Genomic DNA, 72,089 nt, shown 5'->3' with positions numbered 1-72,089 from the left:
GCCTTACTATGCATAATTGAACCACAAAATGTAAATCAAGATAGAAAATATGAATTTCGAATTAAGGCTATGGATGAATAACTTGACCAAATAGAATTAGTACCAAAACCTCATGACAAAAATGTTAGTGGGACAAAATGGGTACTCAAAAACAAATTAAATGAAAATGGAGAGGTAAATAGAAACAAAGAAAGACGTGTATGCAGAGGTTATGTGCAACAAGAAGGAATAGAGGTTGAAGAGACATTTGCACCTATGGCCAGAATTGAAGCCATAAGAACATTTCTTGCATTTTCAAGCTTTCATAATTTCAAATTCTATCAAATGGATGTTAAATTTTCATTTTTAAATGGGGACCTAGAAGAAGTCTATATTGAACAACCTGAATGGTTCATTCTATCAAATGATACAAATCTTGTTTGCAAACTCAAGAAGGCATTATATGGACTAAAACAAGCTCCTCGTGCATTGTATTATCATCTTGACATGTATCTTCATCAACAAGGTTTCACTAAGGGGTCTGCAGATAGCAACCTATATATAAAGATGAATGATGGTAAAATTTTAATTGTTGTTGTTTATTTAGATGAAATAATATTTGGTAGCAATGAAGGGTCCATGAGTAAAAAAAAATATTTTGTCATGCAATAATAATTTGAAATGTCCCTACTTCGTGAACTAACATATTTTCTTGGTCTACAAGTACAACAAGCAAAAAATGGTATCTTCCTCTCACAGACAAAGTAACTCAAGAAGATTTTGAAGAAATATGGAATGGAAGACTACAAACCTGTATGCACTCCAATGCTAACAAGATGTAATCTCAGTTCACATGATGATTCCCCCCCCCCAATAAACCAACCAGAATACATATCTATTGTTATGAAACCAGCTCAAGAAAAGATAGAAAAGATAGATCAACGCCTTACAATTTAGCCTCTTCGAGGGGGCAACCTCCTTTACATTACATAAATGAACAATTCTTGGATGATACAAATGAAAAGACCTCCTTTCTATATATAGGAGTCTAAGGAGTCATAACATAATTAGAGCCGACATAACAATAATAATGTAAGGGCACAATAATAACAATAGTGGGCTTCTATGGGGCACAATAGTAAAAATATGGGCACTACATGTTATGAAACCAGCTCAAGAAAAGATAAATCCACGCCTTAGAATTCAGCCTCTTCGAGGGGGAAACCTCCTTTACATTACATAAATGAACAATTCTTGGATGATTCAAATGACAAAACCTCCTTTCTATATATAGGAGTCTAAGGAGTCACAATATAATCTAGCCGACCTAACAATAATAATATAAAGCTACAAAAATAACATTAGAGGGATTCTATGGGGCACAAAAATAACAATATGTGGGTAATAGGGGAACAACAATATAAATAAGGGGTATAACTACAATAGTAATGGGGTAATCACTAGTATTATAGGGACCCAACATGCCCCTCTCCTTAAAAAAGTGTTGTCCTCAACCCTTGCGTAGTTCTGGATACTTCTGCATAAAATTCTCATCCTCCCATGTGGAATCTTCAGCAGATAAGTTCTTCCACTTGATAAGATACTTTGAAATTGATCGATTTCGTAGCTGTCGAGTTCTTGTTTCTGTGACTGCTTCCGGTTCCAATATAATTTTTCCTTCCTCATCAAGTTCTGGCAATATTGTTTGAACTAGGAGCTTTTCGCCTATAACCTTCTTTAAACATGAAACATGGAAAACTGGGTGCAATCGAGAAGCTGCAGGAAGCTCCAATTTGTATGTCATAGTACCAATCTTCTGCAACACCTTGTACAGACCATAATACTTTGGTGATAATTTATTATCCTTCTTAGCTTGCTTTAGGGACATTTGCTTATATGGTTGTAGCCGAAGGAATACCCAATCACCTACATCAAAACTTCTTTCACTGCGATGTTGATCCGCCTGTTGTTTCATTCTATTTTGTGCCAACACGAGGTTATCCTTTAAGAGTTGGAGGACTTGTTATTGATTTTCGATGTGATGTTCCACTGCCTAAACCTTAGAATTTTCTCTTAAATATGATGTGATTTATGGTGGTTGATACCCATAAAGTGCCATAAATGGGGTCATTTTTGTTGCTGTATGGAAGGAAGTGTTATACCACCATTCAGCCAGAGGCAACCATTTGACCCATTGTGTCTGTTTATCAGATACAAAGCAACGAAGATATCCTTCCAAACATTTGTTTACTATCTCAGTTTGCCCATCAGATTGAGCATGATAAGATGAGCTATGAGCTAACTGAGTACCAAGACAAGAAAATAATTCTGTCCAAAAATTTCCAGTGAAAATACGATCTCTATCACTTACAATAATGTTTGGGTTTCCATGTAGCTTTTGAATTGTTTCCATAAATGCAGTAGAAACTGTATTGGCTTTAAATGGATGTGATAATGCACAAAAGTGTGCATACTCGGTAAGTCTATCAACTACCACCATGATGACACTCTTTCCCTCAAACTTGTTAAACCTGTGATAAAATCCATTGAAACCTCTTGCCAACGTTGGCTTGGAATGGATAAAGGTTGTAATAGACCCGGTGTCTTAATTGTTTCAACTTTATTTTGTTGGCAAACCAAACATTCTACCACAAACTTTTGAATATCTGATTTAAGGCCATCCCAAAAAAATTCCTTCTTAACCTTGTGGTAAGTTTTTAAAAATCTTGAGTGCCCTCCTAAGGGAGAAGTGTGCAATTCCATAAGAATCTTTTGTTTTAGCTGGGAATTCTTACAGAGGTATAAGCGATCTTTGTACCATAACGAATCATTTTTCCAACTAAATGTATTAGATGTACTGGAATCTTGTTGTATCTTTCGAATAAGTGCCCACACTTCTTCGTCATTCTTCCATTCCTCCCTTGCTTCGTTTATCCAATCTGGTTGGATAATAGAAATGGCGCACAACAATGCTTCCACATCCTCATCCTTTCTTGAGAGTGCATCTGCCACCACATTTTGCTTCCCTTTTTTGTAGATGATTTCAAAGTCATAACCCAACATATTTGTGACCCACTTTTGTTGCTCTTCAGAGGATAATCTTTGTTCTAAAAAATATTTAATGCTATCATGATCCATTTTTACCTTGAAGTGTCTTCCCATTAGGCAGGGTCGCCATTTCTTAAGTGCATGGAGTATTGCCAACATTTCCTTCTCATAAATAGCTTTGCTTAAAAACTTTCCCTTGATTGGACGACTTTCAAAAGCAATGGGTCTTTCATCTTGCGTTAGAACAGCACCAATTCCATTTCCTGAAGCATCACATTCCACAATAAAGGTTTTTGTGAAGTCCAGTGTAGCTAAGACCGGTGCTTGGCACATTGCCTCTTTAAGACGTTCAAAGGCCTTTGCTGCTTCCGGAGTCCATGAAAATGCATCTTTCTTCAATAATGTTGTTAGAGGTGCTGCTATTTTCCCATAATTCTTAACAAACTTGCGATAATACCCTATCAACCCAAGAAATCTTCGCAGATGCTTTATGGATGTGGGGATTTTCCATTCCTTAATGGCTTTAATTTTGCTAGGGTCTACCTTAACTCCTTCATGAGATACAATATGACCCAAATATTCCACCTCCTGGACTCCAAAGAAACATTTGGATCTTTTTGCATATAATTGTTTCACCTCCAATAGTTGTAGCACCCTGTCAACATGTTCAACGTGATCCTTCCAAGACTTGCTGTAGATTAGTATATCATCAAAAAATACTAACACAAATTTTCTAAGGAATTGTTTGAAAATTGAATTCATCAAACCTTGAAATGTTGAAGGTGCATTGGTAAGGCCAAATGGCATGACCAAAAATTCATAGTGAACCTCATGAGTTTTAAATGCCATTTTTGGAATGTCTTCAATCTTCATTCTAATTTGATGATATCCCGAATGAAGATCCAACTTGGTGAAGTAAATTGATCCATGCAATTCATCCAGTAATTCATCAATGACACGAATGGGGAACTTATCTTTAATAGTGAGCTTGTTGAGCTCCCTATAATCCGGACACATGCGCCATGATCCATCCTTCTTGTGCACCAATACTACTGAAGCAGAGAAAGAACTTTGACTCGGTTGAATTATACCAGCCTCTAGCATTTCTGCAACCATACGTTCAATTTCACGTTTTTGGACATAAGGATATCTATACGGCCTGATGTTTGGAGGAACACTTCCTGGAATCAAATGAATAGCATGATCATGATCACGCATAGGTGGGAGACCTTTGGGAGTCTCAAATACCTTGGAATGATTGTCCACGACTTTTTGGAGATCTGGAGAAATAGATGATTCTGATGTGGAAACATCTAGTGAACATAATTGTGCAATTACACCTCTTTGCTCCTTTTTTAGAAGCTTTTTCATACCATTAGAGCTGATTATCTTTCCTGGTTTCCCTGCGATACCCCTTAATTCAAATTCATTTCCTTCCGTAGAAAATTTATGAAAAGTTCTTGAAAATTAAAAGCTATTGTACCCAAATATTGTAGCCATTGGACTCCTAATACAACATCAGCACCTCCCATTGGAATAGAAAGCATTCGGCTAGTCAATACATATTCTCCCATGGATAGCTTGATATTATGGAACTTTCCAGAGAAATTTATTGTTCCTCCATTTGCAATCATCACTTGACACTCTGGTGCTGGATATAGGAAACAATTCAATTCTTTTGCTACCCTACAATGAATAAAATTGTGGGTGCTTCTTGAATCAATCAACACTATTACCTTTTTCTTCTTGATTTGTCCTTCTATCTTGATGGTTTGAGGAGTGGTAATTCCCGCCAATGCATTACAAGATATGGTTGGATTTATTTTTTCTTCATCTAGGCTTTGTTCCTGGAGTATATCCTCTTCTTTTGACCTTTCTTGCTCCTTTTCTTCTTCCTCTTCACAATCTATGTGGAATAATTTCTTCTCAGCACACTTATGACCTTTAGTGTATTTGCTATCACAACTGTAACAAAGCTCTTTTGCTCTTTTTTCTTCCAATTGTTGTGGTGTCAACCTTATAGGTTGTGGAAGACTAGGGGCAACAACATTTTCGTCTTTATAGTTGTGAGTGGTATGCTTCCTGGTTGCCATAATTTTGCTTTCCATTTTTCTTGCTAATCTGAATGCCTTCTCTAATGAATCAGGTTCCCAAAGGCAAACATCATGTTGGATATTATCCTTTAAAGACCTTATGAACACATCAATAATATGCTCCTCTGGAATATATTTTACCCTTATGTTCAATTTTTGGAACTCCTCAATGTGCTCCATTATTGAACCCTTTTGTTTCAGACTTATCAATTGGCTAAAAAAAGTGTTGCTTTTCGTATCCTCATAATGTGCTATCAATTATTCCGTAAAAATTGCCCAAGGAATAAATTGTTTACGAGAAAAAAGCCATTGATACCATACAAACTGATTTGGTTCCAGATATACAGTTGCCATGCGTACCTTTTGTGTGTTTTTCACATTATTGAGATCGAAGAACTGCTCCATCTGTAATATCCATGTGGCGGGATCCTTGCCATCAAACTTCCTCATATCGAGTTTTGGAATATGGTGGGTCTTCGATCCAACATTAGAGTCTATGGAATCATGATTAACATTTCTTTGGTTCAAATCATGAGTCTCCTTTACAACCTTTTCACCCTTAGTATGTATTTCTTGTAGAAAATTTGTCAAATCTGTCTTCAAATCTGCCATGTCTGTCTTCAAATCATCCATCTTAGCTTCCATGCCCTTTATCTTAGATTCCACGCCATTTATCTTAGATTCCACGCCATTTATCTTAGCTTATGTTAGCTTTTGTGAGCGTGACATTTGTTGCACTTGTTCTTGTAATTTTGATATATCATGTAGCATTTCTTCCTCTTCTTCATGAGTCATGCTAGAGCTTTCAGGTTCCTTACTAGGTGTTTTCATTTTCTTTCCTCGGGGCATAAGTTACTGATAATAATTCTTTACTATGCCCTTTGAATTCCTTCAAACCAAGCTTATGCAAAAATAAAAAAAAACTACACACCTTTTCTCACTTTGTAGAAGCCTGATATTGAATCTGATGTACCTCTATAATTTTGGATCATCCAATTCTGAGATTGCAACCTGTGGTAGCCTTCTGCGTCCTCTTTCCAATGCCACAAGTCTGACCCAATTTGGTTTCTCCAAGGAAGAGTTATGTGAAATCTCCCACAGTGACTTGATTATAGACTAGTTCAGTAGAGCAAACTTGTACGACGGGCCACGAGTCAATTTTTCAACCTATGGATGTGAAAAATGTCTGCAAGAAACTACAGTCCATCCTCTTTCTGTACCTTCTTATGAAATTTCAGTCTGATCCCCCGAGAGAAAGTTATGATGATTTTCCCCAGGTCACCTGTTTGGACTGTAATTCAGGAGTCTGCAAAAAGACCAACTTCCTCAGATCATATCTCCGCAAATATAGCGCAAAAAGGTCTAAAATTCGGACCAAAGGTTCAGCGCGATTTCTTCTCAAATGGGGTTTTTTTGCGACTTCTGAAATGTCACAAAAAAAAAAGTTATAGCGAAAATGCCACGATGACCTGTTTGGAGCAGCGAAACCCTAGAATCCAAAGCTCTGATACCAAATGTTATGAAACCAGCTCAAGAAAAGATAGAAAAGATAAATCCACGCCTTAGAATTCAGCCTCTTCGAGAGGGAAACCTCCTTTACATTACATAAATGAACAATTCTTGGATGATTCAAATGACAAAACCTCCTTTCTATATATAGGAGTCTAAGGAGTCACAATATAATCTAGTCGACCTAACAATAATAACATAAAGCCACAAAAATAACAATAGAGGGATTCTATGCGGCACAGAAATAACAATATGGGGGTAATAGGGGCACAACAATATAAATAAGGGGTATAACTACAATAGTAATGGGGTAATCACTAGTATTATAGGGACCCAACACTACATGTGTACATCAATATAATAAGTTGGTTATACTAATAACAATAAGGGGTTACACTAGTAGTATAGGGGCCTAACATGCCCCTCTCCTTCAAAAAGCATTGTCCTCAACACTTGAGTAGTTCTTGATGCTTCTGTATAAAATTCTTGTCCTCCCATGTGGAATATTCAGTGGGTAAGTTCTTCCACTTGATGAGATACTTTGAAATTGATCGATTTCGTAGCTGTCGAGTTCTTGTTTCTGTGACTGCTCCAGGTTCCAATATGATTTTTCCTTCCTCTTCAATTTTTGGCAATATTGTTTGAATTGGGATCTTTTGAAACTTTTTAATAAGTGGCCATACTTCTTCGTCCTTCTTCCATTCATCCCTTGCTTTGTTTATCCAATCTGGTTGGATAATATAAATAGCATGAAACAATGCTTCCACATCCTCATCCTTGAAGAGTCTTCCCATTTGGTAAGGTTGCCATTTTTTAAGTGCATGTAGTATTGCCAACATTTCCTTCTTGTTGTGGGGAAAAGTATCCGACTCGGATGACCCTATCCCTACTCTAAAGGTGACAGTCTTTAGCAACAACTGAAAGTAAAGCTTTGATGTTTTCCTTTATGAAAGTACAGAGAGAAGGAAGAAGAGATTAACCAACCTGGTGTCTTTCGCTTAGTCGATCCTTATCCTCTCTCTTTGTCTCTTGTTCCCAGCTCCTTGCTCTCTTTGCCGGTCCAGCTACACACAGATCCTGCACAAACAAGAGAGGAAACTACAAGATACAAGTACTCATAACTGATGCATGGATTAGAGTGAATCAAATATACATGTAAATACAATACATCAATGCAATACAAGTATATAGGAGAACATGCAAAACTTTATTGATAGAAGTAACAGGGTTCTGAGAAGGTTACAACCAATGATGGCTCCAATCCAGCAGCACCTCCCCAGCAGCAAGAACTCTCCTCTTCACCTCTAGTAAAACAATCACCCAATAGCTCTAACTGTAAACCAACAGCACCTCCTTGCTTTACACAAAATTCCAGCCTCCTTAGACCTCATAGAAGAGCTCTATATATAGGAGAGAAGAAGAGAGGATGAGTCAGCTTGAGACTGACATGAAGTTGCCTTGTGTCCTCTCCCTCTTCAGTTAATCTTCAGTTCTTGAGTCCACTTGGAGATCCTTGTTTACACATGGTGATCAAGTACCTCTTACTCATCACAGGGCGAATCTCATGAACCAAGTGTCAGTTTGGAAGCTTCCTGGGCAGTTGACACCTTGCAGAATGACTGTGCCACTTGGCCAATCTCGCCCAGCGCAGGTAGCCTTCATTAGATTTGACTTCCAGCGCAGGTACAAGGAGGAGCAGTTGCATTCCAGCGCAGATGCTCAGTGGAGCAGCTGACATGATCCAAAATTAGCCTGTTTTGAAGTGTTTTCAGGTGGAGAACTGATTGGAAGTGCTGTTGTTTGATGACCTTGTTCTTTTAGGGGTAAGAACAACATGTTTAGGGACTGAGGATCCCTGTAATTATTGACATTTCATGCTCCATGTCGCGAGGCACAAAAATGTCTATAACAGTTGCCCCCTAAAGTATGAGGTCGTTTATCGGGTGAAATGCTTTATCTAGAGGGTCCGAAGTTCATTCCAGTGCTGAGGAGGCGCCCTGTAATACAATACAATACAATACATTATTTTTCATTCTGTTTTCATGATCTAGCTGAGGCGGGCATTCCCATGCTCAGCTTTATAAATACATTTTGGTACATAGAACAGACGATCGTCTGATGGTAGACTGATAATTTTCTGCTGAAATTATCATCCTTTGAGTAGGATGATCATCTGCTGCAATGATGTTCATGACAAATGTTTTTATATTTCCTGAATATATATCGCAGCCCGGATGGATGAAACTAGATCCGGGGTCTTCAAACTCGTTTGATCTTCACTCTAAGTACAAGTCGATCCATGTGAGAATTTCGCTGAAGTCGAACATGGAAAGACATCGCTTGATTACCGGTCAATGATGAAAACCGTTAACAAGCGCGAGAGGAATCACCGATAATGATAATGACCCTCAAGGTACTGCAGTACAATTCACGTGGCGTGAATAACAGACTTGGCGTCGAACGCCACGCAAAAATCTTCTGGTCGAAGGTCATTGATGTATACCTGTCGCCGGAAGTGAGAAACTTGCCATTGAGGCATGCAAGCTTCAAAGTACTGATGGGGTTGTTCCTAGATCAACTTCTTGGATAATGAGCTGAAGTCGACAAGAAGCGATCCGTCAAAGGAGGGCCTTAATGAATCCCACATCAATGACACGGAACGGAGCTAATGATTTTAGTGGAGGTGAAAACAAACTGTGACATATGATTCAGGGTGGCGATCATGAATGGATGAAGGATAATGTATGGTAGTGGATGGGACACGGTTGACACTTTCAGAATGACCCCTCTTGAACATATAACGACACTGATGCGATGGATCGGTAGCATTACCCCAAATGTGGATGGTTTGGCGAGGACCATGGTGATGAGACCGGTGAATGAAACAACCCAACCCGATGTGGTACGGAGGAAAAGTGTCATGTTCAAGAGTGACTTGCTACCATTAAACTTTGATGTTCTCCCAATTTTTCCCCAGTCATTTCTGACCAGTACCTCTTTATTTTTGTCAAGCTTGAGGAGGATAACATATGCTTGTTCTATAACCTGCCCTTCGGGCAAGCCCATCGCTATGATTTAACGAGCTTAGCGATAGGGAAACTCGTTCTCGTCTAAAGACAAGTTTGTCGCTATTTAATCATTTTAACGAGTCTAACGACAATGAAAACTCGGTCCTTTTCATTTTTAGAGAGTCTGAAAAGGTACAGAAAGTCAACTCCATAATCCCTTTTTCGTCAGCTAATCCCTTAAGTCCGAAAAAGTATAAAACAATACAGAAGGGATGGCTGTTCGGTACTTTTAACAAGCCGAACAAGACAAGCGCTCGATCCTTTTGTGCAATAATCCCTCAGGTCCAAAAAGATTAAAATTTAGAGGAGGGATAGCGTCCCGGTCATTTAACGAGCTGGAAGGCCAAAACTCGGCAAACTTTTCATATTTTACGAGTCAGTGAAAAGAGCTCAAAGAAGACTCGTCTTTTGAGGAACGAGTGATAAACAGGGATAGCAGCAGATTCCAGGTACAAATTGGAATTTTCCAATCACGGCAGTGTCACAAGGATGGCTAGATGAAATCACCCTTCGCAGCTGTTTCTCAAAAGAGGTAAACACACAAATGGAAGTGAATGATCGGCCAAATGAACAGTGGAGGTGATGGATGAAAACACGATCAAGGTTCTTATGGCTGAGGAATTTACAATCTCAAAAGGTTATTTACCGGGATAGGTTCATTTTTTCCATGAGCTTGAACTCTGGGGGAAACTTTTGCTCACACTTTTCTATTTTTTAACGAGCATAAATTCAGTCATAAAACTGCTCGAATTTTGCGTTTATTTTTTAACGAGCATGAACTATATGCTAAAACTGCTCGATATACCAGTCATAAAAAGAACGCCTCCTATGAGATAACTATTTTTTAAGGAGCTTTATCTCACAAAGCTATGCTCCAATTTTGGCAAATTTTTACTTTTGCCCCACAGGCTTTCTTCATACAAGGTCGGAAACGGCTAATCCTACGAGTTTAAAGGGTTAGACCTACAGGTTTAAAGGGAGGACCTAAAAATTTAAAAAATAAATAGTCGTCCCTTGCTTGCATTCCAAAAGTTTGCATGCCCCCAGGTATAGGGTAGAATTTCGAGACTGCCCCTTTATCAACGAGGTTTGCCTCTTTCTTATTATCCGAAGAGGGTTCTATTTGCTGCCGCAAATCAATCCCTTTCTTCGGCGGTGTCTATCATTGGGTTGTCCAAAGATGGTTACCCTCTGTCACAACAATATAGTCCCCTACTTTGTAGGCTGCCCCTGCTTATCCTTCAAAACATATGTTTTAATGGGCGAGGCTTGAATTCAAAGATGGTTACTATTCGTCGCGATAAGGGAATTCCTACTTGGGCATTGCCCACTTTTTTAGACAAAGGTGAATGACTCTTTTGCCAAACACATAACTTTAACAAAAGAACACTATTCCAGAACAACCCCACTTCCTTCCACGGACGGGGTACGGACTAGTCATATTCTTCTGCGGAAATTCTTCCTTATACCCGGGGTTTCTTCTGCCCGAAGCAGACCAGGGTGCATGCCCCCTGGGTCCTAGTCTTTCTTTCCGAATCACTCGCACTCATCGGGAAGGAGGACTGGGGGTGGAGGCGAATCTTGAGTGAACAGACCATTTAGGAATGGTATTTGACTATTTGCGATGCGAGATCCCGGAAACGAAAGTTGGTCTACGAGCTTGACCACCCTTCCTTCGTGTGGAAAACACATTACTCTAAAGAGTGAGGAGACTATCGCTCCCATGCAATAAATATAGTCACGTCCAAGGAGTAGGTTATAATCCAAAGGTCCTTGGACGACCATCACGTTCATCTCGACGGTCTTCCCTTTCAATGTAACAGGTACATTGGGGAGGATCCCTAATGGTCGACTGGTTCCTTTATCAAAACCTGAGAGATTTCTCAACTCAGGTAAAAGCGCTGGGGAACCCAGTGCTTTCCAAGCAACAGAGGAAAGGATACTCACAGATGCCCCTTCATCAATGATAGTACCAGCCATAATCATTCTATAGATCTGGACAATGATTCTGAATGGTGTACTGGCTGGTAACCGGGGTCTGCCTAGTTGATTCCAATCAAAGGATACAACCAGGTTGCTTGGTGGTGGGACCGAATATACGGCCGGATATGACCCTGATGATGTTCCTTCCTGCGATAAAGGAATGGGCGCATTTCCCTGACGCTCATCAGAGTCGGTGCTGATGAAAAGAACCTGGATGGTGTCATCCTTATTCTCTTCAGTGAGGGTGTCGCATGAAGACGACTCTTCGGCGACGGTGTCATTTGAAGACGGGTCTTCAATGACGGAGTCATTGGACGATAGAACCTCTGAAGGAAGAACCGGGTCAACTGCCGTTTCGACCTTTAGACTTTCGTCTGGTCTGGATTCAGTAGGTTCATTCTCAATGACCGACACTTCAGCTGACCACTTGAGCGGGCCAGCTGTATTTTCAACTATCGAGGGATTAGGCACGAGTTTTTGGTATCCAGGAGGAAGTCGCAACGGTGAAACCGGGCGATCTTCCAAAACTCTCTTTGCCTCATCTAAGAATGGACATTTGTGGATGGCATGATTGCCTTCACACAATAGACAGGGTGATCTTGGTCCCCTTCTTCGTCCTTCACTCTCATTAGTCGACGGATTGCAATCAACATGACAACCAGAGGTTGATGCTACCGGATTGTGCAACCTTGGGGACCAGTCCCTTAGTATCCAGGGAATACAAGGACAATCACGATGGAAGTGGATCCCTTTGCAAATGACACATGGCGATTTAGGCCCGGTCGGTGCAGTGTGTGGGTTTTTGTCAGCTTTCTTCTGCTTGCCCCCAGTCGCCTTCGCCATAGGCTCCTTCTGCTTCTTTTCTCTCTTCTTCTTTTCCTTCTTCTCCTTGGGAGGCTGGCTTTTGCCAGCTCTACCTTGTGAAGATGAAGGATCAGAGGAAGTATCATAAGAAGTGGAAGGCTGGTGGGTAGTTCTAGATTGTTCTGACTGTTGATTCGACTGCTCAGGATTAGTGGCGATCTGGACTACATTAGTTGAAAAGAGCCATACAGGTAGGCCAATTGTCAATCTTGGAAGTGACAATGTTGCCATATGAGGCGCACCAACATCTCCCCAAGAGGAGAAGGGATTTGGACTTCCGCCAAGGTTACGTCCTTGGTTGGTGGGCTCCATACTTTTCAACTGAAAGATCAACGTGGGAATAACAGGTGATTATGTTCCGCTTAAAATAAATTTTATTAACGACGCTTTTAGACACAAACTTGCTTTTTCATGTTTTAAGAGTCGAGAAAAAGCTAAAGATGACTCTAGTCGCCTTCGATGTTTTAACGAGCCCGAAGTGACAAATGCTCGGTTGGACTTTTTCAGTTATAGAGTTTGAAAAAGGCCAAAAGAAACTGCTCTGGAGATCTAGGCAGAGGGTGTGCCAAACCTTTCGCGAAACCACAGAATACGTTTTACGGTACGGGTGGTCGATCTTCGTGAATGCTGTGTTCACTGCATCGCGATCAGTAGGGCGGCCGACACGGTTTCCTAAGGATAAAGGATAAAAACCTATAGGGGTCTCCCAATATACGCGACGGTACGCGGGAGCACAAGTCCGTGTTAGTGCCACCGACTCTCAGGAGGAATCACCCACCTTCGTAGAGATCGACAGTCACTATGTTTAACGACGCCGGAACACGTCTCTACCTAGACCTCTAGATGTTTGTGTTATGTTACAAAGCATTGTTATGTAAATTGGGTTTATTTTAATGTTGATCTTGCTTAACAGTTTGCCTTTCAGGGTCGCCACGAGATGTATATATACAACTTCCTATATGCAATCTAAGATGAGAAGCAAATCTTTTCAATCTTTCAACTTTGAAAACCTTAATCTACTGAGGGAAAAGAAAGACACAACTTTTTCCACAGATCATAGAACACACACTAAAATGCACATTTTCCTAAATCGTCAAGCACACAGTCAAATGCAAAATGCACAATGCATGTATTTCTTTTCGTTATCCTTAATGTTGATGTAAGACAGAAAGGAAACTGTTGTATAATTTTGAATCTAATTTCAAGTAGAAATAAACAAGCTTGTCCAATAATCAAAAAGACACCTTATGATCGTCTTGTTTAAACATAGGAAATGTATAGATCCAAACCATAAAATGAAAAACAAACAAACTCAAACAGCCATGAACAGTAATAAAACTAGCTCTTAAGATCACAAAGACACTTTTACAGTTCAGGATCTAAGAGGTCACAGCTATACTGGTTCGCTTTTCACAATGGGAAACTGTAACTGAAACAAGAAATACTGAAAGAACATTCACAGTTTCATCACACAACTGAGGCGGAATAATGTCAAGGAGAAGTGGTTTACAGCAAGTACAATGACCAGCAAGCAATCAGCAAAAATCAGTGAAAACAGGGCCAAGACACAATGGGAAAACTGAGCAAGGCAATGGCTAACTGGACCAGCGCAGGCTTTGGTCTGTCAGTTTGACTCTCAGCGCAGTTCCCGAAGGGAGCACCTGCGCTGTAATGCAGACTGCCTGTGGGCAGCCTGCTCTGGGACACGAGAGTTACGTCTACAAAGTTTTCCGGGTCATAAAAAGCTCAAAAATGCACTGTTTTTGCTGAAATAAAAAGCTATAGGTCAAGTACAGGCTAAGGGATGATCAAGAGGATGAAGATCTATCACAAAGAGTAAAGAGTCTTTTGTAGATAAGCTCTTTAAATCTTGAATTTGCTCAGCAAATGAGCAAGAGTAGCAGTCCCTCTACTTCGCTTTTGATATAGTCAAAAGCTTTTCGATTTGGTACTCTTTTCTTCAAGAAATGAATAGCAAAATACTACAAACACCAACAAGATACTAGGCTCCCCAGCGGAGTCGCCAGTTTGTTGTGGGGAAAAGTATCTGACTCGGATGACCCTATCCCTACTCTAAAGGTGACAGTCTTTAGCAACAACTGAAAGTAAAGCTTTGATGTTTTCCTTTATGAAAGTACAGAGAGAAGGAAGAAGAGATTAACCAACCTGGTGTCTTTCGCTTAGTCGATCCTTATCCTCTCTCTTTGTCTCTTGTTCCCAGCTCCTTGCTCTCTTTGCCGGTCCAGCTACACACAGATCCTGCACAAACAAGAGAGGAAACTACAAGATACAAGTACTCATAACTGATGCATGGATTAGAGTGAATCAAATATACATGTAAATACAATACATCAATGCAATACAAGTATATAGGAGAACATGCAAAACTTTATTGATAGAAGTAACAGGGTTCTGAGAAGGTTACAACCAATGATGGCTCCAATCCAGCAACACCTCCCCAGCAGCAAGAACTCTCCTCTTCACCTCTAGTAAAACAATCACCCAATAGCTCTAACTGTAAACCAACAGCACCTCCTTGCTTTACACAAAATTCCAGCCTCCTTAGACCTCATAGAAGAGCTCTATATATAGGAGAGAAGAAGAGAGGATGAGTCAGCTTGAGACTGACATGAAGCTGCCTTGTGTCCTCTCCCTCTTCAGTTAATCTTCAGTTCTTGAGTCCACTTGGAGATCCTTGTTTACACATGGTGATCAAGTACCTCTTACTCATCACAGGGCGAATCTCATGAACCAAGTGTCAATTTGGAAGCTTCCTGGGCAGTTGACACCTTGCAGAATGACTGTGCCACTTGGCCAATCTCGCCCAGCGCAGGTAGCCTTCATTAGATTTGACTTCCAGCGCAGGTACAAGGAGGAGCAGTTGCATTCCAGCGCAGATGCTCAGTGGAGCAGCTGACATGATCCAAAATTAGCCTGTTTTGAAGTGTTTTCAGGTGGAGAACTGATTGGAAGTGCTGTTGTTTGATGACCTTGTTCTTTTAGGGGTAAGAACAACATGTTTAGGGACTGAGGATCCCTGTAATTATTGACATTTCATGCTCCATGTCGCGAGGCACAAAAATGTCTATAACACTTCTCATAAATAGCTTGCCTGAGATGTAGCAGTAAAAATACCTAATCACCTACATCAAAACATTTTTCACTACGATGTTGATCTCCCTGTTGTTTCGTTTGATTTTGCACCGAAGTGGCGTTATCCTTTAAAAGTTGGAGAACTTGTTGTTGATGCTCGATGTGATCTTTCACTGCTTGAACCTTTTTCTTCTTGATATGTCCTTCTATATCTAGATTTTGAGGAGTGGTAATTTCTTCCAATCCTTTACAAGATATGGTCGGATTCATTTCTTGAGCTCGATGTGATCTTTCACTTCTTGAACATTTTTCTTCTTGATACGTCCTTCTATCTTGATAGTTTGAGGAGTGGTAATTTCAAACAATGAATTACAAGATATGGTTGGATTCATTTCTTCTTCCTCAATGTGATCTTTCACTTCTTGAACCTTTTTCTTCTTGATATGTCCATCTATCTTGAGAGTTTGAGGAGTGGTAATTCTTGCCAATGCTTTACAAGATATGGTCTGATTCATTTCTTCTTTCTCTGGGGTGGGGTCCTGGCGTATATCTTCTTCTTTTGATATTTCTTGATCCTTTTCTTCCTCCTCTTCATATTCTATGTAAAATAATTTCTTCTTAGCACACTTATGACCTTTAGTGCATTTTCTATCACAATTGTAACAAAGCCCTTTTTCTCTTTTTTCTTCCAATTGTTGTGGTGTAACCCTTGTAGGTTGTGGAAGGCTAGGAGAAACAACACTTCCATCTTTATAGTTGTGAGGGGTATGCTTCTGGTTTCCATAATTTTTCTTTCCACTATGTCAAAAAGCCCTTTTATTCTTTCCAATTGTTGTGGTGTTGCTCTAAAGAAGGTGTTTCTCTTTGTATCCTCATAATGTGCTATCATTTCCTCCGTGAAAATTGACCATGTAACAAGTTGTTTATGAGAACAAAGCCCTACATACCATAAAAATTGATTTGGTTCTAAATATGAAGATGCAATACATAGCTTTTGTAACAGTTGTACACCATGTAGATCAAAATATTTCTCCATCTGAAGTATCCAATTTACTGGATCCTTGCCATCAAACTTCCTCATCTTGCTTTTTCTTGATTTTAGGATCTCGACCTTGAAACGACTGTAACTCTGTACTTTCGAATCTTTAAGTTCTGAAATTGTGACCTATAGTAGCCCTCTGTGTCCTCTTTCCAATGCCACCATTCTGATCCAAATTGGATTCTCTAAGAAAGAGTTATGCACAATCTCCCAAGATGACCTAATTATAGACCTTTCCAGAAGAGCGAAATTGTATGAAGTGCCACGTGTCACTGTTTCGACCTTTGGATCTTAAAATTGCATACAAGAAACTAAAGTCCGTCTTATTTCTATACTTCTTACGAAATTTCAATCTGATCCCCAGAGAGAAAGTTATGACGATTTTCCCTAGGTCACCTGTTTGGAATGTAATTCAAGAGTTTGCAAAAAGACCAACTTCCTCAGATCATATCTCCGCAAATATAGCGCAAAAAGCTCTAAAATTTGGACCCGAGGTTCAATACGATTGTTTCTCAAATGGGTTTCTTTTTCAACTTCTGAAACGTCGCAGAAAAAAAGTTATAGCGAAAATTCCACGATGACCTGTTTGGAGCAGCGAAACCCTAGAATCCATAGCTCTGATACCAAATGTTATGAAGCGAGCTCAAGAAAAGATAGAAAATATAGATCAACGCCTTAGAATTTAGCCTCTTCAAGGGGGAAAACTCCTTTACATTACATAAATGAAAAATTCTTGGATGATACAAATGAAAAGACCTCCTTTCTATATATAGGAGTCTAAGGGGTCATAACATAATCAGAGCCGACATAACAATAATAATGTAAGGGCACAATAATAACAATAGTGGGCCTCTATGGGGCACAATAGTAACAATATGGGCACTACATGGGTACATCAATATAATAAGTGGGTTATACTAATAACAATAAGGGGTTACACTAGTAGTATAGGGGCCTAACATCTATGCTCAAAATATTGCTTTATCTTATAGGCACAAGACTAGATATGATGCATGCAGTTGGAATTGTTGGATGCTTTCAAGCAAATCCAAAAGAAACTCATCTTGATGCAATTAAGAGAATATTTAAGTATCTACAAGGAACTGAAGAGTTTGTTTATGGTATTCCAAAGATGTAGATCTTACTCTTCATGCTTACACAAATTCAGATTGGGCAGGAAATGTTGATAACCGAAAAATCACTAGTGGAGGAGCATTCTACATGGGATCCCCCTTGGTATCATGGTTCAAGAAAAACCAAAGCTCCATTTCTTTATCTACTGCGGAAGTTGAATATATTGTTGTTGCATTTTGCTACACATAACTTCTATGGATGATGCAAACATTGCAAGATATTTAAATCAATTTCTCTCCACCTATTCCCATTCTATGTGATAATACTAGTGCCATAAGTATTTATAAAATTCCTATCATGCACTCAAAAACCAAGCATATTCTAATAAAATATCACTTTCTAAGAGAACAGTTGCTTGAACAAAAGGTCAAACTAGAGTATGTTCCCTCACAAGAGCAATTTGCAGATATATTTACAAAGCCTATTCCACGTGATTCCTTTTAATATCTCAGACAGAAATTAGGAGTGGTCTCTGCTTCATCACTCCGTTAATCATTTTATCAATCCTTCAAGTTCAAGGGGAGATAAAAGTGAAATTTATTACAGTTTACTATCTATACGCATATTTGATGAAAAACAGTAGTGTATATACGTGTATTTTGTCCCTACAGTCATGTATGTTTCCTTGTGATGAAGAATCAGTAGATAAAACTCAAATAAAAGTTATGATATGCCTCTAAAAAAAAATTGTTGGTTCTTATATTTGTTAGATATAGTCTACTGATGATCAGATACTTACGTTTTATGAGTTGCTCCAATTGACATTGATCCTTCGGTGAATGAAGTTTCTTTGATGACTTGACTGATGAATAAGTTGATATAATCAAATCTAACAGTGAACAATTGGCATCGGTTCAGTGGGAGCATTTGTCTTTTCTTCTTTGAATCAAATGTATGCAAATCATGATAGGTCCTAGTGATTTGCAATTGAAGTTGGTCCATAATAACTTTAGGCATTAATTATGAGAAGTACCAAAATCTAGCATACAGTTGTACAAAAAAAATTATGAACTTTAAATGTGACATAGAAAGGTGGAATACTTTCATCCATCATATCCAAAATAGGACCAAAAACCACGTAAGGTTTCTCATATTCTAAGCTAATCACATGGTAGGTCCATATAATACTACTGATTACCCCATTACTATTGTCATTATAGCCCTTATTGTTATTATTGTGCCCCTATTGTCCCCATATTGTTATTAGTGTGCCACATAGAAGCCCACTATTTTTATTGTTGTGCTCTTATATTATTATTTTTATGTCAGCTTTGATTATATTGTGACCCCTTAGACTCCTATATATAGAATGGAGGTTTAGTCATTTGTATCATCCAAGAATTGTTCATATGTATAATGTAAAGGAGGTTTCCCCCTCGAAGAGGCTTATTTCAAAGGCGTTGGTCTCTCTTTTCTTCTATTTGGTGAGTTGGTTGCATAACATTTGGTATCAGAGCTTTGTATTCTAGGGTTTCGCTGCTCCAAACAGGTCATCATGGAATTTTCGCTATAACTTTTTTTCTGCAACGTTTCAAAAGCTAAAAAAAAAAACCATTTGAGCTGAAATATCGATGATCCTTGGGTCCAAATTTCAGATCTTTTCTTACTATATTTTTGGAGATATGATCTAAGGAAGTTAGGATTTTTGCAAGCTCCCAAATTACATCCAAAACATAACATAGTTACCGATCAAACGAGAAAATGACCTAGTACCCATTTTTTTGAAGTAGCAAAAAATCACTCGATTTTGAAAAATGGTGATTCAGAATACACCTTTTTTTTAGCATATTTTTGTCACTTTAAATTTTTTTTTTATGTATCAAATATGAACGATCTTTTAAATGTTAGTGATTTTCATGCTAATTTTGAAAAGTGTTGATGCAGCATCAACACATTCTTTTAAAGGGCTTATTTCTAACAATTTAAATTTTTTTATGTATCAAGTGTGAACATTTTTTTTTATAGTGATTTTCATCTTGATTTTGAAAAGTGTTGATGAGCATCAACCCTTTTTGTTTAAAGGGCTTAGTTTTTATACTTTAAATTTTCTAATGAATTAAGTGTGGATAATTTTTTTTTAAATGTTGGTGATTTTCATGTTAGTAATAATACATAAAAATAAAAATAAAAAAAAACATGACAAAAAAAAAATCAAATACAAAAAATATAAAAGAACAAAATTACAAAAAACAAAAAACCTATAAAAATGTAAAAATAAACACAAAACATAAAACATGACAAAAATAAAAATAATAAAAACATGTTAGTAATAAAACATAAAAATATTTATAAAAATTAAAAAAAATAAAAAAAACATAAAAATAAAAATAAAAATACATGACAAAAGAAAATGAAATACAAAAAAATATATATATAAAAATGGAAAAAAAAAAAAAAAAAAAACCTGTAAATATGTAAAAAAAAAAAAACCAAAATTAACTCGTAAAAAAAATAATAAAAAAAAAAATTAATGAAAAAACAAAAAAAAAAAATATCAATTAATTAATTAATTAATTAAAATTAATATAATTAGACCACGAAGGTAACAAAAGGGCCTTAAACCTTATAATATTCGGTTTAAAAGAGGAAGTAGATGAGTATACTTTAGGCTTAGCCCAGACAGAACTACATAATAGATTACAAATTGAAACATTGTGTCTCACAGAAGCAACAAGATTGGGGAAATTAACCGAGAATAAAGGAAGACTAATCCGCATAAAGGTGAGCTCCACTGATCATAAGAACGACATACTTAGTAAAACCTCAAGTCTAAAAGGAACGGGAATATTCAGAAATGAAGATCTCATTCTAGAAGATCAAGTAGAATTAAGCAAGGAGGTTCAAAAGGTAAAAGAAGCTAGAAAGGAAGGAAAATGGGCAATAATCAAAAATAGAAAAGCCTTTATTCGAGATAGAAACCAAAAAGATAGTAATCAATAGCAATTAAACATGCTCCGGATCATTTCTTGGAATTGTCGGGGCTTCCCATGGAACAAAGGCCCCAAGCTAAGTTGGATTTCAAATGATGTTGATATTATTTTGCTTGTTGAAACTTGGGAGCACGAAGAATCTAAGGTCCCTAACATAGATGGCTTTACACTATGGTCTACTTGGAACAAGCGATCCTCGCATAGAGGCACTGGGGGAATAGCTTGTTACATTAAGAATAACATCTCCCCCCATGTTAGGATTTCTAAAAACGACCCTCACAACCAATATAGTTGGATAGAGATCAAAGACATTAATAATAAAAAGTCCTAAATAGCAATATGTTATTTTCCCCCCATTAATTCTAACTTCTATAAGAAGAAGAATCTAGATAAAACTAACCCTTACAATGGTTTAGAGAATGATATTTCTAGCCTAAGGAATGACGGTAATATCCTTTTAATAGTTGACTTTAATGCTCGAACTTCAAACAACCAAGCTATTATTCTAAGCAATCATTCCAATCCTAATCCTCTTTGGTTAGATGAAGACCCTACTCTGGCTAGCAGGTACAAAAGGAGCTTTGAAGATCTCAGGGAAAATTTGTTTGGGTCAGAGCTAGTCAAGCTCTGTAGTGCTTAGGATCTCATAATTTGCAACGGTCTAAAGAAGTGGCCCAATTCCAGCAAGATGACCTGCATCCATGGACTTGGTAGCAGTGTGGTAGACTACGTTATTTCCGATCTCCCATTATACAACGAAATAATAAATTTTGACATCTTAAACGACCACGAACCTAACTCTGATCATAGGCCTTTACTTATAACTCTCAATTTTGTCATGCATAGAGTTCCCATAGAAAATAATACTTATAGCCAAAAGAAATTAATATTTGATAGAAATAAAAATGATCTCTTTCTAAATGAATTAAAAACTAATTTGCTTCCTTTATCTAGTATAGACAACATAGAAGACCTCTATCATAATTTTACTACAACCCTCTCATATTCTATTAACAAGTTCTCAATTGAAGTTTCAAATAATAAAAGAAATAGAAAAACCAATCTATGGTATGACAAAGATTGTAAAAGTGCGAGGAGAGAAATTAAGGAAGTTGTTGATGAATCTCTTAAAATGGACAAGATAAAAATATACAAAGCCCTAACTAAAAGGAAAAAGAGGTAGTACATTCGTCAAAGACAGGAGAATCTCTTACACCTCTCTAAGGTAGCTCCTAAGAAATTTTGGAGGCAGATTCTAACTAGGAAGACTAAGGATAATAATAAAATTACTCTTCACGATTGGAATTCCTATCTTAAAAAGCTTTATGAATCTCCAAATGTCATGGATAATTTGGAAACCCTTCTCACAACAAAAGAAGTTTTCTCTTTAGAAGACATTAAGTTTGGGGTTACTCGCCTCGCTAATGGGAAAGCTAAGGACATTGAAGGTTACCAAGCGGAAATCTTAAAAATTGGAGGTCTTGTCCTCATCCCCCACATCCACAAGCTTTTCAATCAAGCAGTCAAGCAAGGTTTCCCTAAACCTTGGACTGAGAGCCTCATTATCCCTATTTTTAAAAGTGGGGATACAAATAACCCCTCTAATTATCGAACAATTATGATCAGCCCTCTCTTAGCCAAGTTATATGGTAGTATTTTGGAAAAGAAGTTAAGCATATGGCTTGAAAGTGAAGGTAAGCGGGCTAAAGGCCAAGCAGGTTTCAGAAGGAATCACTCAACAACAGACCACCTTGTTACGCTTAGGATCATTGCGGAGGAATGTCGTAATGATAAATCCAATTTATTTTGTTGCTTTGTGGACTTTAGAAAGGCTTTCGATACGGTTCCTAGATACAACCTTTGGAATAGATTAGAAGAGCTAAAGGTTCCTCTCGAGTTGAGAGCTGTCGCTATAAGGTTATACGAGAATGTAATTTCCAAGCTAAAGAGCAATGAGGGGTGGTCGAAAGATATTAAGTGTAACATCGGAGTTAAACAAGGTTGGCCCCTCTCCCCTACCCTATTTGGCATTTACATCGATAAGTTCGAAGGCTATTTAGAGGAAGCATGATGTGATGGCACGATCTTAGCTAGGATAGTCGTCATCCTTCTTCTTTATGCTAACAATATTGTTCTTTTGGCAAGGTGCCCATCTGATCTTGATAAGCAACTCAGGCTTCTTAAGGATTTCTGCTCTACCATGGGTATGACTATTAACACTGACAAAACAAAAGTTATGATTATCAAATCCAAGAAGGACACTTACGCTAATTTTATGTATGACAATAGTAACTTGGAGGAAGTGCATTCTTACAAGTACCTAGGAATTAATATTCATCACAAGCTCAACTGGAACCATAGCATTGAGAAAAGGATTAATGGGGGGTGGAAAGCTTATTTTGGTCTTGAAAATAATTGTAAAATGGCAAACCTCGTAATGTGGGATAAAAAGAAGTTCATCTTTGAAACTTTACTCACTCCTGTTATCTTATATGGCTGTGAGGTTTGGGGTTGCAGCATCTCTAGAGAATCATGGAGAAAGATTGAGCAAATCCAGAAGCGTTTTATAACTTATAACCTGAAAATTAAAAGTAATACACCCTATCCTATTCTCCTTATAGAAGCAGGTCTTTCCCCTATTGAGAGCCTAGCTATGCTTAGGTTTCTGTTATACAAGCACAAAATCAGTAACATATACAATCACAGACTTCCTAAGCTAGCTTTAAATTCTAGCCAACACCACCTAAGGCTCAATCGAGGGTGGCATAAAGACACAAGGGCCTGGTTAAACTATTGGGAGATCAACGAAAATGATGCATTGCAAAACATAAATAACATTAAAGATATTGTTACTTCTAAGTTCAAAGAAAAAATGTGGTGTGAGAAAGATTTAGCGACTAAAATAAAATAAAGTTATTATAAGAAGGTCATCAAACCCACCCTAGAAGATCAAAAGTATCTCTCTATTTTAACTAGCTCAAAGAAGAAAATTAATATAACAAAGATTAGAACGAATTCTCATGAGCTCTATAGTGAAACAGGTCATTGGGCAGTTCTTAAAACACCATGGATGGAAAGGATCTGCCATATATGTGAGAATAGGAACATCGACGATGAAAGCCACTTCCTCTTAGAGTGCCCCACGTATAACCATATTAGATCTCAGTTTCACAATCTTTGTTACAATACTGACCTTCCTAACCTTTTACAATGTCAAAATTATAGTGAGCGCGGGAGGCTTCTCTCCAAGCTTTTTGAGCATAGGAATAAAATCTTAAATCAAAATAAATAATTTGTTTCTTTAGGTCCGATAGACCATTGTTTGGTCTCAGCGAACGTTAACCATCATCATCATCATCATCATCATCATATATATATATAATTTAAAGAAAAACAAATTGAACAAAAAAAAAACTAAAAACACTTTTTTAAAGTTAAAAAAAAACAAATAAAAGTAAAAACCTCATTAGAAAAAAGAAAAAAAAAACTAACTTAAAATAATTACCAAAAATAGTTAAAAGATAAATAAATAAATAAATAATTAAAATAGGAAATAAAAATATATTTAAATTAAATAATTTAAATAAACAAAATTAAAAATAAAAAATAAAATAAAATAAATAAGAATTATTTTTTAAAACTAAATTATAAAAATAAAGAAAAAAATATATATATTTTAGAAAATAGAAAGAAATAAATAAGTTATAAAAATTAAAAAAAAAAATTAAAAAATTAAAATTAAAATAAAAAAATTAAATTAAAATAAAAAATAAAAATCTGGTAGCTTATCACCTCTCAAAATTTTGAGTTATTTTTTGTAGCTTGCTTAATAGCTTAGCATCATATCTAGATATTAAAAGTAAAGAAACTTATATATATATATATATATATACATTATATGTTAATACAATATTATCAAGTTAATATAATTACATTTTGCATTATAATATTTATTACATATTATAATATATAGCAAACTGTATATATAAATTACAAAAGAATATTGTTCATCGATTACCGCACTCGATGTTTTAGAACAATGTCGCGAGTGTCATAGTAATATAAGGTTTTTATCCACATTACCTACTACGTACATCTAGTTTTTTGTAGGAAAATATGGCGACTACACAATAAATATTTGCTAAGTTTTATTCATAAAAAAGTAGTTAAGTAGTTTGTGCACTAAGAAGAGGCACAAAATCTTTCCACGTGCCGTAACACACACTATAATCTCCATTGATTCCTCACACTATAACTATTTCCTATCTCCATTGGGAAGACAACACAGCCTCCCCGCACCCACCGGAGCCCCCAGCCAGCAGACAAGAGGCCGCAGGCCGATTCCGAGAATCAACCTACAGCCCCTTGGCCACTTGCTGGGAGCCCGGGTGGGGAGGAGAGGGGGGCCGGTGGGGGGCAGGAGGAGAGGGAGGGGGAGGGCCGAGGGTGAGGGAGGGGAGAGGGTGAAGGGGGACCAGGGGGATACAGGGGGAGGGGAGAGGGGAGAGGTCAGGGCAGAGGGTCGAGGGCTAGGAAGAGAGGGCGGTTAGGGAGGCAAGAGTTAATTGTTTTTATTTTTTAGTGTTTTTTAGTTGTTATTTTTTTATTGTTTTTTATATTTAATTTTATTTTTTTAATTTTAATAATTTTGATTATTTTAATTTAAATTTTTATAATATAATTCTTTAAATTTATATATATATATATATATATATATATATATATATATATATTTTGATTTTTTTTTTTTAAATTGTTTTGAATTTTTTTCATTTTTCATTTTAATTTTATTTATTTTATTTTATGTTTTGGTATTTATTTGACATTTTTTTTAAGTGATGCTTTTATTTTTTACTTTTAAATTAAACATTGTTTTTTTTTTAATTATACATAATTTTTTGTTTTTTTGCAAGTTAATTTTGAATTATTTTTTTACTTTTTTATTTTTTTTTATGGTTTTTTTTTTTTTGTTTTTATTATTTTTTATATATTTCATAAAATTCAAATATATATATATATATATATATATATATATATATATATATATATATATATATATATTCAAATATTGAAAAAAAATAAAATATAACAAGTAATAAAACATAGAAAACATATATATATATATAGGGTCAGTGTCAATGCTTGTCTAGCAGCCCGGTCCCATTATGTGCAATTTGAAAGCTAATTTTTAAACTTTTTTTGCAATGTATCACGTTGTCTTAGGCTAGGATTTCAAAATTGCTATACATTTAGCATTTAAAAAAATTACTCTTTGTATAATAACTCTTTCATTCACGTGTTAATTTTTAAAGTTTTTTTAGTCTTAAAATTTTTCCATAATGTCATGCTTGAAATATTTTGAAAATTTAAGATTGTTTTGTAGCCATAATCTTTGGTTTTAATTGCATGGTTGAAAAATTGTCAAGATTTTAATGTTTTTCTAAGTTGTGATATGTTATCTATAATGTTATGGTTGAAAACAATTATAAATATTTTTTCTTAGCACCCTCCTTGAAAATTGTTGGAATTTTAAGGTTTTTCAAAGAAGTGATATTTTAAATTTAATGTCATGCTTAAAAATCATTGGAATTTTAAGGCTTTTCAAAGATGTGATATTTTATCATTAATGGCATGCTTGAAAATCATCGGAAACTTAAAGTTTTTCAGAGTCACGATATTTTATTTTTAACGTCATTATTAAAAAATGTTGAAAATGTACCCCGAAAAAAAGGCGTTATTCCAGCATCAACACTTTTCGATTTCGAGGTGTTTTTTGCGCCAAACAAAGTGGATTTCATTGTTTTTTACTGTTATTTTTAAAAAATATTGAAAATTTACTCTAAAAAAATGGTGATGCAGAATCAACACTTTTTATTTTTGGGTTGTTTTTTCATTTTTTTGGGGGATTTTTGGGCTTGAGTACCCATTTTGAGGTAATAGTTCTCATTTGATTGGTAACTATGTTACATGTGACCTTGGGAAAATCGTCATAGCTTTCTCTCTGAGTATCAGATTGAAAATTCGTAAGAAGTTACAGAAAGAGGACAGAGTGTATTTTTTGGTGAATCATTTTCAGGTATGAAGGTTGAAACAGTGATACGTGGCACTTCATACAAGTTCGCTCTACTGAAAAAGTGTATAATTAGGTCATCATGGGAGATTGGACATAACTCTTTCTTGGAGAATCGAATTTTGATCAGACAGGTGGCGTTGGAAAGAGGACTGATAGGGCTACCACGGTTAGTAATTTTAGACCTTGGAGATCCGAAATTGCAGAGACACATCAGATTCAATATTGAGCTCCTACAAAGTGAAAAAAGGTGTGTAGTTTTTCTTTAAATTTTGCATAAGTTTGGTTTGAAAAATTAGTTTGAAGGAATTCAAAGGGCATAGTGAAGCATAATTATCATTAATTGATGCCCCGAAGAAATAAAATGGAAACACCTAGCAAACAACCCGAAAGCTCTAGCATGACTCATGAAGGAGAGGAAGAAATGCAACATGAAATATCAAAATTACGAGACCAAGTGCAACAAAATTCACTCTCTCAAAAAGTAACAAAAGCTAAGATGGATGGTTTAAAGAAAGGAATGCAATCTAAGATGGATGGTTTAAAGAAAAACATGGAAGCTAAGATGAATGAAGTGGAAGCTAATATGGATGGTTTAAAGAAATGTGTGGAAGCTAAGATGAATGATGTGGAAGGAAAAATGGAAGATTTGAATACGGATTTGACAAAGTTGCTACAAGGAATGTTCACTAATGGTGAAAAGGTAGTAAAGAAAGCTCATGATGAGAACAAAATAAATGATAATCATGATTTCATAGACTCTAATGTTAGATTGAAGACCCACCATATTCCAAAGATCGATATGAGAAAGTTTGATGGAAAGGATCCTGTAACATGGATACTACAGATGGAGAAATATTTCGATCTCCATAATGTGAAAAAAACACAAAAGGTATGCATTGCAACTTTATATTTGGAACCAAATCAATTTTTATGGTATTGATGGCTTTTCTCTCGTAAAAAAATTTTCACTTGGGAAATTTTTATGAAAGAAATGATAGCACATTATGGGGATACAAAAAACAACGCCTATTTTAGCCAATTCATAAATCTCAAACAAAAGGATTCAATGATGGAGCACATTGAGGACTTCCAAAAATTGAATATAAGGGTAAAAGATATTCCAAAGGAGCATAGGATTGATGTGTTCATCGAGATTTTAAAGGATAACATCCAGCATGAGGTTTGCCCTTGGGAACCTAATTCATTGGAGAAGGCATTCAGGTTGGCAAGAAAAATGGAAAGCAAAATTATGGCAACAAGGAAGCTTACCACTCACAACTATAAAGATAAAAGTGTTGTTGCCCCTAGCCTTCCACAACCTACAAGACTGACACCATAACAATTGGGAAAAAAGAGCGAAAGGGCTTTGTTATAGTTGTGATAGCAAATACACTAAAGGTCATAAGTGTGCTGAGAATAAATTATTTTACATAGATTGTGAAGAGGAGGAAGAAAAGGAACAAGAAACGTCAAAAGAAGAGGATACACACGAGGAACAAAATGAAAGTTGAATTAAGGGATATCGTAGGGAAACCGGGAAAGATAATCAACTCTAATGGAATGAAAAATCTTCTAAAGAAAGAACAATAAGGTGTAATTGCACAACTATGTTCGCTAGAGGTTCCCACATTGAAATCATATATTTCTCCAAATCTTGAAATAGTCTTGGACAATAATTCCAAGGTATTTGAGACTCCCAAAGTTCTCCCACCTATTCATGATCATGATCATGCTATTCATTTGATTCCACGAAATGTTCCTCCAAAAATCACGGCCTTACATATATCCCTATGCCCAAAAGAGTGAAATTGAACATGTGGTTGTAGAAATGCTAGAGGCTTGTATAATTCAACCTAGTCAAAGTTCTTTCTCTGCTCCAGTAGTATTGGTGCACAAGAAGGATGTGTTTAGATTATAGGGAGCTCAACAAGCTCACTATTAAAGATAAATTTCCCATTCCTATCATTGATGAATTATTGGATGAATTGCACGGATTTACTTCACCAAGTTGGATCTTCATTCAGGATATCATCAAATCAGAATGAAGACTGAAGACATTATGAAAACAACATTTAGAACTCATGAGGGTCATTATGAATTTTTGGTCATGCCTTTTGGCCTTACCAATGCACCTTCTACATTTCAAGGTTTGATGAATTCCATTTTCAAACCCTTCCTTAGAAAATTTCTATTAATATTTTTTGATGATATACTAATCTACAACAAGTCTTGGGAGGATCATGTTCAACATGTTGAGAAGGTGCTCAAACTATTGGAGGAGAAACAATTATATGCAAAAAGCTCCAAATGTTTCTTTGGAGTACAGGAGGTGGAATATCTGGGTCATATTGTATCTCATGAAGGTGTTAAGGTAGACCATAGAAAAATTAAAGCCATTAAGGAATGGAAAATCCCCACGTCCATAAAGCATCTGCGAGGATTTCTCGGGTTGATAGGGTATTATCGCAAGCTTGTTAATAATTATGGGAGAATAGCAGCACCTCGAACAAAATTATTGAAGAAAGATGCATTTCCATGGACTCCAGAAGAAACAAAGTCCTTTGAACATCTTAAAGAGGGAATGTGCCAAGCACCTGTCTTAGCTACATCGAACTTCACAAAAACCTTTATTGTGTAATGTGATGCCTTTGGAAATGGAATTGGTCCTATTTTAATGCAAGAAGAAATACCCATTGCTTTTGAAACTCATCCAATCAAAGGAAAGTATTTACACAAAGCTATTTATGAGAAGGAAATGTTGGCAATACTACATGCACTTAATAAATGAAGACCCTACCTAATGGAAAGACACTTCAAGGTAAAAATGGATCATGATAGTCTTAAATACTTTTTACATCAAAGATCATCTTCAAAAGAGCAACAAAAATGGGACACAAAGATGTTGGGTTACGACTTTGAAATCATCTACAAAAAAGGGAAGCAAAATGTTGTAGTAGATGCACTCTTAAGAAAGGATGAGGATGTGGAAGCATTACTTTGCGCCATTTCTATTATCTAACGAGATTGTATAAATGAAGCAAGGGATGAATCGAGGAATGACGAAGAAGTGTGGGCACTCATTCAGAAGTTACCACAAGATCCCAGTACATCTGATACATTTAGCTAGAAAAATGATTCGTTATGGTACAAATATCGCATATACCTATGTAAGAATTCCTAACTCAAACAAAAGATTCTTATGGAATTGCACACTTCTCCCTTAGGAGGGCACTCGGATTTTTAAAGACTTACCACAAGGTTAAGAAGGGATTTTTTTGGGATGGCCTTAAATCAGATATTCAATATTTTGTGGTGGAATGTTTGGTTCTACAACCTTTATCCATTCCAAGCCAATGTTGGGAGGAGGTTTCAATGGATTTTATCACAGGTTTGCCCAAATCCGAAGGAAAGCATGTCATAATGGTGGTAGTTGATAGACTTACAAGTATGCACACTTTTGAGCATTATCTCATCCATTTAAAGCCAGTATAGTTTCTACTGCAATTATGGAAACAATTCAAGAGCTACATGGAAAGCCAAAGATTATTGTAAGTGACAGAGATACCATTTTCACTAGAAATTTTTGGACGAAATTATTTTCTTATCTCGGTACTCAGTTAGCTCATAGCTCATCTTATGATCCTCAATCTGATGGGCTAACAGAGATAGTAAAAAAATGTATGGAAGGATATCTTCATTGCTTTGTCTTTGATAAATGGATACAATGGGTCAAATGGTTCCCTCTGGTTGAATGGTGGTATAATACTTCCTTCCATATTGCAACAAAAACGATCCCATTTATGGCACTTTATGGATATCATCCACCATCCATCACATCATATTTAAGAGAAAATTCTAAGGCTCAAGCAGTTGAAGACCACATCGCGCATCAAAAACAAGTTCTCCAACTCTTAAAGGATAACCTCACATTGGCCCAGAATAGGATGAAAAAATAGGTAAATCAACATCCTAGAGAAATAATTTTTAATGTAGGTGACTGGGTATTCCTACGGCTACAACCATATAAACAAGTGTCCCTAAGCAAGCTAAGAAGGATAATCAATTATCACCAAAGTATTATTGTCCATATAAGGTGTTACAAATTATTGGTATTATGGCATACAAATTGGAGCTTCCTTCAGCTTCCCGAGTGCACCCAGTTTTCCATGTTTCATGTTTAAAGAAGGTTATAGCTAACAAGCTCCTAGTTCAAACAATATTTCCAGAACTTGACGAGGAAGGAAAATCATATTGGAACCTGAAGTAGTCACAGAAACAAGAACTTGACATCTACGAAATCGATCAATTTTGGAGTATCTCATCAAGTGGAAGAACTTACCCACTGAAGGTTCCACATGGGAGGATGAGAATTTTATACAGAAGCATCTAGAACTACTCAAATGTTGAGGACAACACTTTTTTGAAGGAGAGGGGCATGGTAGGTCACTATAATACTACTAATTCCCCCATTATTATTGTTATTATTGTGACCCTATTGTCCCCATATTGTTATTACTGTGCCCCATAGAAGCCCACTATTGTTATTGTTGTGCCCTTATATTATTATTTTTATGTCAGATTTGATTACATTGTGACCCCTTAGACTCCTATATATAGAAAAGAGATTTAGTTATTTTTATCATCCAATATTTGTTCATTTGTGTAATGTAAAGGAGGTTTCCCCCTCAAAGAGGCTTGTTTTGAAGGTGTTGATCTCTCTTTTCTTCTATTTTGTGAGCTGGTTGCATAACATCATATATCCCTCAACATCTACACTTGAAGATGATATCCATTTAGAAACTTGTTGCTTATAACTTGGATTTCTTGAAAGTTGTTTTAGCGGCTACAACCACCCTCCAAAATTTTGGCCTATACCAATTTCAGAGCCCTACTTGGAGAGTTTCACTTGATGACCGCACATGCTTGATTTCACTCTGTAAGCTAGTGTGAGTCTTTACATTTTCCTTGCTTGTTTATTGCACTCAAGTCTCTGCATGTTGATGCCTAAGTCATGCTTGCGACCATATTTTGGTTATGCTCAAAGTCTTTGCTTTGTATGTGTTCGTTGTGTTCACCGTGAAAGCATCTGTCACACCCACACATGGAATCACATTCACTGTCGCGCAAGCGTTGTCCTGATCATGAACGATCAATCATGAGTGTCACACTTGTTGCTTGCATAGTCTCAATCATGTTAAACAAGTGTGTCTAGATGGTTTGGTCATTTCTTCGTCAAGTCATGCGACTGTGTGTTAGTATGATCACCTAGGCATATTTCGATGTTCACACAGTCATTTTTGCTAGAGTTCTGATGACCTAACTCCTCACTGATAGCTGGACAATCACCCTACTTTAAACTTGATCGAATGTCAACGAGAACAGCGTAGAAGCACCATGCTAGTTATTTCAAGTTGTGCTACCCGCAAGCAATTCAATCAGCTCTCATGTTGGCCACCCGGTTAGTTGACCGGCTGTTCATCGCAGAAATTGTGCAGTGCTCATGAGCAGGCCTCCGATTGCCCATCAGTCAGCTCAGCTCAAAAATTGCATAGAGATGATCAGCAGGCTAGCCTCCCAACCTTAATGTAATTTTCCCAGCCAGTAGCTCCCAGCAGTAGTCTTCCTGTTCCCTCAAAGAATTGCATAGTTTCTGCTGCCAGTGACCTGAGCATCCAACTAGAAGTTCCCTCTAGGAATTATGTAGATCTAGCTACCAGTGACCCCAGCAGCCAACTGACAGTTCCCTCTTGGAGTTGCGTAGATCTGGCTGCCAGTGACCCCAGCAGCCAACTGGAAATTCCCTCTGGGAATTGCGCAGATCTGGCTGCTAGTGACCCCAACAACCAACTGGAAATTCCCTCTGGGAATTACATAGATCTCGCTGCCAGTGACCCCAGCAGCCAACTAGTAGTTCCCTTTGGGAATTGTGCAGATCTAGCTGCTAGTGACCCCAGCAGCCAAATGCCAGTTCCCTCTGGGAATTGCACAGATCTGGCTTCCAGTCTCCCAGGAATTTCCCTAGAAAAATAGTGCAATCCCTGCCTACAGACCCTTCCTGCAGCCCAACTCGTTCCTTCGAAAAATTGTGCAAATATGGCGTTCTAGCCCCTGCTAACTGTTTGTTCTAGAAAATGCGTAGAGCATTCCTGCCTTACCTTCGGGCAACCTAGACTGTTCCTCCCAGCCGAGCCAGACCTTACAGACAGTCACTGTTGACTCAGATTGCCTATCTCTGTCTCTCAGTGACTCTTGCATAGTTTTCATTAGTAGTTTCCTAGAGCCATCATCCCGTATCATAGCCCTGGTACGTCTCCAAGTCACTTGCATTCGAATGATCATGTGTCATGGTAGACTAGGAGGTTTTGGATTTGATTTCGTCTTGCCATGAGAGACTACAGGTACGAGTACACCATCAAACATGTCAAGACAAAGAATGGGATGAATGGAGGAAGCACATGCAGATGGACAGGTTCACCAACGAACAAATAAGAAAAGCATGCGAAGCAGACGAATGCAACGAACATGCACCTTCACGAGCAAGTGAGCCTATCAAGCCCTCCAGCATGAAAGAAAGGAACAACATGCTAAAGCTTCATCAACTGCACGAAGTACCATCAAAGATTTTGTGCACTTCACCATCCAGAGGTGAAGCTATGGTACACCATGAAGACATCCATCACTCAGCAACAGTCTAGCTTGACATGCACTCTAGTAGCAGCACGAATGTACCAGCATTGTCATGTCAAGTCATATCGAGTCAAGTCATGAGTGATGTTGCCCACATATCCACTATGGGCTTGATTTCAAACAATGTGATGTAACGTGGAAGTCCAAGAGACCACTTGTTGAACATAGATTCATGTAAGTTGGAAATTCATGGAAGTCAAACCATCATGAGGGTAGTTGAACAGCCACAAGGGTCAGTTTCACCCTTGGCTATAAATACCCCCCTCATTTGTACATGAAAGGGATTTTCACCTCGGCTCCTCCCACATAGCCAAGAGAGTCTATAATACATTTCTTTGAGGAGTCAGTAGTGGCTCCAACGCCCCGTTGATGGGGTTAGTGATGTATGGTGTAATGATGTGTCTTGGAACTTTCACTTAGCTCAGAAGCCTATAAAAAGGCCAGCACGTTTTCGCACATGTATTCTATTTTTTGTAAGACTAATGTTTATCACTTGTAATGCATGTTGCTTTAACCATGTGTTCTACATCTGAACTGTTTCATTTGCTGTAATGCATAATCTATTAATGGAAATGTGTTGTATATTATGTTAATGTTGTCTCGTCCGTTTCGACTACTCTGCCAGACATCAGATAGAAATTTCGCATTAACCTTGTTGTAACAACCATTGTACTCGCCTCAGACTGATCCGTGAGTGTTGTACATGTTATATTACCCTATATGTTGTGACTGCCACATTCGAGTGTACTACTATGCTAAAAGTTGTGTATGTCCTTTGTGTTGTGTGTTCCTAGCTGAGTTGGGACTGATCCATTTCAACCTAGAACTCACCTTCACCTTTTCCCATCACAGTGAAAGAACCATTAACACAACTACACTTACACTCACCAGGCATGCGAACCTCACTTCTCGAAGACAAAGCGAAACATTCTCCTGTGCTGACAAGCAAGAGTTGGGGAAAATATTTAAGATAATGGCAACTGGGCCACGTTATCGGATGGGACTCCCACACCAAACGGTGTGAGGTCTAGTTGGGACTTCATACCAAGTTGATTCCCTGAATGTTGGTGGGTCCAACACCGTCAACATTTCTAGCGCTAGAAAGAGGGCCGCCAATTTTACATGGCTGAAATTTCCCTCACACTCACTCATCAACCATCTGGTCAAGGCAGTAACTCGCAACCCCTCTCTCATGACTCTGCAGTTGGTTACTCCTCACCTCCCAGAATTGAACACGAAATTTCATATCAACACCTTTGCTCCGTCCGTCCTATCCCTCTATAGTTCACGAAAGAAGTTGGACTGATCCCAGGCATACAGTACCTTCCACATGCATCTAAGAAGCCAACGGCCACTCTCACAGTAGTGGTTGTATCATCGGTGGAAGAATTAGTTGTTACTACTCTTGAAGGTTTGGAAGAATCTATTGAATATGGAGAGGGACCTTCAATATTCTTTGAAGATGAACAAGGCACGCTTGTGGTCTTAGGATAAAACTCTAGTATAGGAGGCGGAGGGGAAAGTGGCGAAGACGAACCGACAGACTCAGATCCAGAACCATCAGATTCTGAAGGAGAGGAAGAAGATGAAGCAGACAAAGAGAATGAACAGATGGCTAACCCAAATCTTAAATGGATGACTCGGGACCATTGGCTCTCCAAAACTTTCTACACAAGATGCTGAAGTGATTCGAGAGAATGAACATCAAGTTTAACCCTTACAGTGCAGTGAAGGCAGAATACCACTTAGACAACTTCTACCTACAGCTATAGACCCTTGAGGTATGTTATGACGACGTAGCATGTATATTGTTTCCATGTACCTTGGACGGCCGGGTAGCTACTTGGTACCACAGCCTTCCACCCAACTCTATACAGAACTGGGGTTCTTTCAAACGTATGTTCCTTGAAAAGTTTTCTGATGAAAAAACTCCAACCATGCTACTCAAGGAATTGGGAAGCCTCAAGATGGAGGGAAAAGAGAAAGTGAAAGATTTCAATCAGAGGTTTACACGTATCTTGAACAAGTTTATAGCAAACATCAAACCTCATGACTCCATCATTGTCGACTATTACACATCTGCACTTCCAACCACCATTGCAGAGTTCGTCAAGCAAGCTACGAAGCCAACACTGTTAGAAAGATGTTAAGAGGATATTGATGTTGAGAAAGACTTGCGCGCCATTGGAGTCATCAAGGATGACGAATCAACGAAAGACTGCAAGGATGCGAGCAGGAAGCCCCAAGCAACGGTGAGAAGAGGCAGAGACAAGGAAGCAACTAACATCAAGACCCTCACTCGCCATGTCAAGAACTTGACCACTGAAATGTCTGAACTCAAGAAATGGAAGACGGACACATTCGTGAATAGTCATCCACCCAGACAGAGATAGGTAAGTAGTTCATCACCCGGCTCATCAAGCAATAGCCGGTTTGGTTCCAAATTTGTGCAAAAGCCTATGTTCCAACTCGATCAATGTGTTTATCCTAAGTATTGTTGCTTCCATGAAGAATTTCATCTTGAGAACTGTTGTTCAGATTGGAAGCGATATGTTAACTATGTATGTACTCCTACACTCAATTCAGATGGTGACATATAGGAGCAACCGAAAGACACTGATGATAATGATGAGCTTGCACCTGATGAAGCACCAAGTTCTGTGGATGTGGTGAACGAATATTAGTGCTTGCAAGTATTCTCGAAGACGAACACCAAGAAGTAGACCCAAAAGCAAAATGATCACTACAATCTTAGGAGTAAAGGGGCTCCCCCAACACTTGAGGAGATGCAAGAGAAAGTGAGACGGTGGATAAAGAAGGCCAATCCACCAGCTACCTCAAAGCAACAAACACAAAGCAAGTCTGGGAAGACAGCAGCAGATAAGAACACATCCGTGAGTAGCAAGTTGCAGAACAATCCACCAGATAGCTTGAGCATCCGTTCCACCCTAGACACCTAGGTAAGTCTACCACCTCTGGATTAGAACATAGTTGATGACATGAAGAAAACTCGAGCAGACATCAGTTTGTTCAATTTAGCCAAAGTCCAGAGCCAGCGAGATATCCTACTACGTGCATTGGGACAAACAGAAAAAGACAACATGGCCTCTACCAACAAGGGAGCATGCACACCTCCCAGATCACTATCAACTATGATTAATACACTCTAGATGGAAGAATCAAACTTAGGTTTCCCCCCATTCCTGCTTTCATTCAAAGTATTCAACTACAATGTACACAACTATTTGGTTGATTTTGGCACAACAGCCAATGTCATGCTGCTCTCCATTGCTTAAAAGATCAATGCACGATGCAACAAAACATCTGTGAGAATCATCCAACTTGATAGAACATCAGTACCAGCCATTGGTGAACTACGAGATGTGATCATCCGACTATCTCATGATAGTCGAGTCCACAAGTGCATCAACATAATTTTTGTGAACATACTGGAAGCATATGGTCTGCTACTCAGCAGAGACTAGACCAGCAAGCTAGATGGATACTTTGCTACAAACAGGTCTCACCTGTGGCTTCCATACAAGGGAAAATGCAATCAAGTCCAGGTGTTATCCGAGAGGTATATGAACCACAATGTCACTCCCCTTGACAATAAGAATGAACCATTAGACTTTGCAGAACTCATGTTTGGAAACTGCTTCCTGGAAAATACATTGGAGTGTTACCTTACACGGCCAACCCCAACATCATCAAACAAGTAGTTGGGACTCCTTCCTCGCCCAACTGATGATAATGAAACTTGTACAGTTTTTTTTCTGATAGTAGTAGAAGTAGCAACAATGGTAGTATCAGCAGTACCCGCATGCCAAACATTCCATGTACAGACAAGTTGTGGACCATGAGTCTTGATAAACCAGGGACGCATGATGACTCAAGGATCGAGTGCATCTCAGTCATAAAAAACAATGAACTATGCACGATTTCAAGCTGTTTGAAGTTCAGAGTCACAAACAATGATGCTCAAGCAATCATGCTAAACACACAAAAGACCAACACTATGAACAAACAAAGCAACTTGGGGATCCACCATGATCCGAAGATAGCTAATCTCGGTACAAGTTACACACTGCAGCAATGACCAATTGTTGACCACTTGATCGAATAGTACGAGGATGGGCCTGCACGAGTAGATGATGACCTAAGTACCCAGTACATGCAAACAATCCATCATGAGATTCCAAGTAAAGGAGAAGACAAGCCATTACAACAAAGAACAGGCAACACATACATGTTGTTTGTACTCCTTTCACCAAATAGATTTATTAAAATTTTAATTGTTTGGATTACTTGCAATGTTCATCATCACACATGGTTTTCTGATTTAAATCCTCCACATAAGAAATATGGGAAGATCCTCTTACACATTGACTTCAGAAACTTGAACCCTTCACGAAGTAAAAAAATTACTCCGTGCCATCATCTGAGCCCATGTTGCACTCAGTACCTGAGACACTAGTGTTGTCTTCACTTGAAGGATTTTTGGAATGCCACCAGGTTCCGGTAGCGAAGCCCGGTGGACTGGCACTGGTCAACAAGAAACTTGGCTCACACACCTATCATTTGCAATCACTTGATAAAAGGATTGATAATCTTCCTATTAGATGACCAAGTCCTCAAACATTAGTTCATTACGTCGGGCCACGCCCGTGCCTTGTACATAGTTTTCTTGCTGCTTGTTGTTTCATTTGGTTTGTTTTGCTTATTATCTTTGCTTTTGCTTTGTTTTATTCTGATTACTATTTTTGTTCACATGAATTTTGTTTGTTTGATATATTACTATTTTTGTTTCCGAAAATAATTGCTACCAACTACTACGTTCTAGATTTTGAATAAAGTATGTGGCAAAAATTGGAAGAGACTTGTGACACTGCAGCACTTGGCTAGTCTTGTGTCCATTTTCTCTGTGCTTGGTTACAACCTTCAGCCTATGAAGTCCTTATGGAAAATACGAACCGTCTGTAAGGGAAGTTTTGGTCTAACCGTGAACCTGTGTCCACACTGGGAAGCCCCATGCATGTACTCAACTTTTTGCTCTGTGTGTTTAAGCTAATCCAACTAGTAGAAATGGATAAAGGGAAAAATTTAAATGAGAAAACTATGTCAGAGGTCTTACATGCTTCTCTGAAGGAACAACCTCTTCTTCTCTCAATAAGTCAGGATCCCTCTTTTGCCCCAAAAATAAATAAGTTCCCATGCATAGTTCTCTTAAAAAATACAAAGGCGAAAGAAGAGAAAGGCTTCCTGTGCAGAGAGGTGAAGCATGAAACTCCACTGAGTTACTGAACAGGCTTGCTGGTAGTGGAGAAATGTGTCCATTTCTACGTGACTCCGCTAGGGTACTTTCCAGGTCTACTGGTAGTGGAGCAACACCAGAGATGAAAACTTATACTCTGAAAATCTTCAACTAGCGAACTAAACTACCCTTCCTGGATTCAAAACACTAAGATCTAAGATGAACTTTTGATTTTGTTTGACTGAGTTGGAAAAGTGTGGACCATGTATGTCCATGGGATAAGTGGGGAAACTGAAGTAACCTACACAGTGATTCAATACTTCCCTAAAGACAAAGGCCCTGTGCTAACAATGAACTGAAACAGAGAAGCTGGAGTTCTACCAGTGTGTTGCCAAGTGCTGTAGCGGCTATAACAACGCTTCAAAATTTTGTCCTGCACCAATTTCGGAGCCTCCCTTGGAGATTTTCTCTTGATGACTACACACACTCAAGTTCACTCCATGAGCTCGTGTGGATCTTTACATTCACCTTACTTGTTTATTGCACTCAATTCCTTGCATGTTGATGTCTAAGTCATGCTTGCGACCGTGTTCCGGTTATGCTCAAAGTCTTTTCTTCGTATGTGTTCATTGTGTTCACCATGAAAGCATCTATCACGCCCACACATGGAGTCACATTTATTGTCGTGCAAGCGTTGTCTTCATCATGAACGATCAATCACGAGTGTCGTGCTTGTCACTTGCACCATCAGTTAGTCATGTTAAGCATGTGTGTCTAGATGGTTTGGTCATTTCTTCATCAATTCATGCGAGTGTGTGTTCATATGATCAACTATGCATCTTTTGACTGCTCACACTCTTAGTCATTTTTGCTAAAGTTCTGACAACCAGACTCCTCACTTTCAGCCAGACCATCACCCTGCTTTCGACTCGATCGACTGTCAACCAAAACAACGTAGAAGAAACAAGCTAGTTCTTTCAGGTTGTGCTACCTGCAAGAAATTCAATCAACTCTCAGGATGGCCACCCGGATAGTCGACCAGTTTTTCATCTTGGAAATTGTGTAGTGCTCATGAGCAAGCCTCCCGCTGCCCATTAATAAACTCAGCTTGGAAATTGTGCAGAGATGATCACCAGGCCTTCCCCCTAGCTTTATTGTAATTTTCCCCACCAGAGACTCCCAGCAGCAAACTACATGTTCCCTCCATGAATTATGTAGTTTCTATTGCCAGTGACCCAAGCAGCCAACTGGCAGTTCCCTCTGGGAATTGTGCAGATATGGCTACCAGTGACCCCAGCATCCAACTAGCAATTCCTTCTGGGAATTGTGCAAATCTAGCTGCCAGTGACCCCAGTAGCCAACTGGCAGTTCCCTCTGGGAATTGTGCAAATATGGTTCCCAGTGACCCTAGCAGTTAACTGCTAGTTCCCTCTCAGATTTGCACAAATTTGGCTGCCAGTCTCCTGGGAAGTTCCTCAGAAAAACCACATAATCCCTACCTGCTAACCCTTCCTGTAGCCCAGACCGTTCCTCCTGAAAATGGCACAAATCTAGTAATCTAGCCGTTGTTGACTGTTCATTCTAGAAAATGCACAAAGCATGCCTGCCTTGCCTTTTGACATTCCACACTGTTCCTCCCAGTCGAGCCAGACCTTGCAAACAGGCACCGTCGACTCAGATTTCCTATCTCCATATCTCAGTGACTCTTGCGGAGTTTTCATTAGTAGTTTCCCAGAGCCATCATCCCACATCACAGCCCTACTACCTCTCCCAGTCACTTGAATTTGAATGATCATGTGTCATGGTAGACTAGGAGGTTTTGGATTTGATGTCGTCTTGTCATGAGTGACTACAGATATAGGTACAACAACAAACATGTTAAGACGATGAATAGGATGAATGAAGGGAGCACATGCAGATGGACTGGTTCACCAACAAACAAATGAGTGAAGCATACGAAGTAGACGAACGTGATGAACATGCACCTTTACAAACAAGTGAGGTTGTCAAGCCCTCCAGCATGAAAGCAAGGAACAACATGTTAAAGCTTCATCAAGTGAACCAAGGACCATCAAAGACTCCACGCACTTCGCAAGGCGGAGGTGAAGTTATGGTATACCATGAAGACATCCATCACTCAGCAGCACTCTAGCTCAACATGCAATTCGTTAGTAGCACGAATGTACCAACATTGTCATGTCAAGTCATGTCAAGTCAATTCATGAGTCATGTTGCCCACATCTCCACTATGGGCTTGATGTCAAACAACGTGATGTAAAGTGGAAGTCCAAGAGACCCACTTGTTGAACATAGAGTCATGTAAGTTGGAAAGTCATGCAAGTTGAATGGTCATGAGGGTAGTCGAACAACCACAAGGGTCAGTTTCACCCTTGGCTATAAATAACCCCCTCATTTGTACATGAAAGCGCTTTTCACCTTAGCTCCTCCCACATAGCCAAGAGAGTCTGTAATATTTTTCTTTAAGGAGTAAGTACTAGCTCTAGTGCCCCGCTAATGGGGTTAGTGATGTATGGTGTAATGATGTGTCTTGGAACTTCCGCTTAGTTAAAAATCCTGTCAATAGGCTAGCACATTTTCACAGATGTATTGTATTTGTTGTAAGACTGATCTTTAACACTTGTAATGCATGTTGCTTTAACCATGTGTTCTACATATGAACTGATTCATTTGTTGTAATGTGTAATCTATTAATGGAAATGTGTTTTATATGTTGTTAAAGTTGTCCCGTCCGTTTCGAATTCTCTTCCGGACATCATATAGACCTTTCACATGAACCTTGCTGTAACAACCGTTGCACTTGCCTTAGACTAATCTGTGAGTTCTGTACGTGTTATCTTACCCTGTATGTTGTGACTGCCGCATCTAAGTGGACTACTCCGCCGAAAGCTGTGTATTTCCTTTGTGTTGTGTGTTCCTAGCAGAGTTGGGACAGATCCCTTTTAACCTGGAACTCACCTTCATTTTTTCCCCTCACAGTGAAAGAACCATTGACACAAGTACACTTACACTCACCAAGCACGCGAACCTCACTTCTCAAAGACAAAATGAACCACTCTATTGTGTTGACAAGCAAGAGTTGAGGCAAATCTTTAAGACAATGGGAACCGAGCCATCATACCGGATGGGACTCTGACACCAAACGGTGTGACGATTAGTTGGGAATTCATATCAGGGTGATCCCCTGAATGTTGGTGGGTCTAACACCTTCAACAAAAATTAAAATAAAGGAATTGGAATTTTGACCCTTTCTAATTATTTTTCCACACTGAAAATAAGTGACACAGGTTTTTCTGCAGTTGATTAATCTTCTAGTTGGATTTGAGGCTAAACAAATGAAGTTTCAATGGCTTTATCTTGTGGGACATCAAAGGTAACCATTTTTACAGGTCTACCTGGGCCTTCTCTAGGTCTCAAGTCATATATTCTATTTAGCTCAGCAATAAGAAATTCAGAAAAAACTTGATATTTATAAATTTTAGATGATTCTTTAATTTGAACAGGAGTATAAATTTGATTGAGAGGGAAAATACAATTTTCATATGGTTGATTAAAAAAATAATTGATATCTTTGTCACAATTGTATTACTTCTTCAGGGTATTGATCATCAATCATAAATGGAGGTTGAATTTTCTAATCATTGTTTGGTCTTTCTCTCTGTAAAATTTGTGGTTGAAAAGGTCTTTTGTATTATCCTTAAGGTCTATTTACATTTTTTTGTGCTACTCTTATTGAGTTTCCCTTGAAATTTCATTAGACAAATTTCTTAATAATGAGTTATTCTCATCAATTTTATTTTCCTCCTCTTTATTCATTGATGAAAAACCACTTTCTTCTTTAGCTTTCAATTTCCTCTTTGTTTTTTCTACTTTTCCCTTCAATTTACCTGATGTTTCCCTTTTACTACCTCAATTGCATTGGTTTGAATATCTACTAAGGTTTCAGATTTTGTTTCTCTTAACATTAAAGAAAAACCATCATCAAATACTTTAGAGAATCTAACTTTGGTTTCTGCAACTGGAGGTTTACAATCTGGTGACATCTTATTGTAAATTGTATTAAACCTTTTAATGTATTCTACAAAAAGTTCACCGGGATTCCTTCTTGGGTCTTCAAATTATTTCAGATAATAAACATGATCCTTTTTTATTTTGCATTGATTTATGAAGATATTTGTTAATTTTTCCCATGAATTCATAGAATTGGCATGTAATTGTCTAAAGAAAATCCTGACATTTCCTTCTAATGATTGAACAAACGGTCTCATATAAACATTTTCATGTTCTATGTTCATATTACCTAAAAATTCAAGGAATTCAAACATATGATCCTTTGTTAATTGTCTTGTTTGTCCATTAAATCTTGGTAGATGTTTCCAATATCCTTTAGGAAAGTTATGAATTTGATTTGTTGGTGGAAGTTCTATTGTTGCATACTGAGTTGTCACAGTTGGTCCAAATCCAGCTGTGGTAAAACTTTTTTTCTAGGAGATAAAGCTTTACTAGAAGATGATTGGTCTGAAACTATAGGCTTCTTTGGAAATTGAGGGTGAACAATTAACTTCTGAACTTCAGCAATAATATTTTCTTAACCTTCAAAAGCTAAAGGATTTGTGTAAATTTTAAGTTCCTCTTCAGGCTTGGTAGAGGTAGAACGATAAGAGTGTATGACAGAGGATACACAATCACCAGGTTTAAGTTCAGGCAACTGAATTTCAAGCTATGCTTCTGTATCAGATGATTCTGAAAGGGATATAGGAATCTCAAAGGATTCATGTTAATGAACTAATAAAGCAGATAGTAGATCTACTCCCTTAGAAAGAAGTTCTAATACTTTAGGTGGTAAATATGATAATTTAGCAGGGATAAAAATTGATTCAAAGTGCTCATATTGTAAGACTGTTTTAGGTAGAAATAAATCTTCATTTCATTGATATCAAAGAACTGAAAGATGCTTACATACATAATAGAAATAGACTAGCTTAGGCGATAGTATCTTATCTCTAGGTCCATGACAAACAGTGAGGGACGACGGCGCTGAAGAAAAATGAGCTACCAGTGTTTTGGCGGGCTGCGAGTTTCTCCAACCATGGATAGAGGTAGAGGAGGGAGCTCATCTCCCTCCTACAAGGAGGTTGTGACCAACAAGGGCAAGAAGCCCCCAGAAAAAGTCAAAGAAATAGTGGAAGAAGAAAGGAGAGAGATGGGAAGGGAGGAGGTAGAGGATAAAATAAGGGAGAACAACAACACTAGAAATAAGGAGGAAGAGGACAAAAAAAACAGGAAACAAAAGAGAAATAACAAAACGGGCATTGTAAACCCAAAGTTATTTTAAGTGATCCTGGGCTGCAAGCGCACAGGGAGCACATGCAAACCTATGCAATCATTCGCAAATTCATGGGACTTTGGCCCACTGAAAAAGCCTTACATACTTGGATCAAGTACCACTGGGAACCCAAAGAAAGCATAGATCTACACCTTGGGTCAAAGGGTTTCTTTACAGTGGTGTTCACAAATATCCAGGATGAAGACAGAGTGTTTGAAGGAGGGCCCTACTTCTACGCAACAGTAAGTCTCTATATGAGGCCATGGAAGATGAATTTTGTCCTAGAAAAGGAAACTTTCACGTCGGTCCCGGTTTGGGTAAGACTCTATTCCTTAGCTCTTGATTATTGGCAACCTGAATCGTTAGTTGCCATAGGCAACAAGTTAGGTAGATTTATCAAGACCTCAGAAGCTACTGGAAGAGGAAAATATACTTCCTTTGCCAGGATCTGTGTGGAGATGGATCTATCAGGAGCTCTTCCAGATGAGGTAATACTAGAAGTTTTTGATGAAGAATGGATTCAGGCGGTGGAATATGAGCATATTTCGTTCATATGTCACAAATGTCATGAACATGGGCACCTTCTCAGAGACTACCCTCTTAACGAAGTGGAGAATAATAGTAAAACTAATACTATGAAAGACCAGGACAACTTTCACAAGGTGGTCCATCAAGGGAAAGGCGGAAAAATAAGCCCAAATCTACAACAAAAGGATGAACATCAAAGAAAGCAGAACCAATTCCAAGTATTGGCAGAGGACAAAGACAGAGCAGCAGAAAACCAAGCAAGGGAAGGAAGTATGGGGGAGAAGGAAAAGGAAGGTAACTATGAGAAAACTCAGGAAAATGATAAGTAGAAATAAATAATGATGAGTGATACAGAACCAAAGATGGACCAAGAAATGACACAGAGTAAAATGGATCTGGAGGAGATAGAACTGCATGAGATTCTAGAAAGAGCAAACCTAGATATGGAAGGGTTCTTAATTCAAGGAGTATCTAGAGGGGTGGAATCGTTACCCCAGGAAGAGCTCAATAGAATACAACAACTGCATTTACGGAAAACTCAGGAAAAGGGTCCAGAGAAGGAAAAAATAAGGAATAGGCTGAGCAATGAAGGAGTAAAGACAATAAAATCTACTCCGGGATTAGCAACCAAAAACCCAAGAAAAAAGAGAGGCAGAAAAAAGCGAAATGAACTATTGATGGAATGGGTAAAGCTCATGATAGATTCAGGTAAGATGAAAGATCTAACCAGCTACTCCTTCACAAATATTTAATGATGAAATTCATTTCTTGGAATATTATAGGTCTAGGCAGTAAAAGAAAGCAGAGATTATTAAATAATAGAATGAAACATGTTGCTCCGGATATAATTTTTATCCAGGAAACGAAATGTTCCATTCAAAGGTTAAGACAACTTCACAGCAAGTGGCTCAATAAATATGAATATCTAGAAGTTAAAGCAGAGAATATAGCAGGAGTATTCTCACGCTCTGGAATCCCCAAAGAATGGATGTAATTGATGCCAAAGCTGCACGGAATTATTTATCAGTCATGATACAGCCTATTGGTGATAGGAGTACCTATCTAGTCATGAATGTGTATGGCCCTCAAAGAATAGAGGACAAACTCAGGTTTACATAATCCCTAATGTATCTCAGGGAAAGACATGCCGAGATACCCTGGATCATGGGAGGAGATTTTAATATGATAAAATCACTTTCGGAAAAAAAGGGGGCACCAAAGCCCTTAGTAAAGACTCCTTAGCCTTTCAGATCTTTTCAGATAACATGAAACTAGTGGATGTGGATACATGTAATGGCCTCTTCACCTGGATCAAAAAGAGAGGAGGAGAGTCTCAGGTAGCATCTAGATTGGATAGATTCATTATCTCTGAGAATATCATGCTTTCAGATAACGAAACAACAGCGAGTGTTCTTCCAGTGGGAGGTTCAGATCACTGGCCAATTCAAATGGAGATCCAGGGTATAGGCACCCCTCAGAATAGACCTTTCAGATTTGAGAATATTTGGCTTTCACACCCAGACTTCATTAGTAATATTGGGAAATGGTGGGCAGAAGATCTACAAATTTAGGGAACCAGAATGTTCATGCTTCATAAAAGATTAAAGCACATAAAAATAAGGCTCAAAGAATGGAATAAGAAGAATTTTGGCAATATCTTTGCAAAAAAGAAACAGGTGGAAATTAAAATGCAGGTTCTCAACCAAGCTATGATCTTGGAAGGTTTTGATAAAGATAAGAAGGATCTAGTGGAAAAATATCATCAAGATTGGGAAAACTGGTGTAAACAAGAGGAGATTTTTTGCAAACAAAAGTCTAGAGTTCAATGGCTCAAAGAAGGGGAGTGTAACACTAGATTTTTTCACAATTCCACCATGGAGAATAGAGCACACAATAGAATATCTTCATCAAAAAAGAAGGACAGACAACTTCTTCAATCCCACGAAGAAATAGAGGCCGAGTTGGTGCAACACTTCCATGAAATAGCTCAGGAAAATAATACCGATAGAGAATATTTCATCAAGGATGTAACTAAGCATATACCTAAGCTAGTGACTAGAGAGGATAATTTCAATCTCAATAGACCAGTGACAGAAGAAGAGGTCAGTGAGGTTCTTAAGGACATGCAAAATGGAAAAGCACCAGGCCCGGATGGTTTTAATGTAGACTTCTTTAAAGCTTGTTCGAATGTTGTAAAAGAGGACATTTTGAAGGTGGTGGAAGACTCTAGGAGGAACAGAACCACTTTTAGAGCGCTCAATACCTCCTTCATCTCTTTCATACCTAAACAGGATAATGCTCAGAAACCAAATAGGTACAGACCCATAGCACTTTGCAATGTGGTCTACAAAATTATTTCCAGGGTTGTAGCCAACAGACTAAAACCTCTTCTCCCCTCTCTGATATCGGGGGAGAAATCAGTGTATGTAGAAGGCAGACAAATTCTCGATAACATAATTCAAACACATGAAGGGGTTCACTCTTTGACCAGTACAAGGAAATCTGGTATGATCTTGCAACTGGATATATCAAAGGCCTATGACAATGTTAAACACACATGGACAGCAAACAATAGGAAAGATAAATCAGTGAGTACATATTTTTATTAACATAAGATACACATTTATAGTACAATACGTGACTCTTGGGATTCAGATCCCAAGGTCTCTTGGACTGCTTAGTATTTTCGGCTTCCACACTAACCCTTTAGGATTAGGTGTCCAACATTCCCCCCCTTAATCCGAAGGGTTATGTATGAGTCCAAGAAGAGAGCTGTAATACAACATGTGCAAAAATTGCATGGCAGCACTAGGCTGAATGTGCTCTATGAAATGTTGGTAAGAAAGGGCGGTGGTTTGAGGATGACCACCAACACTGGAACGCTTAGTGCAGTTCCCGGAACTCTTCCAAAACTGGCAAGAAACTGAAGTTTTCTGCTAGAGGAAGTGATCCTATTGTTTTAAAGAGGGAAACCTTCAACCATAAAAGGGAGGTCTCACCCCGCATAAAAGGTAAAACTTCAACCTGAAAAGGGAAGTCTCAACCTGTGATGGTTTAAGGATAACCAACAACTCTGGAATGCTTAATGAAATTCCTGGAACTCTTCCAAAACTGGCAAGAAGCTGGAGTCTTCTGCTAGAGGAAGTGCTCTCAATCTGTGTTCACGGGCATCTTTGTCTCTGGCTGCAACTCTGAAACTGGTGTGGCAGGTTGTGGCTCAGGCTCGCTTGATGTGGCTTTGAAGCTTGTAGATGACCATCATTTCCCCCCCTGTCAGGTACAAGGTGAGAAGATGGAGAAAACTCAACTGCAAGACTGTTCAATACTCTGGAACAAGTTCTAACATGTGTTTGGAATATCTTCTTGGCTGTTGATGCCCATTGCCAAGAAGCGATCCATCCAAGATGAATCTTTGTTCTTGCAGGACGTTTGTTTCTGAAGCATTTGTGTGAAGAATGGCTGGTTTTATGACAGTGCTCACATGGATGAAGATCAAAACAGTGATCTTTCAGATGGCCAACTCGGTCACAGTGTTGGCATTTCACGATCTGTTGTTTTTGTTGTTGTTGTTGTTGTGGAAGAGGCGCAGAATCTGGAACAGCTGAAGCTGAACTGTCATGAGGAGCAAGTGAACTGTCATAAATGAATCCAGCACTCTGAAACTGAATGGGCTTGGCATAGTCTGGAATATGAAAGGACAAGTCCTTGTCATATCCAAGACCAGTTTTGTGCTTGTTGTGGACAAGCTGTTCCCAAGGTCTGATGATGGGCTTGGGAAGTGCAGATTGAGTTTCTGCATCTGCATGTACACTTGTTGTTTTATTGGGTACTGAATCTGAATGAACTTGAACAATATTGACTTGCTGTTTATGGGAGTCTGCTTCATTGTTCTGAATAGAAACAGGTTCAGAATGATGACTCCACTGGTGTAATTCTTCCTGTTGTAGCTTTGTTTCAAGCTGCAAAAACTCAATATTCTCATGTGCAGTTTGCAGAGAGGTTTGGATGTCAAAGAGAGTTTCTTTGTTAACTTTGACCATCTCATCAACAGTGGAATGAATTAGGATATTCAATAACTTTAATGCATCTTCAAGTCTGGCCATTTTTCTTCAATGTCACTTAAAAAAACACAACTGAGGCAACAGCAACAGAAAAATAATATTGTACTCTTACTACAAGATGTTGTAAGGGCTTATCAAGTGGCAACAATGTCGCGAAAATGGTTGATGGAGCAGGACCTGAGTAGTCTGGATGTTACCAAGTTAAACTACAATAAACATTTCTCGTCAAGCTACAATAAACATTGGTACAATTGGGCACATGGTAAATCAACAGTCCACAGTTCGTTTCAAGAATGAACTGGAGCATAACATCACCAATGCAAAAAAAAATATATATAAATGTGAAGATGAGCGCTGTCCTCAACTTCAAACTTCAGAGCATCTAGCTGCTATGGAAATCATGCAAAATCTCTACAAGAAACTGCAAAAAAATGACTTCAAAAAATGTCTTCAAAAATGTTTCAAATTCACTTCACAATGCTGATCACTTCTCCACGAATCACTTCACTCAGAGGTTGTTTCAAATTGTTCCATAGACAACACCAAATCTGCTTCGAGGTGGCTTCAATACTGCTCTTCTTTTAATGGAAAAATCGGCGCATAAGCCTCACAAAGTGATAGTATTTTCCAGTTGATCTCGCATCAACCAGCGCATTCTCTATACCCAAATCAACTCATCCCTTTCCAGGCACACACTAGAAGGTATCAACATCAGCACTGGCTCGTAATTTTCTTATCAATCAAAGCCTCGCTTGATTTTAGCGAGCTTACTCAGGTAAATCACAAATTCCAGGAACGTGAGTACCAAGAACATAATTGTAAGTTAATATGCCAAGACCGAATGCCATGGTAATTAATATGTATTATACAACGGTAAAATGAATGGGTTTTTTCTCCTTATCATAACCTACAGATTCAAGGGCCGCATGGCTATTCGCATAAGCCCCAATTTATACAAGGAAATGTGTTCCATAAGATAGGGTAAATCGTGCCCGGTTGATTGACATCGACATGTGGCAGATTATAGAAAAGAATTAGAGTGAACCGGGCACCGCGCACGAAAAAAGGAAACGCCCTCATAAATGCATATGGTTGAAATGCAAACAAGCCATACGCAGACCTGGCAGTAAAAGAATGAGCTCCTGTGCTTTATCTGGCCAGGGAGGGTTTTAGTACTCCCATTCTACGCAAATGTTAGAGTTACCACCTGGATCTCATGGTGCAGAGGCAGCTCGGATGTTTCTCATACTCTGGTGCTTTGTCAGCTCAAAATAAAAAAGGCCGACAGGATCAGGAGCGAGAACATGCAATGTTTCTGCTGAGGTCAAACTTATGACTCACGAATTAACCAAGAATTCACCAATGTATTCCACGTTCTGGTGTCTGGAACAAAATCCCACTTCGTCGAGGTTTCAAATTCTTATATACAAAAAACTGCAAATGTGATCCACCGTGACAAGATGCCTCAAAAACGCCATGCAAGCGCCCGTTTGAAGAATTGTAAAGAAACAACGGTAAACCAGGCTTTATGGCCTTGAAAAGGACCGCTGTACAAAAGGTACTTTGACTGATAACAGAGGCATCCAGACAAAATATGGTTATATGCCTTCTATTTCTGGTTCATATTCAAATGGGGCACTTGATAGCCCGAGAGGAAGACATACAAGGAATGAGCCTTACGGGATCACTTCCAGAAGATGCAAAGCATGACCAGGAACTTTTCAGAAAAGATGAGCTTAGTGCAACGATTCATCCGACCAAAACATTTGGATATACAATCAAACTTTCAAAATGAAACATCCTGGGTGCTTGCACAGAAGGAGTTGCAGAAAAACAAGGCTCCTCGAGATAAGTTAGTTTGCATTCTCAACTATTGCAGAGTGGTTGAACGCTTTCAAGTCGTTGATACCCATCCAAATATGAGATGAAGAACACGGCTTGCACAGTTGCTCCACAAATAAGTTCAGATCTGTTTACATGTCCAGTGCATTCGCATAAAGCACAAGCTTTACAATCCCAGTGAACCTCCACGCAGCCATCATTTTTTCATCTCAAAGTTTAACTTCATGCTAGCATTCAACATTCAATTTTCGTACCGCAATAGTTTGTAACGCCTCGACCTAGTCTCCACACCGGTTTTCAAACGCGCCAAAACAAAAACGCAGAACGGGCGTTCATACGCGCCAGGGAGCGAGAATCACTCGAAGACTGAGGATGATAGGAATTTGGCAGAAATAAAAAACGCAGTCTTCATTATAATAATAGCAAATGCGTTGGCATATGGACAGATACCAGAGCAGAGAGCGTATGCAGCGCTGGTGCGCCAGGGAGCAGAGGAGCAGAGGTGTGTCAGGCAGCGTATTCAGGCCAGAGACAGCGTATTAAATGCAGGTGGAGCAGCGTTACTGTTTCAGCTCTGACATCATTTGGTATGCAGCTTCAGAAGAGCAGGGCGCAAGTACAGCGCGGGGATGGCAGAATTAATGGAGCGTTACAGAAGACTAGGCCAGCTCTAGTCAGCACTATTCAAGGCAACTCAGACCAGTTGCTCACGGAAAACAGGCCACTCATCACTGCTCCGATACCATGTTAAACACACATGGACAGCAAACAATAGGAAAGATAAATCAGTGAGTACATATTTTTATTAACATAAGATACACATTTATAGTACAATACGTGACTCTTGGGATTCAGATCCCAAGGTCTCTTGGACTGCTTAGTCTTTTCGGCTTCCACACTAACCCTTTAGGATTAGGTGTCCAACAGACAAGTTGAACTGGACCTACATCAGGAATATACTTAAGGCTTTTGGTTTTGATCACATCTAGGTAGGATGGGTGATGGCCCTGGTCACCTCCTTTAGCTTTTCAATTTTGTTCAATGGCTATCCTTTCGAGATTTTTATTCCTTCCAGAGGGTTGAGGCAGGGGGACCCGTTCTCTCCCTTTCTCTTCATTCTCATGATGGAATGCCTTGGTCGGGCTATCAAGCACGCAAGAGTAATGGGTAGAATTCAAGGTCTCACTCTGAAGGAAAACGGGCAGGCATTAACTCATCAACAATTTGTAGATGACACCATGTTACAAGGTATCCCCACTGTCAAAGAGGCTCAGGCATTCAAATAGATTATGAATGACTTTTCCATGGCCTCAGGTATGGAAGTCAACCTCTCTAAATCCAAATTTTTTTTCTTTAATACCAATATTGCTATTCAGAGAAACATCTCCAGAATTGTAGGCTTTCAGAGGGATTCCCTCCCTTCCAAGTACTTAGGAGTTCCTTTAATAGTGAAACCTTTGCACAAGAGCATTTGGGACCCTTGATCACCAAAATATAGGATAAAGTTAGAAAATGGATGAGAAGATTGCTAAATCTGGCAGGCAGACTATTGCTGACAAGGGTTGTGCTCCAATCAATTCCAATTTCTGTGCTTTCAGGATTACCAATCCCCGTAGGAGTCTTGCAGCAATTCAGAAACATACAAAGAGACTTCCTTTGGGGTAGGGAGGAAACCAGGAAAAAATGGGCCTTGGTCTCTTGGGAAAAGATTTGTAGACCCAAGATTCATGGGGGCTTAGGCTTAGATGACCAAGAGATCCTAAGTAAAGTGTTAGGATCCAAAATCTGGTGGCGCTGGGTGAAAAATCCTAAGGCACAATGGGCAAACATATGGAAAGAAAAATATGCCAGCTCGTGGCATCACACTGACCTCATAAGGATGTCTGGAAACATAAAAGGCTTAGCTATCTGGAACAAAGCCTGGGCAAACAGAGGTTTAGATCAAAAAATAGTTTTTGGGAAATCAGAGGAGACCTGGCTCTTTTCTGGGAGGAAAAATGGCAACAAGAACCAAGATTTCTAGAAGAGGAGTTTTTGAACCTAAAACACGAGACTAACAACCAAGGTTTAAAAAGAGTGCAAGATTTTTGGGATAACACCCACAATAATGGAAAGTGGAGGAAATGGAAGAACATGGAGTGCAGGAATAATGAAATGCTGACAAAAATGGCAGAGGCTCTGGGGAAAAAGTTGGATCAAAGCATGATCTTAGTTTCTGATGGGCAGGACCAACTCAAATGGGGAAAAATAGTGAAGGCATATTCAATATCAAGGAAGCAAAAAATATTCTCCTATAACTGGTTTCCTAGGCTCTAAATCGAACCTGGCTGAACCTTTGGAGACACCAAGGGTGGATGAAAATAAAACTCTTCATGTGGTTGGTTCATCACGGGAAAATCTTGACTTGGGACAACATTAGAAAGAGGGGCATGTTAGTACCTTCCATCTGCAAGCTCTGTGAAGCCCAAGAGGAAACTGTGGAACACCTTCTCAACAGCTGTAATTACACCTCCAGGCTGTGAGATGCTTTTGCCAACATCTTTCAACAGTCAAACAAGGACAAAGAGAGTATCACTAACACCCTTTTCAGATGGAGGAGAAACTTTTCGGATAATGAAGTTCTCAACCTTGCTTGGGCTCTCTCGCCAAGTTTTATTATTTGGAATATTTGGAAAGAAAGAAACAAGAGAATCTTCAAAGAGGAAAAAAGTCAGGTTCTTAGCCTATTTGAGCAGATCTTAAAGCAGATCAGGGAAATGGTCAGCTCTTTAATCAGGAATTTCCCGAAATTCCTCCCTCAGGTACTGAACTTCGAACTCTCAGGCTGTTAGGATTGCAGGAGATTATCCTACCAGACCAGAACAAACCAGCTAACAAAGAGGATTCTAGAAAGGAGTGCTGGCAACCTCCTCCAAGAGGATTTTTGAAATATAATGTCGATGGGGCCTCAAAGGGTAACCCTGGTAAAGCAGGATATGGGGGAGTTCTGAGGGATGAAATAGGTAACATCCTCTCTCTTTTCCACTATCATTTAGGAAGAGTTATCAATAACATGGAAAAATTAATGGCAATGGAGCAAGGCCTAGAATTTTTTAAGTAGGAGGACTGTCACAATGCGATCATTGAAGCCAACTCAAAGTTAGTTATCAACTCGGTAAAAATAATTTACTGTGGCTCTGAGCCAGAGAAAGTCTCTTAGCACTGGAAATTGATCCGAGTTTTCAAGACAATTCGGGGTCACCTTCAAGGGCTTAACTCGGTCAAGTTCAATCATGTGCATAGAGAGGCCAACAATCTGGCGGACTTCTTGGCCAACCAAGGTGTAAGATGCAAGGATAACAGAACTCCTACGGGCTAGCAAGCTCTACCACAAAGCATTTTAAAAGCCCGCGGTCACAACCTGGCAGAAAATGACAAGGAAGCGTTCTGGAAAAAAACCCAAAAAGATTAGTCTCGATGATAAGAGCTTGGCTGGTTTCTCTCTTTTGGGTCAAAAAGGGAAAAGAATGGCCCTGGTTAATTATGGAGGATTGGATTATCTCTTCTTTTATAATCCCCTGTGTTAGGAAAAAGTTTTCCTCAATCTAGGATAAAGATTTAGGGAAAAATCATAGGTAGTGGAAATGGGGGCTTCTGCATCCCAATTTCTATGGTCGGGTGAATATTCTGCCGATTGAGAGGTTTTCAGGAGATCACACCACTTTCCAGCAGAAAGTGGTTTGGAAGCATGGGCAGCGATTCCATATAAAGCGTGACACATGGTGGATGGTCGGATTCAAAAACCACCTCCATCACGCCTTAAAGGTCGCTACCATTTGGCAGTGTGATATCAAGCACAACCATCCATTTATGCAAAGCCATCCAACGGTCAGGATGGATTGAGCTGTTTCGTTGCGCAGGAGGTTAAATACCTTGCTTCTTTTAGAAGCTTGTTGCATTTCCATCATTAGATCAAAAGAGGATTTTGAATGGTGGCGATCAAAGAGAATAGCCAACAGGTAATTTTCGCGGGTTTTTGTGGTGGACTCATGGGCCCAAATCTTCCCATTTCCCCTTTTTTTGTAGGAAACTAAAAAAGTTTGGAGTGTCTTTTTCTGTAGGGCAATGTTCTGGTTGGCCCTAGTCCACAGAGGGTGGTTTATGTTTGTAAATATTGTAAATTGCTTACTTACATGAAATAGAAGGTCTGTTTCTTGCTTTAGCAAAAAAAAAAGTAAGACTGTTTCAGGTAGAAGGGAAGTAGAATTAGAAGCTTCAAGTCTACGCATAAGGGAAGCAATTAGCACAAGTCTCTCTAGATATGATAATGGAGTGAAAATATGAGGATCATAGTGAGATCCGGTATGTCTGCGAGAAGCCAAATTTAATTTATGAAATTTCCAAGTGAAGAATTTTAGCTTGCTAACCTCTTATTCACCCTTAAGAGGTAAGTCTTATCATTTTCCCAAGGAAAATTAACTTCAAACTTCATTCCCTAGCAACGACACCAATCGGATGTTGTATCTTTGAAGACAATTCTACGCTCAAGAATTGTGTCAAAGCATCTGAGTGAGCGATTTAATTTAAATGGATGGAAAATGATTTGAACCATTTACACTTTCACAATCCAAAAACTTATGATATTTTCAAAGTGCTTATTTTCACTCCTAACAACATATAATCCTTTGATTGATTTTGACAGAGGAAAGAAGAAGATATATTATAATTAAACATTCATCCCAAATAGTTAATTTATCAAATATAGTAGATGTGTGTAGAAAAATTTCTACAGCCAAAACATATACATTCAAGAGATGACAGAAGGAAACAATTAAATGACACAGAGGTACTAATTTAAATAACCTATTTAATTATCTAATCTCAGTGATAATGATAAATTTACAGTGGACTATCATGGAAGTTAATACTTAACTTAGCCTTACCCAAACTCCTATGTTACCTTGAACATATGATGAAAAACATAAATGAATATACCAGAAAAACTCACATGAACACAATTGATGTTAAAACTAAAGTTAGAATCCTTTGATTATCTACAAGGAACTTTTAGAAAAGTACAATAATGTTTCTGCGCTCTCTCAAAGGTTCAAATTTTCTTACTTCGAATTAGAATGTAAATATAGAGTGAAATTAAAAATATATAACTCAATACAATATTTAACAAAAATAAAGTTCTATCCAAAATGATTTGGATATTCTAATTAATACAATTCAAAATAGGGATTTTGAAACTCATTATGCAGAAACCGCACATTATTTGAGGATATTTTTTGGAACAACTTCCTTAAAATCTACCCCCACTCTTTGTGCTTCTATTTTTGTTGTACTGACACCTAAAAGGCTTCATTTTGTTCCTATTTTTCTGTGTTGTTACTTGATATCCTTCTTTTAGTTCAATCGAGAAGTTCGAGGAACTTATCCCATTTTTCATCATTTCGACAAGAAAATTTAATTAGCCTCATGTAGGCTTCATCCACTTTGTTATACTTCTCAAAATTCGGCTTAGTGATAAATAGATGATGAACCTCATGCAAAATAAATAAATCATTCTCCAAACCTTCTAGAAAATATTTACGGCTAATGATCCCTTTTACCTTAGCAAACTTTAATTTGTCTATTGCTATCTCATGTAACTTGTACTCATAATTTTCTAGTGGAATCAATTGGCCATGAGCATCACTTACGAATGGAAGTCCTTGCTGAAGGATAGAAATTTTTTGTGGAACTTCTTAATTTGAGCTTCTGCGTTTTGGGATTTTTTTTCTAGCTGCAACATTAAATTTCTTTTTGCTAATACGTTTATAGCTTCTAGGACTGTGTCTGTCATGTCTTTGAGTCCCAAGTCTTCATTTTCATCTTTAGCTTTCGAGTTTAGTAATTTGATGATTCTTGTTGCTTCTCCTAGTTTGTAATCAAACTCTTCTTTGATTTCTATTATGGCTTCTTTTGCTTTCTGTACCAGTTGTTTCCATTCAAAAATTATTTCAATAGATGTCCAAAACTTTGAAATGGTTAAATTGATGTCAATCCATATTTTCTCTATTGCTTCAGATAATGTCTATGCACTAGTTGATTCATTTGTGTACGTTTCAAGTCGTTTAGTTAGCTTGAAATTCTTACACACTTCTAAGATATATGCATTATATGCCTTGATTTTATTTTCTTCCATACTTTGTGGTGATGCCTTTAACTTTTCTATTTAAACATTTCTTAATGACAAGTCTCCCATAACCTTTGACAACTTTTTCGTGGATCCTTCATTGGATTATTCTATTTGTATTGTAGAAATTCTTGCATTCATTTGTTGTTCCTTCTCTTTTAATAATTTTTCCATATTTGTTTCTATCTTAAGAAACTGAATATTCTACTCAACAACCATAAGCAACAAATTTTCTTTTCATTTCTCTAATTTCCCCTCTTCCTGAGTTTGAGAATGTTCTGTTATTGGTAATTTCAGTTGGTTCCTTAATGCTTGAATATCTGAATTTATTCTCTTAATAATTTCTTTAGTAGCATTAACATAATTAGGATCTAACCCTAATTTGATTACCAGATATAACAATCGTTTTATCCTTGTATCTTTAGCTAATGAGGACACTTTTTCTAGCTTAAGCTCAGAATGGATATTGTTTAGAGAGGCTTGCAACTTTGGAGCTACCATGATAGAACTTGTCAAGGAGGAATTAATCATCTCACCTACTTGTTTATGTAGATAAATTTGATCTATTAGATGAATTTTCTTTGTATCAAAATAAAATACAAAGTTCTTGTAATCATCTGCACTTTTAGAAACTGGAAACTTTGGCTCAAGAAATGCCAATTTAAATTATCCTCTATCAAGGTCCAGTGTAGACAATAATCTAGTTTGAGTGGTAGAAGATTGTGTACAGAACCTAGAATAGGTAGAAGTCTTCAGTGCTTCATTATTCTTCTTCATTTCTCTGAATCTCGTGAAAATACTTTGTTTTCCTAAAGAAGGAGAAGCAGGGGAGTTGGGAATTGTTTCTTCACCTTGCTGTAGTGCATACACATGCTCGCTTGATAGTATAATTGTAGTAGATTCCTCTAGATTTCTGATTTCTGATGATTATTCTTCTAAATTTATTGATTTTCTCCTTTTAAAATAAATAAATTTTGGTGGTACAAAACTCGAACCTATAGGAGACATACTCTCACATGGTATTTTTAATTATTTTTCCTTTAATCATGGAGTCTCTAGAGTTGTCTGACTGGAAATTTGTTCCTCAACCTATTGCAAAGTATTTTCCTCCCATAATTCTTGATTTGCGTACTTCTCAATTTATGGTTTTTATATGTGACTATAAGCACCTAACTTCTGTTCAATTCGCATGGATGAAATTACTCCCAAAGGGTCATAAGGTTGGATGAAACTTAGCTTGAATTTCATTTGTCTCAATAAATTCCCAACTTCATTTTCTGTTGGTCTGGTATTAACTATGAATGGGCCAACTTGTGCTTTCAACTTAAATTGGGCCTTTTGTTTCCTAGACACAAAATGAATTTCATCCATGTTCAACCTCTGCCTAGTGAACTCTAGTGAAAAAATCCTCATAGGCATGAAAGAAACTAGTTTATATGGCGACAATTCACAACCATAGATGTTGATTTCTATAAAATTTTGATAAAGGTACCAATCTCCCACTTTTGATTGTTCACTAAGATGCACAAACCTTTTGATTTCTATATAAATTCTTGTAATTGAATCACTGCTAAGGAGACACAATGACATGTATAACAAATAATCCACAAAAGCATTGAAAGGATACTCTTATGAATTTTTCCTGGCCAAAGAATTCCATTGGATGATAGATTGTGGTCTTCCCTGTGAATCGAGATTCTGTAGCACGGGATTTTGAATCTTTCTGACTGGTGGTACAAGAATAAATATACTAATTTTTATTGATTCTTAAAATATCCTTCAACATTGAATTTTAAAAATTGTTCATGGATGACATCTGATATAAACTGGCTAAAATTAAAAAGGGCTAAGGGTTTTTTGCCTGATGAAAACACTGGAAAAAATCCTAAAATTACTTCATTAACCCACTCGTCATTTTGGTAACCTAAAAGACAAAAAAACATAGAGATAACCTGTCTGGACATTTCTAGAAAGATAGCAGAGGAATATGGTGGATTGGTTCATGGAAATTCTGACTTTTTAGGTAAAATTAACTTGAAAATATGAGCTCGCTTCTTAAAGGTAAGTTTTTGATAGATTTCCATAAGGGAATCAACTAAAAGAGGATGAAGAAAATCCAAAGGGTTTATCTACAAAGCCTAGGAAATTGATTATGGGTTTATGGAAAACAAGATCTTGTTATTTCATGCAACTATGGCTCTTTGACTTGGTAAGTCATGACTTTCACACCATGTCACAAATTCAGGGAAATGATGGGTTGGGATAAAATGAATTGGGGTAACATGGACTCCTAGAAACTAAATTCATCGATTGCATCTTGAAACTTCTGAAATGCCCAATTATGTAGCTCATAAAGGTCAAATTCACACCGGGTCTCTATAATTTTAAATTGGGTATCAACTAGATGAAATTCGTCTAAATTGGGCACGGGAGGTAGGATTGGGCTTTCAATAGAAACTTTATATTTACCATTTTGACTATCCATTTTTAAAATAAAACAAATTGAGAATCTTTGAAAGGTAATATCGAGCAAATTGGTGACTCATAGCACTGGTTATTTGTTGCAATATGGAGATTCAGTGTTACTGAGTACTCTGGTGATCATTGGCGAATTCAAGAATGATGCACTTGACATGAATGAATTCAAATTTAGAAATCCCTTTGAATAATTGCTATTAAAATAGTCGTTATTCGCATGTCATTAAATGAAAATTGGGATGTTGGAGGGAGGGAATTAATAATTTAACGGTGAAATAGTTAAATTATCGGGACATGTAGCGGAGGTCAATTTGGCAGAAATGATAGTGTTTTACAAAAATAGTGGGAGTGATGGTGTAGGGCAGAGGTGGTTTCTCGGGGGGTAGCGGTGGTAAGTGTTTTATGGGGGGGGGTCCCACAATCACTGGAAATTTGAAATGTCTGCAATACCATTTTGCAGAACCCCCTTCCCCCTCCGTAAATTGTCAGGAGTGTTGGGGGTCATGTAATTCTTTATAAGCTATTGATCAAAGTGCAGGTGATCCAGAGCATCCAAATCTACTCAAATGATAACTTCTTCGACGACAGTTTATTTTTTAATGAAAAAAAAATTTAAATAAAACATTCGCGCCAAAACAAACCTAAAGCGACATTTAACACACAATTTCTTTTATTACAAACTCCTTGAAAAAATTAACTTAATTTTTGAAAAATATACAATTTAAAGGATAAAAGGAAGTTACAATAGGACCCTTCTTCAGTTCGAGATGAAAGCTTAGTGTAATTATTTTTTAAAAACAAATATTAAGAAGCATTCAGTGGTTTTTTACCCTAAGGGGGTTTTCCACCTAAAAATATTTGTGTCTATTGTCTTAATTATTGTGCATTTTTTAATGTTGTTGTTTAATGTTGATCAACATTTATATTTTTCTGATGTTAATGATAATTAATGCTTTGAATATCAAAATTAAGTAATTGGAAACAATCACTAATTCACCCCCCTCTTACTGTTGCCAACAAAAAATTCTCAAATTTTGAAATAGCCTAACAATTTTCAATAATATTAAGGTCCACAATTTTCTAAGTTGAGAACTGATACCATATGTAATGGAACATATTTAAAACATAATTAAGCACAAATTATTCAAATCATTAGTTGATAAATGTAAATAATATTTCATTAATAATTACATAATCCATCATTTTCGTGGATAGTAAGAACATACACGTGAGACAAAAATATGATTCACTTACAAATTTGTATAGATTGACATGAGGTGCACTATTTTTTAATCCAAAAAACCACAACCAACATGTTGGGCCCAAGGAGACAATGAATCCCTAGAGGATTTTAAGGAAATATTTCAATTGATCTAAAAAAGAGCACATAACTGCACCTCGGATGATGATTCCTTAAAAAAAAATTGCTAAGAGGAGTAAGGGAAGATTTGATGGCAACATTGAATTTTCTAGCCAATGGGGACATTTACCAGCTGCACTATGCTACCATCAAGCAAATTTTCAAAAACCATTCCATGACTAATAAAAGGAAAGGTATATCTAGTTGAATATTGATATGTGCTTTTACTTCTTCTCATGCACTTACAAAAGATGAAATTTGAGGAATGTTAGAACACATGAAGACAAATATCTAACACTGTGTAGTGCTTTAGATCGAAACATTACAATGTAAGAGAAAGAAAGAAGAGGTTGAAAGGAAATTAGTTGTCATTTGTCCTAAGTGCACCAAAAGGCACCCTCGAAATGAGTTCTTACTTAATAACACATAAATATGTGAACTTTGTGAAGAAAAATACTCTACTAACAAATTACCTTCCTTGCTAGGATTGAAATCTGTCTTAAAGGGACCTAATGGGAGCATGGAGATAGTATATTTCATTAACCAGAAGGTCCAAGTAACACCACGACCTTATTAAGAATGTATGGGTTATAAATATTCTTAGTATTTCAATAATTCGTTGCACAATTTTAATCTCATCCTTCATGCCCACCTAGTTCCTCATCTTGGTCCATGCCTTCCAACTAGTAGTACCAAAGTGATATTGTCATCCTTCCCTACAACCTATTTCAAAATCAACCTACTTAATGGAATAATTATACCCATCAATGGAGGAATCTTATGGAGAAAACACTAGCCATAATTCCTCCTCCTCAATAGCCTAGCGTAACTCAAAATGTTGCTTCAACAAACTAGCCTTAGCTTCTTTCCCAACCTACCCCAAATATAATTATAAGTAAAAATATCCTAATTGTAATGGTGAAACTGATTACCAAAATTACCCTAGAAGTTAAAGAGATAAAACTCAGGTGAGGAAACGTCCTAATGGTGAAATTTTTTACCAAAATTATTCCCCGTAAGTTCAAGAGATAAAACTTAGGTAAGGAAAAGTCCTATAAGAACCTCCTCAACCTTCCCCATAATAATATTCCAATAAAGGAAGAGGAACCTATTCATCAACAAATTCCTCCTTTCCCTAAGAGATTGACCATTAAAATGACATGTACACCTAAAGAAGTTGACTTCCTAATGAAATTGAAGAATTTATGCATTAATATATCAATATTATGGACCATTAAGGATGTTCCCATATATAACAAGTTTATTAAGGAATAATGTCTCAAAAGGACTAGAAGAAGAAGAATGGATGCCTCCATAATCAATGTCATAGGAAAAATAGTTCATCTAATGCTTGGATGGATTATTGTTACTAAGTATTTGGATCGTGGTAGCCCAAACACCTTGAATGATATATGGGTTGCTATCAACATCATGACTGGGGACATACTCTCTAAGAGAAACCTTTAATAAGCTCCAACAAATTGATAGATCTATAGTGATGCCAAAGGGTAAAAAAAAAATATGTCAATTTTGATAAACTCTTATGAGTACCCCACTAATTTCCTAGTTTTACAACCAAAGAATAATTAATGGATATCCATTGATTTTAGGAAGACCCTAGTTAGCTATAGCATATGTCTATATTAGTTGTAGAGTTGGTAATATGACTATCAATAATGTGAAATCCTAAAACAACTTGCATTATATCCTCCTTATCAACCTATGGTTGAGGAATATTTTCCTCTTTGGGCGGAATATGAAGAAGACTACTCCATTTTATACTCATCTTATCTTTTATGTACCATTGGGAAAGGCCTCAACAAAAAATCAGCTGATAAATATGATTTAATTAACAATTTTATGTAAAATTGGTATATTGTTTTTATGAAAATAATTTCCTAAAATGTGATCAACCATAGGAAAACCTTGTAGTTCATAAGTCCACGAGTGTAAATAACTATTCACTATTGGGTCTAACAAATATAACACTAAAATATTTGAAATCTACCCCTCCAAACTACTAAAAATCAACATTTCCCTTACTATTGGTCAAGAACAAGATTTGGTCACTATTTTAGGAAGGCACATTGATAATTTTTTCAGAGATTATAATGGAATGAACAGGATCCATGGATGTATCTACTCCCATCACATTTATATTAAATATGGTCACAAGAACATTCTCCAACCCTAGAGAAGGATGAACCATGCACACATTGTCAAGGAAGAACTATATAAAATCTTGGATGCCAGGTTCATTTATCCTATTTATGATAGTGAGTTGATGTTTTTTTTAGTTAGTTTTCCCAATGATAATGGAAAATGGATAATATGTGTGGACCATGACGAGTCAAATAAATCTGCATGGAAGGATCACTTCCCCTTAGCTTTCATTGATCAATTTCTAGATTTTTTGGTAGGGAAGCAATTATTTTCATTTCTATATGGGTTTAGTGGTTATCACAGAATTTAAATAATTCTAGAAAATTAGCATAAGGCCACTTTCACTTGAGCCTTCTGGACATTTTCTTATAAAATTCTTCCCTTTGGCTTATGCAATGCCTCAACCACATTCCAAAGGGTGCTACTTAGTATATTTTCTTATCTCATTCATGATACATTAGAGATCTATATGGATAACTTTATACCCTATGAAAACACTTTTCAAGAATTTCTCACAAATATTACTAAATTCATTCATAGGTCTGAAGATATGAATGCCTCAATGAGTCATTGAAAATTCTGCCTTCTAATGAGTGATGGGGTTGTCCTAGGAAGCTACCTATTCTCCAAAGGGATTGAGGTAGATCTCAACAAAGTTCACATCATCAAACATATTCCTATCCATCAGAAACAAAAGGATATTAGAAGTTTCCTTGGCCATGTAGGGTACTATGGAAGGATTATCAAGGATTTTCAAAAACTTGCTGCCCCTCTATTTTTCCTATTGGACAAAAATTTAGAATTTTATTGATCAAATAAATGTTAAGAAGCCTTTGAAAACATCAAGGATAATTTGTATTTGCACCTGTCCTACAAGGACCCAATTGGAATTTACCTTTTCATTTTCACATTAATAAGTTAGAAAAGGTTATAGGTGTAGTACTTGGGAAATAAATACATAATGTTCTATATGCAATAAATTTCATTAGCTAAAAATGATCTAATGTTGAACTAAATTACATTGTAACGAAAACGAGTTTCTTGCTATTGCTCATGCTCTGAGTAAATTTAAACATTATATCATTGGTTACCAATTTGTTTTATCTACTGGCCATGCTGTCATTAATTATTTAATTAAAAAACCTTATGTCAATGCTAGAATTACTAGATTACTTTTGTTATTGTAACAATTAAAGGATGCTTGTTCAAATTTGGATTTGAACAGGTCCGTAGAAGGTGTGTAAGGGAAGATGAAGTATATGAAATTTCAAAGGTCCATCATGATGGGAACTATGGAGGATATTTTGTAGCCAAAAGTGTAGACTACAAAATCTTGTAGACAAGATACTTTTGGAATAGGCTTCACAAGGGTGCCCATCAATACACTTCTCAATGTGATGAATGTCAGAGGATGGGAAAAACTACTAGAAGAAATCAAATTCCTTTACAACAATGAATATGTTTTGAACCATTTTAGAAATGGGGAATGGACTTCATATCACCCATGAATCCTTCGTTAGGGAAGAAGAGATGCATCATTATATGTACAAATTATTTGAGCAAGTCAGCTGAAGTATGAGAACTAAAGTTAGCCACAGAGAAAAATGTAGCAAATTTTTTAAGAGAAAACATTTTATATAAGTATGTGCTCCAAGGGAAACATCCATAAATCAAGGAACATAGTTCACTTTGAATCTCATCAAAATGATTATGGAAAAGCATCACATCCATCATAGGAGGGCTACTCCATATCACCCTGAAGTGGGTGGACAATTTGAGGTGACAAACATAGAATCAAAGAACATCCTAACAGAAGTAATTAGCATGAGAAAAAAATATTGAGATGATAGAGTCACTGAACAAATAGCCCTATCAGTTGATATTAGGAAGGGAGGCCATGATGCCTATGGAGTTTGAACTTTCTACATGGTGGATAGTTTCATAGCTAGAAATGGATCTAAAAAATGCTTAGGAAGGAAGAAAACATTGATTCGATGCACTAAAAGAGCATTGGGTGTAGGCTCTCTTTCATGCCAAGATGGTTAGAGGAAAAGAAAAATATGGCATGAAAAATTTAGAAAAACCAAGGAATTTAAGGAAGGTCATTAGGCCCTGATTTATGACTCTAATTTTAAATATTTCAAAGGAAAACTCATGACCAATTGGTTAGTACCATACCTGGTGGAGAAATTCCATGAAAATGGCTTTGTGCAGATCAATACTGTTGATGAAGAGAAAATCACTCTACTTGTCAATGGTTACAGGATTAAGGTTTGTAAGAGGAATTTATCCACACAATCAAGAAATGTGATTTGATTTTGGTTGACGATAGGAAGACTCCCAACCCACCCAATGAATGAAAGAGAAAAAAGAAATATAAAAGAAAGAAATAGGAAAAGGAGATTAAAAAATCTCAGGTGAAAACCTCCTTTGAGGCACTTGAGATAAACATTGGAATTGAAAACCTATAAGAGGTAGTGTTTGAGTTAGAAAAAGAAACCCCGAATCAGAATACATCTATAGGCCTAGTAAGGAAAGAAAATGGTGAAAACTAGAGATGGCACCATTGCCCTATAGGTGAAAAAAGAGAAAAAAAAATGGGAAAAAGAAAAGAAGAAAAAAGGGATTTCAAAATAATATTTTCAACTCTCTATGCAGATGTCCAAGTTCCACCTACAACTAAACAAAATACTATTTTATATCATTAAGCTACATGAGGAAATCAATAGGAATTCTTGTACAATTAGACACTTATACCTATCTACTTTATCAATGAGAAATGTTTGTGGTACTCCTTCCATCATCAGATCCACATCTATCCATAAACACCACTTTCCACTTACCAAAAATCATGAAAAGGATCATCTTTATCAACCTATATACTCTTACAAGAAAGAAGTAGGTAATCCTACAAATATACAAGAATGCTACTGGAAATCATATAATATCTACAATACTACCCAACATCCATCAACAAACCACAACTTAAAAAGAATCTACATATTTGACCTAAAACTCTCAAAGCGTGACTTTTTCCCAGAAATATCAACCCATAAACAAGAAAATAGATCCAATATATAGCTTCCACTATATATTTTTTTCATTTGTAGGATCCCATGTGCAAATGATTTCACATCATTGCCTTTAATCTACAATCCATGGCATAAACAATTAGTCGAGTGGTATCCTCTAATTCTCATGTACGAATCCTTATTCCATAATTTTTATCAGGTTTACATGTTAATTATAAATTTCATAATAATGAGGTTAGAACACCAAATTTCTATTAGAATATAAGATAATTGTAGAGAAATCTAAAAATACGCGACATTTGTGAAGATGGTGGCAATCCCATCTAGAAAATTCCATCAAAAATATCTCCCATATGGAAAAATGGTCATAGATTAACACATATATGAATGTGGTGGCAGATTCACGGTGAGTGGGCCGTTATTTTCTATATTTTGAAATCATCACCATTTTGTTTCAACCTCGCATCACACTTAGAGTAAATTGACAATTATGAATTATAAATTGCTTGCAATGAGAAAATTTTAAAAAAATATACACCACCACTCGGCTACAGAGTCTCTACCACCATGATTCCACTACAAGGTTTCTACAGGATTTTCACCCAAGTTTATATTGGAGCTACACTCAAATTCTATAGGAGCTTCACCAAAATCCTATACTAGTGACACTCACATTGTTGAAAACTATAATTGTACAAGGTTGGTCACCTTAAGCATTGCTCACTCTTCCTTTTTTATAAGCATATGTATTACTTTGCATTTAATTCATAAATTTATGTGGGATGCCCTTTGAACTTCTCAATCACCTTAGACATCATTCAAACCACTTAAGAATAAAAAAATATACCTCTAATATTTTATACAATGGGGGTTGGATTAAATTTTAGGGAACTCACTTGTTAGGCAGACTAATCCCTCTTTCAGACAAGATGGATCTCCCTAAATCTCAAAAAAACTAGCAACAAATAGAAAAAGAATATGAATATGTGAGATATCACTTACTGTTTTATCGAAATTCCTGTCGAAGTCCCTTTAGTGCCTTCCATGGGTGGCTTCTCCTTGTTGCTTTAGAGATCGTTACAACACTTTCCACAACTTCTCCATGATGTTTAGAAGGAGATATGCCTAGACATAAACACATAAAGGATCAAAACATCCAGTATATAGAATAAAAGATAAATGAAACACATAACTCAACATATATCATAAATTGAATGAATAATCAATCATAACCTATGGGCGATCAAGGAATCCCAAAAATGATATCATAAAAGACATTATTAGGAAATAACAATTTTTTTATTAAATAAAATGGAGAACAAACTTACAACCTCAAATCCTTGATGTTACAAACCTCTTCTCACAATATCCAAACTTCTCCTTGGATGAAAAGCCTCCTAGCCTTATTTATGCAGCATAAGCCTACCTTCAATGGTCCTCCCCAACATTACGGCATTTTCTTGATTTATAGGCCAAGAGGTGGAGGTTTGTGATCCTGTTCCCAAGGGATGAGATCCACAAATGGTGGGATAGGGGATCCACAAAGAGAGGGGAGTAGCTCCATGATGGGAGGGATTAGGATTAACTAGGCATCCATTCTTAGTTGTCATTTTGGAAAGATTCGACTAACAAAGCTTCTAGACTTGCGTTAAGTCATGTGTGTAGGCCATAGAGAAAGATAGAGCGCACTTATCTGCAGCTTCTAATGGTCTATTCTACATATGCATAGAAATGGAATATGGAACTACGTAGAAAGCCAAAAATAGGTTTTTGAGCCTTGAGATCTAGGAATTTCATTCTCTTTGGGATTGTTTGGGTTCTATCCTTACAGGGGGATGCTTTGGAACACTTTTATGGATAGCGAAAGATGTAAACTGACGAACATTTGCCTAATGCAACAAAATGACGTGTAACAAATTGCCCCGTAAGGTGCAAGTACGAAGAGATATTTGATGACTGAAGCACTTTATCATGTCAAGGTTCGCATTAGAGACTACAGTTGGAGACCTGAAACAATCAATAAAATGTTACAATGCAATATAAAATCATCGTTGAGCTACACATTCCCATATTTGAAACATAAATGTCTTAAAGAACCACTAAAGAAATACATATGAAGATACATGTCAATAAATGACATAGTATGGATGCAACCATCAATGGATCTATGTTTACAATCATGAATATTTAATAACTCCATGCAGCCTAGATGGATGAAACTAGATCCAAGGTCATGATCTCCATCTCTCAATCTGTAGTACGAATCTAGCCATGTGACGGAATGTCTCGTAGTCGAACATGGTAGAAACCACTTGACTACCAGTCAATGATGTGAACCATTAACAAGAACGAGATAAAATCATTATTATCATTTTTTATTCTAGATAGAAAATTAGCAACTACGTTTTGTTTTCCAAGTATATACAAAATAGTAATATTGAATTCTTGTAATAAAAATAACCATCTTGTAATTCTACCATTAGTAATTGATTTACTCATTAAATATATAATTGCATAAAGATATGTGTGAATGAAGGTTTCATAGCTAGTGATATAATGTTTGAATTTATTAATGGCATGAACAATAGCTAAAAACACCTTTTCTATTACAGTATAATTCAACGTCATAGGGGTTAGATTTTTACTTATGTAGTAAATGGAATAAGGAGTTAAATCTTTCTTTCCTAATATAGTTCCTAAATTTGTATATAAGGCATTATTCAAAATGTGAGAAGGTAGTTTCCAATTTGGTCCTCTTAAAATGGGTGCTTTAGAAATATTTTCTCTCAATGTTTCATAAGCTTTTTGGCGGTAAAAATTCTAGATGAATTCACAATCTTTTGTAAGAAATTTGAAAAGGGGAGAGGCAATATTTGTAAAGTTTTCTATAAATATTCTATAATATCCAGTTAAACCAAGAAAAATTATAACATCCCTTTGACATGTAGGAACTGATAATTTGGAAATGACTTCTACCTTAGATGCATCTACTTTAATTCCATCTCCTGAAATATGGTGGCCTAAAACAATTCCCTCAGTAAACACCATCAAACATTTTTCATGGTGTAATGAGAGATTTTCTTCTTTACACCTAATGAGAACTTTTTCAAACTTCTAACAACTTCTTCAAAAGAATTTCCATAGATAGTAAAATCATCCATGTAAACTTCCACACAATCATGAATTAGATCAGAGAAAATACTTAGAACTTCCCTTTGGAATGTTACAGGTACATTACATAACCCAAAAGGAAGTAATCAGTATGCATAAGCTCCCCATGGAAAGATCAAGGTTTTTTTATCTTTAACTTCTGGAGCTACTTGGATCTGGTTATATCCACTAAAACCATCCAAGAATGAAAAATATCTCTTTCCTGCCAATGTATCCAAGACTTGATCTATAAAAGGAAGTGGAAAATGTTCTTTTAAGTAGCTTTATTCAATTCCCTATAATCAATTCATACTCTCCATTTTCCATTCTTTCTCGAAACAATTACCAATGGTGAAACCCACTGGTTTTCTGATATTGGATAAATGAAATTCATATTTAACAATTTTTGTAATTCCACTTTAACAATTTCCATTAAATTTGGATTCATTATCCTTTGGGGTTGTCAGATTGGTCTAACATTTTCTTCAATATAGATATGATTCATAGAAGTGTTAGGATCAATTCCTTTCATTTCAATGTATTCCCATGCATAAGCAGAGGAATGTTCTTGCAACATCTTTATTAATTATTTCTTTTGAGCTTCTTCTTGACTATCATGAATATTCAAAGTTTTCCCTATAAAAAATTATATTAAAGAATTACCAAATTTCTACATAGAATTAAATCCATTTGATGAGATGATGGATATTCAATAGTACATTGTTCTTGAAAAACTATGATTTTGTTCACAATATGAGGAAGATTCATTATTTTCTATTAAATTCAAAACTTGAACTGCTTCATCTAGTTGTGAAGTGGAAACAATTGGTCATATATCAAAGTTTTCATCATCATTATCTATCCATGCTTTACTTTCTACTTCTATCCTTTGTTTTGCAGGAGAATATAATGTGAATTTTTTGTTGAAATTCCATTGGAGATAAACATATCGCCATATCTACAACTTATAAAATCATTAGTTGTAGCTAACCATGGTCTTCCTAGAATCAATGGGTGTCCTCTTAGATTATTCTTTGGTGTTACTATCATAAAGTCAACATGATATTCCCAATAATATAAGGATAAAAATACATTTTCTAACACACCATTAGGTTTGATAACAGAACTATTTGCTAATTGCAATACTGTAGGTGTATATTGAAGATTAGGAACTTTCAATTGATTATGGCTCATGATGTTGATAGCTGCTCCTAAATCAATCAATGTGGTTGCAAAATCAACACCATTTATGTGTGTTTTCATAATGGGACTTCTTGGATCTAGATATTTTTGAATTGTTGTCTTTCCCATCATGATATCTACAATTTTTCCAACTAACTAGATTCTTTTAACTTCTTCCCTTTTTCTTCCTAATTTTTTAATACTTAACTCCCTTATTGTATTTGCAAATATTGGAATTTCTTTTATATCTTGTAACAAAGGAATTTCTATACAAACAATCTTTAGTTCATGTATCATATCATAATCAGGAAACATAATATATTTTGCTAGCCCTTTATCAATTTTCAATCTTTCAAGAAAAGGTGGGTTTTGAACAAAAACTGAAGGTTGTTCAATAATGTGAGTTGAGTTTATTGAAATAACATCAGAATGTATAGGGGTGGTTTATTTTTTAGAATTTTATTTTTGATGAGAAGATCTATGTTTCTTAGAGAGGTCATATTTTTCAAATTCTTGGATAACAACGGATGGTGGCTTGTTTTCCAATACTCTACCAGATCTAAGTTGGACTTTGTTTAGATCTAATGGAGTTATCATGTAAGTTTGGAAATTATTTCCTTCCATGTTGTAAATAGGTTGTGAATTTTTATTACTTGGATTTGGAAGTGGCTGAGTAGGCAGTTGATTTGGCTTTTGTGGAAAGTTGTGGGTTTGAATTTTTTGGTTGAGACGGTTGAACAAGCTGAGGAATATATTGTGGTGGAAAAACAGGGTAAGTTTGAGGATATTGAGGATATTGACGGTATTTTCCATAAGTATTTTTCCATCCTTGTGCCCAAGGTTGAGGCCAAGGTTTCCAAGGCGCGGATGCAATCCAATTACTTTGTGGTAGTTGTGCATATGTTTGAGTGTTGAAACCTTTGGTCATATTCGATTCTTGATTTTTCCCATGGTCTCTTGGCAATAAAACAAAGAGGTTATAATTCATTTGGAATTACTTCCTCTTAATAGACATGTTATTAAAGGGCATTCCTTTTTATCATGATTTTCTGCACATATTACACATGTTTCTAGCTTTTTAAGTCAAGAGGGCATTCTCTCAAGGAACGTTTCTTTCTACATTTTGGACAAAAGGTAGATAATGTAGAAATTTCATCTTTTTTCTTATTTTGTACTTTAATGGTATCTATCTGTTCACTAAGACTACCCAAAATATTATTTTGAAAGTTGTACCACAATTTTCCTATTTCAACCCTACTTACTATCCCAGCTATAGATTTATTAATCCTAGACATAACAAGATCTCTTGGATTTTCCCACTTCTTGCCTTTTCTCTTCAAATGTGTATGCATAACTCATAAATATATCCAAATGATAACTGAGAAATATCTCCTTTACCCATCAGATTGAGAATATATATCCACTCATTTGTGATGGATTTTATTAAGAGAGCTTTCAAAGTTTCTTCATCTAGATTATGCATTTTAGCCCTTTTCATATTATAAGAAAATATTTCAGTGAAATCTTCAAGATTTTCATCTTCTTTTTACATCATTTTAATTGCTTCATCTTTGATTTTATGAGGAATACAATAATCCTTGTATTTTTCTAAGAATGCAGTTTTCAATTCTTCCCATGTTCTTGTAGAATGTACTCCTAAGCCCATAAACCATTTTAGTGTTGCATCCATAAGAGTGGCTAGAAACAATTTAAACTTTTGAGTATCAAACAAGTAGCCATAAGATCTACAAAAAACTTCAAACTCAAAGAGAAATGTTTCAACATCCTCATTTCTTAATCCATGGAAATTAGGAAGGATGGAGGATGAGATATTTTTCATTGTGGTTGTTCTATATTCATCGAGGATGGGAAATCCAAAAGGTTTTGGACCTCCTATACCACTTCCTCTTCCTCCACCTCTTCCACCTCATCTATTTCCTCCTCTTCCACATCCAATCCTAGGTTGTTCACCATTTACATTATGTACTTCCCCTTCCCCTTCTCCTGTCTTTGTAGATTCTTGGGAACTAATGTA

Source organism: Pinus tabuliformis, chromosome Q (genome assembly GCF_031772625.1).
Source record: "Pinus tabuliformis cultivar Carrire ecotype Pingquan chromosome Q, CPIR1, whole genome shotgun sequence".
NCBI classification, from domain to species: domain Eukaryota; kingdom Viridiplantae; phylum Streptophyta; class Pinopsida; order Pinales; family Pinaceae; genus Pinus; species Pinus tabuliformis.
The sequence above is the reverse complement of the archived record's forward strand: the minus strand, read 5'-3'. Positions refer to the sequence as shown.